The sequence below is a fragment of the Heteronotia binoei genome, chromosome 18 (genome assembly GCF_032191835.1).
Source record: "Heteronotia binoei isolate CCM8104 ecotype False Entrance Well chromosome 18, APGP_CSIRO_Hbin_v1, whole genome shotgun sequence".
In the NCBI taxonomy this organism is placed as follows: domain Eukaryota; kingdom Metazoa; phylum Chordata; class Lepidosauria; order Squamata; family Gekkonidae; genus Heteronotia; species Heteronotia binoei.
The window spans coordinates 24,504,257-24,576,146 of NC_083240.1; the positions used below are offsets into that span (position 1 = coordinate 24,504,257).

Sequence of the window (71,890 nt, forward strand, 5' to 3'; positions counted from 1 at the left end):
AACCATCTGGAGAGCTACGGTTGGCCACCCCTGCATTATTTAGTGTAGTGTGAATGCACCTGATTCCTACATTGGTTTCAAAGGGAGAGAAAAGATAATGGGTCTGTATGGGTGGGAGTTTGCCTGACCTCACCCATATGCTTGGCAGTATATCTCCATCTTACAGGCCCTGCGGAATTGTACCAAACACCACAGGCCTGAATCTCAGCTGGAAGCATGTTCCACCAAATGGGCCAATGCTGAAAAGTCTCTGTCTCTGGTTGAGGCCAGGCGAATGCTTTTTGCTCCCAGGATCATCCGTTGTTATTAGAAGAGTATAGTGCTTTGGAGGGGGGGACACCAGAAGAGGTGGTCTTGCAAATACATTTAAATTTATTTTATTTGATTCATTGGTACCATGCCTTGCTCTCCAGTGGGGCCCCAATGTGGCTTACAACATCCTTCTCACCTCCATTTTATCCTCACAACCAGCTTGTGAGGTAGGTTAGGCTGAGAGAGTGTGACTGGCCCAAGGTCACCCAACAAGCTTCCATGACTTGAATGCGGATTCAGACCCAGGCCTCCCAGATACCACAGAATCATAGAATTGGAAGATACTTCTAGGGTCATCTAGTACAACCCCTTGCACAGTGCAGCAAATTCACAAATACCTCCCCCCACATACACACACATCTCCAGTGACCCCTGCTCCATGCCCAGAAGATGGCAAAAAACCTCCGGGATTCCTGGCCAAACTGGCGTGGAGAAATACTGCTTCCTGACCCCAAAGTGGTGATCAGCATTTCACTGGGCATGTAAGAAGGGCCCACAAGAACGAAGCACTGATGCCTCCCTTTCTGCCCTCCCCCTAATGAGCTGCCTAAGTTCACAGAACCAGCATTGCTGTCAGGTGGCCATCTAGCCTCTGTTTAAAAACCTCCAAGGAAGGAGAGCCCACCAGCTCCTCAGGAAGTTCTTCTTAGTGTTTAGCTGAAAACTCTTTTGATTTAATTTCAACCTGTTGGTTCTGGGGTTGACCAGTCCAGCACTCTTAACCATGACACTACGCTGGCTCTTCTGCCAGCCAGAAGAGAGCCTCATCGTTTCCACAAGTCACAAGGAGGAGGAGGGCAGTGTGGGAACAGCTGCCATTTACCTGGTTTGGGTGGTTTCACTCCTCCGCCAAAGCCTAGAGAAGAAACAACAGAGGCCCAATGAGACAACAATGGCATGCCCAGAGGAAACCTTCTCTTCCCTCCACCCCACCAGCCTGCAACTCATTTCAAAAAGTGTTTTTGCCCCTTTGTACAATACTGCTTTCCCAGGAAATTATGCACCTGAAGAATTTTGAAGGAAAGGTTTCAAAACAAAACTTGCAAATGGGCTAAAATGCAACAAGAAGCCACCACAATAAAGAACACTGTGTTGTAAAAATTAGCAACCAAATACTTCCAGAAGTCAAAGGCCCAAAGGGGTCCAGGCTCTCTGGAATGGTCCCCAAAGGCCTCGTGGTGGAAAGGCAAACAGTTCCATAAGCCACCAAAAGACATGCCAGGCAATGTTCCCTCTAAGCTGCAGAGTCTTGTGAGCAAAAAATCTACTTTGTGAGCTACTGGCATTAAAGTTGTGAGCTACTGCATAAATTAGTGTACTCTGGGGTCATCCTTCCTGAGCTAAGACAAAAAAGGGTGAGCTGGAGGCTAAAAATCTGTGAGCTAGCTCACCCAAACTCAGAGGGAACACTGATGCCAGGTGATCTGTCTTCCACTCTGGCACCCAAATCAATTGCCAAGTCTTACTCTCCCAGCTAATCTTACATCTAGTATGGAAACTCATCTCAGAAGGAAAGAACGTTTGGGGAGGGAAGCTACAAGCAAGGAACATTTTGCCACCCCCTGTCCACACACCACTTTGGTTGATAAAACAGAATCCACATATGACATTCAGGCAAATACATGGTTAAATGCATGGATCTACTGTCAGCCACATTCAGGCTGTTCCCAAGGCACACTTGTACAGTCTTAAAGTCGGAGACCCTCGCCCTTCATGCTCATGTGTGAAACTTCTTTTTAAAGTATATCAATTTGACCCATCTTCAGAACAGCCAGCCCCCTGTGTTTCTGGTAAGTTGCTGATCTGAAGGTGCCCATTCTATTGACAGAAGCAAGCCCAGGACAATGACCCACACAGAATTTCAGCAGGCAGCTTTCTCTGAAGACACTTTTTTGCTGTGTCTGGGCCTTAGAAGGGATGGGATGACCCATCCACAGCAGACTGAACTGAGACACAATTGTCTGCCCCGAGCAGATGCTGATTAGTGAGAGCAACGCCACAGCATCATGCAGTGGACATCCTCCTGGTGGGCAGGTACTTTGGGCTTAGGGAAGCCTCTGCTGCTTATATTTCTGACTTCATTTTTACATCTCCTTTTCCCCCAGTGGGTCACCCATGCGGCTGACAACATTGTCCCTTCCTCCATTTTATCCCCACAACAACTTTGTGAGGTAGATTAAGCTGAGAGTGTGTAACCGGCCCAAGGTCACCCAGCAAGCTTCCATGGCAGAGGAGGGATTTGAACCTGGGCCTCCCAGATGCTCAGCCAACATTTATACCCACTCCAGCACACAATGTCAACTGCTTTGTGGTGTGCTGCTTATACCTATCCCGGCGCTGGCTCTTTGGAATCAGCTCTCCAGGGACTCAGGTTAAGAAATTTCTTTCCTCTCAACTCCTGCCTGAAAATCCTTACACAAAGACGCTGGAGAATGAATCAGGGGCTTTCTACAGATAAAGAAGGTACTCTTTGGTTGTAAATTCCTTCTAAATAAAAGAGGGAGGTCTGTTGCCCAGAAAGGTTTTTGCCTGCCTTCCACCAGCTTTGCCTTGCAGAAAGGAACAGTTCTAGCAGGGACTCACCTGCTCCTCCAACGCCAGTCCCAAGGCCACCTACTCCCAGGCCTCCAACACCAGCTCCTACAAAGGGCAGAGACAAAAAAATTCAGTTTGCATCTCCCCCCCCAGGACAGGACTTTCTTAAGGACATACAATTCCAGATAACCAAACTGTTACAGACTCGGAGGCATTAGCCAGGGCTTTTGTTGTTGTTGTTGTAGAAATAGTCCAGCAGGAACTTATTTACACATTAGGCCACACCCTCTGACATCACCACTGTTTCATACAGGGCTTTTTTTGTAGAAACAGCCCAGCAGGAACTCATTTGAATATTAGGCCACACGCCCTACACCAAGCCAGTTGGAACTGCATTCTTGTGTGTTCCTGCTAAAAAAAAGCCCTGCCATTAGCCATTCAATGAAACACAGACCCAGTGTACTGTAGTGGTTAATATATGACTAGGGTTTGGGAGATCTGGGTTCAGATCCCTGCGCTACCATGAAGATAGCTAGAGGACCATGCGCCAGTCATGGTCTCTCAACTTAAGCTAACTCACAGAGTTGTTTTGTGAGGATAAAAATGGCGGAAGGAAAATGTGAAACTCCTTAAGAAGATAAGAAAAGCCCTGGTGGTTCAGATCAGTGGCCCATCTAGTCCAGCATCTTGTCCCACACAATGATCAACCAATTCTTCCGGAAGGCCAATAACAGGGCATAGAAGCTGAGACCTTCTACTGATGTTACCTCCCAGCTCTGGGATTCAGAGTCTTAATGCCTCTGAATGTGGAGGTTCCCCTCAGTCACCATGGCTAGACTTATCCTCCATGAATCTATCTAATCCCCTTTTCAAGCTGTTTATTCCTGTGGCCGTCACTATATCCTCTGGCACCGAATTCCACGTTTGAATCACTCTCTGTGTAAAGTAGTATTTCCTTTTGTCTGTCCTGAACATACTGCCCATCAGCTTCATTGGATGGATGCCCTCGAGTTCTAGTCTTCTGGGAGAGGGAGAAACCTGGAGTCTTCCAGAACCTTGCTTGAGAAAAGCAACTTCACTGTCACAGGTGATGGCGGCAGCTGCAAGCAAAGGCAGCTTCAAGAGGGGATTGGATAAACATATGGAGCAGAGGTCCATCAGTGGCAATTAGCCACAGTGTATTGTTGGAACTCTGTCTGGGGCAGTGATGCTCTGCATTCTTGGTGCTTGCAGGGGCAACAGTAGGAGGACTTCTAGTGTCCTGGACCCACTGATGGACCTCCTGATGGCACCTGCTTTTTTTGGCCATTGTGCGACACAGAGTGTTGGACTGGATGGGCCATTGGCCTGATCCAACATGGCTTCTCTTATGTTCTTATCTTTTCTCAACCTAGTCAGACACTCTAACCACTATGCCACACTGGCTCAAAGCATGGGCTGGTACTTAATAAAGTTCAAAAGTGATTGGAGGAAATTCGTATTTGTTTAAGGAAAGTGTTTTGGATCATAAAAAACTGTTCAATGGTGCTAGATGCGACATGGGCACATAAGCTCAGTTACCAGATTACAGGAGTCTCTGTTTGTTGCAAAGAAACCCTGAGTTCCAATTTTTCTTGAAAAACATGACAAAGGCCAGCAACATATAAGGTCCACATATCACTGTGGATGGGCCATCTGCTCCCCAACTGGACTACACCAATTTGGTATAGAGGTTAAGTGTGCAGACTCTTTTCTGGGAGAACCGGGTTCGATTCCCCACTCCTCTACTTACAGGAGTTCCTGATGCAAAAAAAGCCCAGCATCCATGCCATTATATCTGAAACATCTGCTGATGGTTAAATTGACACTTACCTGGGTAATATCCCCTTCCTGGAATTCCCACTCCAGCACCAGGGACCCCTGCAAAGGAAACAAGAATCAGAAGGGTTCTTTGTGTGCAGATTCATCCTCTTCCTCTTCACAAAATGGCAAATGGTCTGGAAGAATTTTGATCCCTCTGAATCTCTTTCCCCCTCTGGTCTCCAACTTGCCTGCTGCTCTCCCACTGCCAGAGAACAGCTCCTCTGCTTAATCGACCCATTCAATCCCATACATTGTGGCACCATGGGGGAGAACAGAACTTCCTAGGGTTTCCAGCGCCAAGTAGAGAAATCCCTGGATATTTGGAGGTAGAGCCTGGAAAGGACAGAGTCTGGGGAAGAGAGGTACCAGAGCAACCTATAATGCTATAGAGCCCACCCTCCCCCTCCAGGAGAACTGATCTCTGTAGTTTAGAGATAAGTTTTAATTTCAAGAGATCTCCAGGCCTACCTGGAGCTGTAGGTTCAGTAGAAGAGCATCTGCTTGGCATGCAGAAAGTTCCAGGTTCAATCCCCTGCATCTCCAGTTCAAAGGACCAGATGGTAGGTGATGTGAAAGACCTCTGGGAGGGACAGTGGCTCAGTGGTAGAGCATCTGCTTGGTAAGCAGAAGGTCCCGGGTTCAATCCCTGGCATCTCCAAAAAAGGGTCCAGGCAAATAGGTGTGAAAAACCTCAGCTTGAGACCCTGGAGAGCCGCTGCCAGTCTGAGTAGACAATACTGACTTTGATGGACTGAGGGTCTGATTCAGTATAAGGCAGCTTCATATGTTCATATATGTTCTGCCTGAGACTCTTTTGAGAGCTCCTGCCAGTCTGATTAGACAATACTGGCTTTGATGGACCAAGAGTCTGACTCAGTAGAAGGCAGCTTCATGTGTTCACGTTACCTAGAGACTGGCAACTCTTCCTAATGTGGCAAGTCAAGCCCTTGATGAGGGCCACAATGTGGAGAGGCTGCCATGTGCTCAGATTAAGCATGATGTTTAGGATTTCTACAAGGCCTGAGAACATGAGCCCTGGTCTGGCACCCTGCTTCCAAGAGGGGCCAGTCAGATGCTCACTGGAAGGAGAATATGAATGCCTCAGTGCTGGAAAAGGTCAAAAATCCATCTCATTCAGAATCCTGTTTCCCATGGAAGACAGCCAGACTTTTATATCTTCAAAGCTCTGCATGTGTGTTATCTCTGCGACCCCTAAATCAACTGCGGGAGGAAAGTTAATATAATTCTCTCCCTATTTGGTCATGGGGGGGCATTCTAAGTGGTGTGGGCCATTTAAGAGAGCTCACTGCCAAAGCCAAGATTAGAAACAGGGGCTTTCTAGGCCCTGGCCCATTCTCTAAGCCACTAGGTTATACGAGCAATGAAAAATACAGCAGACACAGAACGGTCATTGGAACACACAAAGGACGTGTCAGCAACTTGCTTGCACATCAGTGCTGCTGACAGGCCATTGGCTGTCTCTGATGGGATTCTGGCCTACAATTAGGCAACATATAGCTAGTCCTTTTTCACGTTTCTCTCCCTCCTGCACTTTATTTTGCCTCTTCCCTTCGAAGTAAACACTTTTGTTTAAGTGTAATGTATTTTGCTTAGGGAATTTGAACAGTATTGGCCTCTCTCTCAACTGAGAGGCTGACTTGCCTGTTTGGTTTTCATGCTCCAGATGGAGCCTGGATGTCCAAACTGTGTGGGGAAGGGAGGCTAGAGAGTTCTTGGCTGGGAGGAAACCCCTATGAAAGTATGGCTGATCTGAGCCCCAGCCCTGATCTCACCTTCTAAAGAAAGCTTAATATGAATTAAGATTACCAGTTCACAAACCCCAGAGTCAGTTCTAGTGCTAGGCTCAGCTTTGCGATGTGTGGAGTGATGACTACGAAGAGAGGACCATGGAGTATACACAGAGTGTTTTGTCTCATCGCAGCCTAATCACAACTAACCCCTCTCCATCTGCCATTAGGATAGACATCCTCCAGGTTACAAGATGAGACTCTCAGAGATGTAGCTAAGTCAGGAAATGAAATATTATTTCTGGAGTTGCCATGGTGCAAAGGAAGGGCTTGCCATCACCAGCAGACTCCTCCTGAGCCCAAATCTCAAATGCCCAAATCTCCCCCTGAGCCCAAATCTCAAATCACATATCACAGGGTATGTAGGCTGGGTTTGGGGTTCCCACCAGGTGAGTCAGAGGTGAGCTGCAGGTTCTCTTCTATCCCCATGTGTGTGGTGTTCTGCTATGGATCAGGAGGAGGGAACCCGCCTGTACCCTGAGAACATGTGGGTCTCCCCAACAGGGGAGGTAAGAACATAAGAGAAGCCATGTTGGATTAAGTCAATGGCCCATCCAGTTCAACACTCTGTGTCACACAGTGGCCAATCAGGAGGTCCATCCGTAGGGCCAGGACACTAGAAGCCCTCACACTGTTGCCCTCCCAAGCACCAAGAATGCAGAGCATCCCTGCCCCAGACAGAATGTTTCATCTATACCTTGTGGTTAATAGCCACTGGGGGACCTCTGCTCCAAATATTTATCCACTCCCCTCTTGAAGCGATCCGTGCTTGTAGCTGCCACCTGTGGCAGTGAATGCCACGTGTCAGTTACTCTTTGGTTGAAGAAGTGGCAGTGGGCTGCATTAGAAGCCCTGGGACCCGACAGCTGCCCCACCTTATGGAATGTTGACACTGGTCCTGTCACAGCAGCTGACCAATAGCTGGGAGAAGGACCTTGCAAGCCAACGGCAGGCAGGCAATAGCCTGTTTTCAGCCCCTCGCTATGGATATGAGCAGGGGTCATTTCACAGCAAAAGGGGTGCTGGAGCCCATTAGCACAACTCATTTGTGTAACTCATTTGCATATGCCACACACCCCTGACATCACCGGAAGGTGTACTAAATTATATCAGCTCAGTATCTACCTTAAAACGTTTCTTGAATTATAATTGTCATACTAAAACCTTACTCCCATCACACCTTATAAATGACTTTCTCCTGTGCGGTCACAGTGGCATGATGAAGATTTCCATCTGTCTGCTTGTATGTTTTGGTTATTTCTCCATTTTTTGTGAGGGGAAAATATTAGAAAGTTTGTCAAATCTTAGAGTTCAGCAAAATTCTCACAGGGGGTTTGAACAATGGAGCCCAGAAGCAAGGATTTGGGGGAAGAGGATTTAAGAAAGAAAGAGCACAATAAAATTCAGAGGTTCCGGAGCTCCACTCCTGTGAGCTCCTGCCCAAAATGAGGCCTGGATTCCAGCAGGAAAATGCCCACTGCATGCACCAGACAGCAGCAACAGTGACCAGTGCCTCCCAATTGTTCCTCTCCCCCCCTAAATCTCACTAAGCACAATGTGCAGATTAAGTGTTACCACCTGAAATTTTTTTCGGTTTATGGCCAAATAGTAGAGAATGCTGCAAGAAACAGCTGGAAAAGAAGAGGAACAAGCAGCCAATCCACACAATGGTGAAGCTGGCCAGTTGGTATTTTCTTAAACCAGCTTTCCCCTTGCCTTGGGAGGGACTAGAACTCTTCTAAACCCTGCTTAATGGCTGGGTGGATGGCAGCCAAAGTTAAATCAACAAAAGCCAGAGAGTCCCATGTGCGCCAAGCTGGATTGAGAAACCAATCCGATGCTCGGTCGAGGGAAGCGGATTGAGAAAAACAATGAAAAGTCTGAAGAAACACACGTGTGACAGAACTGCCGGGGAGTGGGGAAGAATCAGACTCACAGGCTGGAGGTAACCAGGAGGTCATCCAATCTGACCCCCACCCTCCAGCCTGCACAGTTCAAAGCAAAGTGGGCCACAGTTGAAAGGAAAGAGCTGAAAGCTCATTGAGCCAAAATGTTGGTCAGTCGGCTTTTTTTTGTAGCAGGAACTCCTTTGCATATTGGGCCACATACCCCTGATGTAGCCAATCCTCCAAGAGCTTACAGGGCTCTTCGTACAGGGCCTACTGTGAGCTCCAGGGGGATTGGTTAGATCAGGGGTATGTGGCCTAATATGTAAAGGAGTTCCTGCTACAAAAAAAAGCCCTGAGTAGCAGAATGAATTAGAGCAGGGGTGGCCAACGGTAGCGCTCCAGATTTTTTTTTGCCTACAACTCCCATCAGCCTCAGCCACTGGGCATGTTGGCTGGGGCTGATGGGAGTTGTAGGCAAAAAACATCTGGAGAGTTACCGTTGGCCATCTCTGAATTAGAGGCTTCTGGCAACTGCTTGGCCATTTGCACAATGGGGCTTGATAAGAGATGACTATACAGACATCCTAGTGAATAATAAGTCATCTTTACCCAGTGCTTCCCCCCACAAACAACAAAAAAACTGATTTTGGTCTTCAAGGTCAATAGGGGCACAATAGTTTCTGATGGCATTTCCTTTGCATGGCTTGCAGATGGACTCCCCACTCCATAAAGAAGATTAATTTGAAAACTTTTCCTAATCACCCTTAGTGCAGAAAGTGCCTTTTCACCATTGCTGCACTGTGAATTGATTTTTGCATGGAGACCTCCATCATACCTCCAAGATCTCTTTCTTGGGCAGCCACTATCAGGTCAGACCCCATCAATATCAGGGTAAGTGTAATTAGGACACCCCCCATCCACACACAAACAGCAACACAAACCATGTTATAGCACACTCACCCAATCTGTGGAGGTCTTCTTGGAGCTCTTTGGAACTCACATTGATTTCCACCTATCCTAAATCATTTAGTGTCACTTGCTAACTTGACCTGTTCACTGCTCACTCTTATATTTCAGATTATTACTGAACACATGTAATAGCACTGCTTCTGATCCCTAAAGAACATCACTTGCTTGTACCCTTCTGTTATAGGAACTACCCATTTAATATTAGAAAAAGTTGTGCTGCTGTATTGGTCCATGCAAATTCCAAAATAAGAATGAAATCTGTGTAATACTTTTTATTAGGTACCTAAGTGCCATCAAGTTATAACTGACCTATGGTGACCCCAGCAAGGTGAATGAGCAGCAGAGGTGGTTGGCCATTGCCTTCCTCAGTGGTCTCCCATCCAAGCACCAGCCTTGCTTAGCCTCCACAATCTGAGAAGGTGAGGTATACCATGGTGTCTTCCCACTCTTAGTATCTTTTATGAGGGCTGCCCAAGTTGACACAAAACATTCTGCAAGCTTTCAAGCTCACCAGAGCTCTTCATCAGGCTGGATGGCACAAAAATTTAATTTTTCATTCTTGTTTTTGCATTTAACCCACTCTTTGCAGAAGCTGGGTTCAGGTTGACTCAGCTTTCCATCCTTCCGAGGTTGGTAAAATGAATACCAGCTTACTGGAAGTAAAGTGTAGATGACTGGGGAAGGCAATGGCAACCCACCCCATAACAAGAAAGTCTATCAAGAAAACATTACTGGGTCAGTAATGATGCACCTGCTCACTTAGCCAGTCACGACTCCATAAAAGAACTCATTTTCTTACCCCAGGAGTGCTAGCTTTACTTGAGAGCCTTTGATTCCCCTAATAGGGGGTTTTGCCTCAATGGCAAAAAACTGGCTTAGCACACACTCTATGGCATCTCCTATTAAATGGTTCTCAGGGGTTGGGACAGATCTGTCTTTGCCTAAGACCTTGGAGAGCCATCACCACTGAGCTGGATGGACCCATTGTCTAATGTAGTGAAAGGCACCTTCATTTGTCTATACTGTACCCCTCTTAGGTGGAGGCTGGATTAAAGGAAGCTTGGCCTGAACAGTGACTCATGCAGTAACACAATGGGCAGCCTCATCTGTGAGTACTGGGCCAGGGTTACCAACCCGCCAGAAAGTAACATACGTATCCTGTATCAAAGGGCAAAGGAGCTAAGCACATGTAAAGCTGGGCGAGCCCTTCTGACAAGTGATGTGACTTTCTCTGCCTTTTGGGCTCGAGGAATTTCCCAGCATTCCCATCCAGCAGCCCTTTCTTATCCAGCAGCCCCGCTGCAAGACTGCAGGTCCCGCCAGCTACCGTCTCCTCCCATCCGGCTTTCAGCCGCTCAGGAAACCAGCGATTAGGTGTGCCACCGCATCCAGTTTGCCCAGCAGATGGTGCTGAGGCTTCAAGTTGGCTGAGCAAGGCTGGAACAGCCAATGATTAGCTGGAACTTTATTTGCAATTTTGGGGGGTGCTTTGTAAAAATAATAAAAAAAAAATCTTTGTTTTCTTCCCAAAGGCAGCTCCCCCACCCCTACCTCCAGTCAGCCATTGCTTTGGATCAGACTTCTTGTCTTGGTTTTCTCCTCCACCGCAGAGGAGGCAAACGTGCGTGGGTGAAAGAGAGAAGGGGTGAGTAGGATCAAACACGGCCCCAGGGTTTTGCTTGGTCCAAGTCTGCTCTGGAGCTGGCTTCTAATGCCAAGGCTCAAGACTAAACCACATGGATAAACAGGGAAGCAGGAGTGACCTTGAGCACACGCAGAGCGCACAGCTTCTCTAAGGCTTACTTAGAATGTTGGAGTGCCAGAATCCAGCCAAGAGAGCATTTGTGTGCACACAGAGAGAGTATCTGCATCACCGATGAGCATTTCAGCCCCCTCCTCCAAGTTCTGAGATGCGGAGGGAAGGGCTTCTGGCTCCCAGGGAGGCTGGATTCCTGGCCACTGTCGTTTCCAGCAATTATCCAAAGCACAGCAATTTATTTATTTCCGTCATTTACACTCTGGCTTTCTCCCCAAAACAGTTTACATTGTTTCCTTTCCTTCATTTTATACTCACAACTGCCCTGTAAAGTAGGTTAGGCTGAGAGTGTATGCCCAAGGTCATACAGAGGGCTGCCAGGTCCCCTCTTCGTCATGGCGGGGGAATTGGGGGGCACTCCAGGGGCGGGTGGCCCGAGATGACGACATCATGTCAGTGATGTCAGAGACGACACTTCGGTTTTGGGGCAACACTCCATGGGGGTTTTTTGTCTTCAAAGCCATAGAGATTGCCCCAAAACCAGAGTGTCGACACCAGTGTTCCCTCTAAGCTGAGTTACTGTGAACTAGCTCACAGTTTTATAGCCTCCAACGCACACATTTTTGTCTTAGCTCAGAAAAAATGGCCCCAGAGTAAACTAATTTATGCAGTAGTTCACAGCTTTAATGCAAAAAAGGTAAAGGTAGTCCCCTGTGCAAGCACCAGTTGTTTCTGACTCTGGGTTGACGTCGCATCACGATGTTTTCATGGCTGATTTTTTTACTAGGTGGTTTGCCATTGCCTTCCCCAGTCATCTACACTTTCCCCCCGGCAAGCTGGGTACTCATTTTACCGACCTTGGAAGAATGGAAGGCTGAGTCAACCTTGAGCTGGCTACCTGAACCCAGCTTCTGCCGAGATCGAACTCAGGTCGTGAGCAGAGCTTCAACTGCAGTACTGCAGCTTTACCACTGTGCGCCACGGGGCTCTTCACTTTAATGCTAGTAGCTCACAAAGTAGAATTTTTGCTCACAAGACTTCGCAGTTTAGATGGAATATTGGTTGCCACACCACATACCCAGTGCAATGACATCACCAGGAAGTGACATTATCACATCGGGGAAGTCACATGATCACATCGCTGTTTGAGGGGGTGGGGTTTCTTACACTGGTCAGCTGGCTGCTAGCAGGCCAAAGCCCCCCAAAGCAGAGGAACCCCCACCAGGATCTGGGGGCTGGAGACTCTAGTCCTCCAGCAAGCTTCCATGGTAGAGTGGGGATTCAAACCTGGAGTCTCCCAGTTCCTCGTCCAACATTCTAACCTCTACTTTACACTGGCAACATTCTGTAATGTTCTTCTCCATACCTTCCCCAAAAGACCTACACATTGGACTGGAGAGCAGCCCCACAGTCTGTGACCAAACCCACATGCTCTTGTGAATGTTCCATGCTCATTCACACAACCAGCCTCAACAAGTGGCAAAGCTGAGCTTTGTCTGTAAGAACTTATTTTAGAAACGGTATTACTGGCAGTCAAAGAGATGAGATCTCCAGGAGCTGATCCTAATAAAGCCAAGCTCTTTGCCAGGCCGTACAGGTTCTTCTGCCAAACAAAGTACCAGTGAGCCTTGCTGCACCCGAGCTGCGAGTTCAATCAAATGCTCCTTGCAAGTCCTCAGCAACTTTGTGAGAACAAGCAAAAGGACACGTTGCCAAATTAGAGCTTGTAGATAAGCTACAAGTCATATGCTCATGAAAATAACACCCCCCCCCCGGAGATTCAGTTCTTCTGCTAGGTTGCCAGTTTCCAGGCAATGGCTGGAGATCTCCTCGGATTACTACTGATCTCCAGGCAGCAGAGAGCAGTTCACCTGGAGAAAATGGCTGCACTGGAAGATGGAATCTATAGCATTACCCTATTGAGGTCCCTCCGCTCCCCATACCCCAACTTCCTAAGCTTCAACTCACAAATCTCCAGGATTTCCAAAATTGGAGCTGGCAGCCCTACCTGCTGCCCAACATGGTGGTATGATGATTCTTGAGGGTGTTCTTCTAGCAAAGGTGTAGAAGACAATATTAAAGTTTTGATTGTGAGTTAAGACATGAGCTTGACTTTGGTGGGCAAAAGAGGGTGGGGACTTCAAGATAAGGGGGAGGAGCTCAAATGTTCCAGTTCAGGTTTAGGGTGGCACTTCCGAATGAATGAACCTTCTGCCTATTCTACCCAGGGGATGTCGCAGATCTGCAAGGGAAGTAGGCCTCGGATTTAGCAGGAGCTCACAGGAGCACAGCTCCCGAACCTTCCTGAGCATTCCACCTTCTCCTTTCCACCTTGTTCATTGAATAGTAGGTGCAGCTGCATAACAATCCCTGGATGAGCTCCACCACCTATTTTTCTACAAATCGACCCCTGAAGGGAAGTAAAATTTCCAACCATCTTGCTGACCTCTTCCCTTTGGGACTAACATTCCCTGGGCCTGACCCTCGCAAACATGGATTGGAAGGCAGCCAAACAATCCCCCTCCCCCAGCCTTCTCTAGTTTGGCTACTAGAAATGTGTTTAAACCCAAAGTGGAAATTTGAAAACTTAGTGCACTGGGATTAAGGGGTTGCAGCTAGACATATTAAACATGGTAAAGATTGCTCGTTGCAGAGCCATGTTCTCAAAGAATGCAGAAAACACAAGAGCCATATTCTCAAACAGAGCCATATTCTCAAAGAATGCAGAAAACACAAACATTCAATTTTTCGAAGTCTAAGTGCACAAAAAGAGCTCAGCAGTATCTGCTTGAAGGCCCACCCAGTCCAGCATCCTCTCCCTAGAAGGCTGATCCTGGGAAGGTAAAACAGGGCAGGAAGGCAACAGTTTTGTCTTGTTGTTTGTGCTCTGGGGTAGCCTGCTTCTGAACACGGAGGATCCATTTAGCTGTCATGGTAAACAGCTATCATATACAAATAATGAGTTTGTCTGATCCTGTTTCTAAAAGCCCTCAAAGGCCTAGTCTATATATGCAGTGGGTTGGACTGGTAAAGTGGGATGTACCAGTGGAAAAGAGTCATAAAACTACTCTAAAATAAGTAATTGTAAGGAACAGGACTGGATCTACATGTTTTTTGAGGGGGGGGGGGACAAAATCAAAAAATGGAGCCCCCTTATGGGCCATTCTATCTTATGGTCCCACAGAATACAATGGACTCCATACCCAATTTGGTGTCCCCCCCTCCATCGGCGCCTGGGGCAAGCACCCCCCTCTGCCCCCCCCCCCCTACATCGAGCCCTGGTAAGGAGTGCCAGATCAGGATCCAGGAGAGTCAGAGTTGAATTCCTGTTCAACTATAGAAGCTCATTTACAGGGCAATCCTACAGCAGCGGACTGCAATGTGGAGAGCCAAATTTGATTTCCCCATTTCTCCTCTACATGAAGCCTGCTGGGCAACCTTGGGCCAGTCACAGTTCCAGCCCCACCTACCTCACAGGGTGTCTGTTGTGGGGAGAGGAGGAGATGGTCACTTATGGTAAACTCCTTACGGTAAAGAAAAGCAGGGTATAAAAATCTACTTCTGTTGAAGGCTTGAATAGGCCCAATTTTTCCTCCTTCCCCCAAATACTTTCGATCTTTAACTGATAGTCTACTGCCCTCAACATTCCCATGGCAATGAGCATACTCAATCCTCATCAGGCCTTTTCTGTAACTTATTTTTGTTTGCACACAGGGTGTTCCTTTTCTGTGGGTGCCCTCCTCCCATTTCACCGCCCTCCTGATCCTCAACACTTGTCTATTTATTTATTTTATTATTTTATTTTGGTACATTTATATTCCACCCTTTCCCAAGCAGGCTCAGGGCGGATTACAGCCAAATAAAACCAGTCCAATACAATAAAACCAATTAAATGCAATTGAAAACAAAACAACACAGCACAATACTATAAAACAAAGACAGGCGGGCTCACAGTACAGGCTGGAGTATAATCAATGGCCCAGATATAATAATTCAGATGATGGATCACTGTGGGGGAGGATAGCCGATGGGATAGGTAATGAGAAGGATGCCTGTTTGCCTCAACCAAACGCCTGCCAGAACTGTTCTGTCTTAAAGGCCCGACGGAAAGGTAACAAATCCAGTAGGGCCTGCATATCCACAGGGAGCTGATTCCACCAGGTTGGGGCCAGGGCCGAAAAGGTGTGCTATAATGATGGAGTTTTGCTTCTCCATTAAAGCTCTCTGGTATGGAATAAATACATTCTCTAAGAGCTGGTGTAGTATGGTGTTTAGAGCAGCAAACTCTAATCTGGAAGGCCAGGTTTGATTCCCAACTACTCCTCCACAGGAAGTTTGCTGGGTGATCTTGGGTTAGTCACAAGTTCTCTCAGGAGCAGTTCTCAGTCAGAGCTCTCTCAGCCCCACCTACCTCACAGGGTGTCTGCTGTGGGGAGAAGAAGGGAATGTAAGCTACTCTGAGACTCCCTAGGATAGAGAAAAGCAGACTATAAAATCTTCATCTTCTTCCTCTCCCAAAGCACTCTCCTTAGAGTAAGCCACATTGAATAGGATTCTGTGTAGACTTGTTCAATGGGTGACTTTGGGCCAGCCACACTCTCTCAGTCTAACCTGCCTCAGGAGTGCTGTGAGAATAAAATGGAGGAGGGAGAATAATGTTGTAACCTGCTTTGAGGCATCATTGGGGAGAAAAGCAGAGTATAAATATCTAAATAAATATACAATGCAAAAGAAAAATTAGCCTATCGCTTAACATCCTGCACTAGGTTTCTAATTACAAGGAATTATAAACCATACATGAACTCTGAAAAATGTAAGTCCTTACCCTGAGTCTGAAGTGGTACATAGGAACATAAGAAAAGCCTGCTGGATCAGCCCAGTGGTCCATCTAGACTAGTATCCTGTTTCACACAGTGGCCAACCAGTTGCCCTGGAGGGTCAAACACATGGGGTATAGGGGCCAAAGACTTTTCCTGCTGCTGCCTCCCAGCACTGGTATTTAGGTTTGCTGCTACCTATAGACAGAGCAAGATTTGAGACCAGTGGAATCTTAGACCAACAAGACTTCCACGTATGGTTGCCAGTCCCTATAGGTCCAAGCAGGGGATCATCCAATTTCAGGGGCTTCTCCCCACTGCAGACCAGCTGGCTAAAAGGTAACCCTGCCCCTAAATAGGGATGCCACCACATAACATCCTCGGCATGATGACACCACCCAGAAGTGACACCATCATAGCAGGGATGTTGCACAGGGATACTCTGGTTTGGAGGCAAAACTTCATTGTTTGAGGGCCAATTTATCATAGAGTTTGGTGTAGTAGTTAAGTGTGCAAAGAACTGGGTTTGATTCCCCACTCCTCCACTTGCACCTGCTGGAATGGCCTTGGGTCAGCCATAGCTATCGCAGGAGTTGTCCTTGAAAGGGCAGCTGCTGTAAGAGCTCTCTCAGCCCCACCCACCTCACAGGGTGTCTGTTGTGGGGAGAGAAGATATAGGAGATTGTAAGCCGCTCTGAGTCTCTGATTCAGAAAGAAGGGCAGGGTATAAATCTGCAGTCTTCTTCTTCACCCAGAAATTAGAATATCACCCCTGCCATCACATCACCTCTAGGTGATGTCAGCATGTTAAACTCTTGGAACGCCCCCCCCCAAGTCCCCCCCCCCGCTGGATCGACAAGAGGACCTGGTAACCCTAGTTCCAGGATATAAGCTTTAAAGAGTCAACGCTCCCTTCATCAGGTGCTACCGGACTCAAATCTCGCTCTTCTAGCAACACAGCAACTCACCTGAAACCTTCTATGGAAACTTCTTCAGTCCCCAAGGGCTAGTAGCCATTGACGGACCTCTCCCCTTCATGAATTTGTCTAACCTCCTTCGTAAGCTACCTATGCTCTTAGAACAGCCAACTGGGATGTGAGACATTTCTTCCAGGAAATGCAAACAAAGGATTTCAGAGAGACCATTAGGAAGGATTGCTGCCGACTAAAGGGGGTATGTTTAACTCAGCCACAGTGTATATATTGAATGAAGTGCCTGTGCTGTTTGTGACTGTTTCTTCATGCAATAATGTGTTCTTGGTTGATTCAGAGCTGGCTGAACTCACTTTATTTCAATCACAACCTCTCCTAGCAGTGAATTCCACAGCCTAATTAGTCACTGAGTAAAGAAATATTTCCTTTTCTTCTCCTGAACCTAGTCGCTAACAATTTCACAGGGTGCCCTCGAATTCTAATATTGTGAGAGAGGGAGAGAAAGCTCCCAATCTACACTACCGTTCTACCTCCTCAGAATTCTGATACCTCATAACCACCTCATTATGCTGTTACGTGTAGGCCAGGTTTTTGTTAATGGCTATCACCACATCCTATAATGAGGTGTGATGTGAAAAAGGCAGTATAGCGGTTAGAGTTCTACAATTATAACTGAGTGTGGGTGTGTGAGAGAGAGGGGGAGGAAACTCTCCTCATCCACACCCTTCATGCCGTTCATAATTTTATAAACCGCTATCATGTCTTCGGCTTTCTGCTCTAAACCAAAAAGCTTTAGCCTTTCCTTATGGGTTTGATTCTTTCACTTCCCTGCATGTTTTAAACTAGCAAAACTCTAGCTGGACGCTTGCTTTGCAGCTGCAAACCATGAGATTGGCTCCTCACAGAGGCTGGATTCTCCTCTGTCCCCGAGAAAAAAAACATGAACATATTTTATATTTTATGTAAACTGGGAGTTCACCTGACAGCAATGAACAATCCACGCAAAAGCTACTTAGATGGAAGGCCGCAGCGGGAAGGAGAGAGGGGGCAGTGGGGGAAGATATACACAGACAAGGAATTTCCCAGTGTGAGCTTTTCCTTACAACCTAGAAAGCACGTTCTGAGTGTGAGATGCCAAAACTTCATTGTGTTTTATTGCCCCAGACTAGTGCTCAGAACTTCGGATTTCATGGCATGCTTGCAACACTGAGATCCAGTTCTCAAGGCTAGAGAGAAAGCAGCCAGTAGACGAATGGACACAGAACAGATAGACCACCCACTGTGCCTCCTAAGGGGGACAGGTCCAAATCCTCATTCATCAAAGTCCTACCTACATGTTACCCAGTCTTTCTATCCTCTGTGTGTCCGTCCTAGTACCGTCCATCAGATAGGCTCTGGAACCGCCTTGCTCGAAACTTAATTCCCGTGTCCACATGGGCCTTGGATCAGGACTGGAGCACATGAGGGAGAATCAGGACTGAGGCACACTGGGGGAAAGCCTCCCCGCCCCCGTGCCAATATTCCAATCTGAAATGGCCCCTTACATGGTTATGGTGATTAAATTAAGGAGCAAAGAATCCTGTTCTGTAGTGGATGGGACTGTCATAAACAGCCGGTTGGAATCAAGCAAAAATTATAACAATTACTACTAACAGCAAGCAAACGCTTCACATACATAATTTGTGATCCTTTCAATAAACTACTGTTAGGTCACTAGTATCAATAGTATTCAGGGATTTTTATGCAGAAAAAGCCCAGCAAGAACTCATTTGCATATTAGGCCACACCCCTGACACCAAGCCAGCCGGAACTGTGCTCCTGTGCGTTCCTGCTAAAAAAAAGCCCTGGATAGTATCATCATTGCTAAATTACAGGTTGGGTGATCAAGGTGGATGTGTATTGAGTCTACACAGCACAAATGAGATTTCAGCCAAGCAGGGAGTGGCCGTGACTCAATGGCAGAGCATCCGTGTGGCATCAAAAGGTCCAAGGTTCAACCCCCCGCATCTCCAGTTAAAAGGTCCAGGTAGTAAGTGATAGGAAAGACCTCAGTCAGAGACCTTGGAGAGCTGCTGCCAGTGGATAGACAATAGTGATGCTATGGACCTATGGTCTGATTCAATATGTCATGTGTTCATGTGTTCATGAATGCAGAGACAGAATAGATAGCCTTTTCCAAAAGCACTTATTCCTCCATCCAGAGTAACTCAGTGATCCACCCAGTACAAAAGCATGGCAGGATCACCTACTCCCAGTCAAAGATCACTTGAGGAAAGGAAAAGCCAGAGCAGTGACTCATACAGGGAAACAGCGAAGAACCTCCTTGAGGGGCACTACAGGCTGATGTACCAGCACATGAATTGCAATTATTGCCTTAAGCTGTCTGATAAGTGCTGCACACTTTGATTCCTTTTACTGGAAACCTCCCCTCATTCAACCTACACTTGCTAACTGCATAAGTGTTCTTCAGGAAGAGCTGTAAGTATCAGCAACAGGCTTAAATCATTCCATACGTGGCTGTGGGAAGCAACAAATAAGCTGAATCCTGAGCAGGTGCATGTGAATGAGGTCATTTCCAAAAACAGACACGTACCCGGTCCTTCTAGATTGTGAAGATGCATCCATCCTGGGCAAAAGGAATGCATGATTCCAGGAACTGGCCAGACAGAATCGGGGGCCTCCTACGCCGGCTCGGAGATTTATATTTATTTACCGTGAGAGTCGTAGCTTGCCTCTTGGACTAAACACAGGCCTGCTCAACAGCTTGTCCTGCAGAAATCTGGAGCCCAGTTTTTAAAGAGAGTAAGAACAGGGGCAGATGTGAGAACTGCCAGCAAGTCAGTCCCAAGGCTCTGTCAGCACATCGGTGGCTGGGACCCATCAGCAGCTATTGATTTGGGCTAGTTGGAGGGCACAGGTGCATTATGGGAACATCTCAAAAATAAACTGGTAGAATAGAAAGGGAGGATCTGGGAAGGCTCCTGTAGCTTTAATGGCTGTGAGGGGAGAAGGGGAGATTTTGAAAGCTGCAGCTTTTCATGCAGAGGTGGGCAAAACCTCACATGCCCAAATCCTACATGTTTTGTAACAAAATGATTGAAGGCAACAGGTCCCACCCACCCCCGCACAAAACTATTTTTCAAACAACACATACTTATGGAACTCGCTGCCAGAGGATATCTAGAAGACTAGATGTATTCACGGGCCACTAGACCAATTTCCCACTCACCTTACGCCGCTCTCACGTTGCTCTTCTCAGCGGGGCTTCCCTCCAATTTCACACTATCTGCCCCGGGGCTGGAGCTAGCTTTGGCTTTTTCACGTGTCAAACAGAAACTGGCCTTTAGAGGTTTCTGTATGATGTGCAAAAAAGCCAACGCCAGCTGCAGCCCAGGCAGATAGTGTGAAATCAGAGGGAAGCCCCGCTGAGAAGAGGAACGTGACAGCAGCGTAAGGTAAGTGGAAAATCAGTCTTAGAGGTTTATCAGCAGTCACAAATAGAATGGCTATTAGCCAGGATTGTTAAATGGGACCCCCATGTTCAGAAGCAGTGTACCAACGAATGCCAATTGTTTGGAGAAAACAAGACAGACAGGCTTTGCCCTCATGTCTTCTTTCTTCTGGGAGAATATGGTTGGTTTCTGTAGGAAAGAAGATAATGGAGTAACGGGAGCACCTAGGTTTGATCCAGCAAGGATGCTCCCAAGTTTCAAGAGCCAGTTTGGTGTAGTGGTTAAGAGCGGTGGGTTCTAATCTAGGGGAACTGGGTTTGATTCCCCGCTCCTCCACGTGCACCTGCTGAGTGCCCTTGGGTCAGCCACAGTTCTCTCACAGCTGTTCTCTCGAGAGCAGTTCTCAAGAGAGCTCTCTCAGCCCCACCCAACTCACAGGGTGTCTGTTGTGGGGAGAGAAAAGGAAGGAGATTGTAAGCCGCTCTGAGACTCTGAGTGAAGGGCGGGGTATAAATCCAATCTGCTCCTCCTCCTCCTCACCACCCTGTTTTAGTAACTGCAGCAGGGTATTCTTCTGTGCTCAAATGGAAGGGAGGGGGGTTTAATGTAATTCATAAACTCCATCCCTTAAACTCTCCTGCATGACTTTAGAAAAACGAAGGTGAGGGGGCCACTGCAAAAGTGCAGGAAGCTGGGCAGAAAGGATGCTCAGAGACACTCTTGAAAAAACCGGGGGGGGGGGGGGAGCATCAAAGCAAGGACCCAAAACTGCCATCAACCGAACAGCTAATAAAAGGAAGCCATCCCCACCCCCAGGTAACAAGGATGGAGGAGAGTAGAGGCCAGCTTGCATGCATCAGTGATGCAATGCCCAGAAAATGAATCAACTTTTTGGAAAATGCTTCTCTGTTTCTCCGCCCTCAACCCCCCCTCCCTTCCCACCCCGAGTTTTTCCACGGCTGGGTGAAGAAAACAAACAGATGATGTGGGAATCATGGCAAAGAAATGTTTTGCTACAGACATCAGAGTTTGGGGAAACAAGGACTGAGCAAGTTTCTTTTTTTCTTTTCTTTTCACCAGACTTCATTTCACCCCACAAGATAATAACACAGCTGGGGAGGAATAGCAAAGTAAACAATGCTACGAAATGTTAGTCCTCATCATTAACATTGCTTGTTGAGGGGGGGGGGGTCTATGCCAAAAACTAGCAAGTAAGAGTCAGTTGGGGGTTGCTTACCTGAGTGAAGGGGAAGCACTCTGCACATGCTCAGAGTAAATCTTGCTTTGATTATTCTGTTAATTATCCAGCAGTAGGACTGAGCTTTGAGGGAAAAGCGAGAATGCGCAAGTGCTGTCCACATGCTCCAGTCTTAGACTGCTACTGCACCTACTTTACTGTCATGTCTTGTTTTATTCAGGGCTTTTTTTTGTAGCAGGAACTCCTTTGCATACTAGGCCACACACCCCAGATGCAGCCAATCCTCCAAGAGCTTACAGGGCCAGTTTGGTGTAGTGGTTAAGTGTGCAGACTCTTATCTGGGAGAATTGGGTTTGATTCCCCACTCCTCCACTTGCAGCTGCTGGAATGGCCTTGGGTTAGCCAGAGCTCTCACAGGAGTTGTCCTTGAAAGGGCAACTGCTGTGAGAGCCCTCTCAGCCCCACCCACCTCACAGGGTGTCTGTTGTGGGGGGAGAAGATATAGGAGACTGTAAGCCACTCTGTGTCTCTGATTCATACAGAAGGGTGGGGTATAAATCTGCAGTCGTCGTCTTCTTTTTAGTGCAGGGCCTACTGTAAGCTCCAGGAGGATAGGCTACATCAGAGGTGTGTGGCTTCATACGCAAAGGAGTTCCTGCTACAAAACAAGCCCTGGTTTTATTCATTCATATCCCACTTTTCTCCTCACTGGAGACCCAAAGCAGCTTAAATCATTCTCCTCTCCTTTGTTTTATCCAGTGAGGCAGGCTAGACAACCAGTTTGGCATAGTGGTTAAGTGCGAGGGCTCTAATCTGGGAGAACCGGGTTTGATTCCCCACTCTTCCGCATACAGCTGCTGGTGTGACCTTGGGTTAGCCATAGTTCTCTCAAAGCTGTTCTCTCAAGAGCCATTCTCGAAAGAGCTCTCTTAGCCCCACCTACCTCACAGGGTGTCTGTTGTGGGGAGGGAAAGAGAGCTTGTAAACCACCCTGAGACTCCGAGTGAAGGGCACAGTATAAATCCAAGCCCTTCCTCCTCCTCCATCTGAGAAGTGGGTGATTGACCCAAGGCCATGCAGCAAGCTTCCATGGAAGGACAAGAATTTGAACCCTCTCCTCCAAAACAAGAACAAGCTTTGGGAAGCATGCTTTTGGTCAAGGAGGGCAACATGAGCCCTGGGCACCTCCTCTGACAGAACTGCAGCTCAGGAAGGGAAACAAGCACCAGCCCTGGCATCTCCAGATCAAGATTATCTGATGTTAGGAAACACCCCTCTCTGCTAGAGACCCTGGAGAACTGCTGCCAGGGATCTGACTCGGAATAAGGCAACAATTAGAGAGCCACTGCCACATAGGGGCATTGCAACCCTTGATGGTCCAGGGATCTGAGTATCAGGGCAGGGCCGCTTGTGCAATTAAACCTAGTGAAGCCACTCTGCCTGTTGCACGGAAGCTATACTTCTGTGCCCCCCACCCCCCCAATTCTTTACCCACCCTCCCTGCTGTCCTCAGACTGACACTTCCCTCGGCTCCTGCCGCTTGAGGCTTTAGAACGGGTCAAGGAGGGGGGCAGACCATTTGGCAAGACTCTGGCCTTGCGGGCTGCCTTTTCCAGCCTCCCAGGAGCTCCTTGGGGAGCCAGAGGCGCCTGCTGCTCGTGAGAGCGGTTGGCCGGGGCAGACAGACTCGCAAGGGGGGCACTTCCACCCCCTCGGGCGGAGCTGAGACCCAGCCTCGGTGCCAAGTGAGCTACACTTGGCCTCCCCTGACCAAGACAGAGGGAGGGCTATCTCGACGGCCCAACGAGCAGGATTGAGCGGAATGCCTGGACTCTCCGATTGGGAAGATGTAATAAGCTTTACCAAGCATGGCAGCAGAACTCCCCCCCCACTTCCACTGTCGAATCACAGCCGACGTATGGCAACCCTGGGAGGTTTTCAAGGCAAGAGAGAGAGGTAGTTTGTGATTGCCTGCTTCACTGACCTTGGGCTTTCTTGGTAGTCTTTCATCCAAGCTCAAACCAGGGCTGACCCTGCTTAGCTTCTGAGATCTGATGAGATCAGGCCCACTCGGGCCATCCAAGTCAGTGTTAGCAGGACTCTAGGTATTGGGAACACCTGAAAATATCACTTGGGTTCAAGGCTGGCCCTGCCACCAGGCAAACTAGGCGATGGCCTAGGGTGCCAGCCTTCTGGGAGCACCAAATTGCGTGTCCCCCATGTGACTCAGTGATGTTATTAGTGTGTGTGTGGGGCAAACGTCAGCCTTGCCCAGGGTGCCAGACAGTCTAGGGCTGGCCCTGCTTGGGTTGTTGCTCGCTTTTGCAAAAAATGGAAAGCGATGCTGTGGATTCTTGCCAAGCCACAGAACTGGTAGGCAGAGGAGATCCAACCAGCCCTGCTGTGGCCAGCATGTGGGCATATGGGGCCACATCAAACGGCATTCAGAATCCCCTGGGTAACAGAACGTGTGTGTAAAGTATCATCAGGTTGCAGACAACTTATGGTTAGCCCCAGGGCTTTTTTTTTGAGCAGGAACGCAGTTCCGACTGGCTTGGTGTCAGGGGAGTGGCCTAATATGCAAATGAGTTCCTGCTAGGCTTTTTCTACCAAAAAATCTGGCTAGCCCATAAGGTTTTTCCAGGCAAGTGATTAAGCTGAGGTGTTAAGAGAAACGGTTTCTCGTTCAAGTACCAACTGTTCTTAACTTCCAGTCTCTGATGAGATCAGGTTATTACCATTCCACATGTGATGGAACTTACCCATCAAAAATACATCATCACTGAATTGTCCTTAGTAAGCCACTTTCTAGGGCACACATCGTCAGTGTAACATCCTATATTCACACTGGTGTGAGATCATATGCTCAGTTCTTAGTTGTTTAATATTTGTCTTTTTCTAAGTAGGACAGCTTGTTTATACATCAAGATTGATGTTTAGTTGTTTGAAGTGGTTTAGTGACAACATATTTGCTGTGTATTTCCTTTCTCCCACATCCCTATTTATTAAACTGTCGTTATTAGCATTATGAATATTAATAACTAGTTTGTGTAACAATGAGTTGAGTTATAACTAATTTACTGAAGATTGTTTTTTCTCTTACATAACCAATGCAATTTCAGTATGTTAATCTGTGGATAAATTTCACATTAACACTAGATCAACATTGCATTAATTTTTATTGTAAATGTTGCATGCCTCAAATTTTCACACTCAATATCCTATTAATATTAATTGCAGCCTCTTTTTTCTTCAGCAATTAAAAAACTAAAGATCTTCTAAGCCTGTGGCCTTCAGCCTTTCCAGATCTGGCACCCGGCTTTAACACACAGGTGGATAACTGAGCAGCAAGTGTGTAACAAAAATTATGGACCATCAAAGTTACAAAACAGGAAGAGGAGGAGCCAAAGCTGTGACATCACTGTTGGGGAGGAGGGCATGCACAGAGTGTTGGAGGGCTGACAGGAAGCAGCAGCTCAAGCTAAGGGAAGAGACAGACAGTACGAGAGAGCTTTTGAGTGGGACAAGTGTCCCTGAACTTGCTTCTGCTGCAAAGAATCTCTTCCACCACTGCATGACCCTGCCATTCACTGGTCCTCTCCATGTATGTGTGAAGTGTTGCAAGAGGCAAGATGTCCTAGCTCTCTATGCACCAGCAGCAGGCCCTTCTAGAAAGCAGTCCCCCCTCAAGGCAGCTCTACAGGAGCTCGCAACCCAGCAGAAGGGATTCCATGACCCGCTTGAAGGTCCCAAGCCATAGGGTTATCTTATTCTTCATTTACTTTCTAGTAACATTGGATTATAGTGTTAGAAAACAATGCAAACAGAACAGCATGAGATATGAAATGGAAAAACTGGATTGATTACAGAAATCAGGAAGCAATGCAGCAGAAATGAGAACTGCAAACAATAAACAATGCAGCAAAAACAAGAACTGCAAACATAACTTGCAGTGCCTTTGTCCCTTTGCAAAAACTGCTGCCCTGATCCAATACAAATCAGTCCCTGCCTCAACTCCTGAGCAATGATTTATGGGGTTGCCAGCTCCAGATTAGGAAATAGCTGGAAATTTGGGGGGGGGGGGAGAGAGTGGACCCTATGGAGGGTAGGGTTTGGGAAGCGGAAGAACCTCAAGGTGATATAATGCCATAGAGTCTATCCTTCAAAGCAGCCATTTTCTCCAGGGGAGAGCAGTCATAGCAGCAGGATATCTCCAGATCCCACCGGGAGGATGGCAACCTTAACAATGAAAATAATTCATTGCATACATGCACATGTCCAGTTTGGATGCTACTGTAGCATGTGCAACGATGGCCGGTGCCCCACTAATGTGGGGTAGCCAAACCACTGCCTTGCAAGAGTGCCCCTTCCCCTCCACCTGTGCTCTGATGCTGTGTAAAATAAACCAAACACGAGACACACCAGAAGTCTTATGAGTGCCTGCATCCAAAGGAAACCAAAACCTAGCAGGGAGGCCCATGAAATGTCTCATGGCTCAGGGAAATGGGAGCATGTGATGGTTTTTGATGGCTGGCATGCAAAATGGTATTTGGAGTCTGACCTTGTTTGCCTCTGGGACTCCATTACTAGATGTCTGCCAGAACCACTGAGAAATGGCAACAGCCTAAAGTAGGAGCATTCCAAGATGACAGACCAGTCCCTCTTCTAACCTTCAGCAGGGAAACTCAGCAAATTTCAAATGCATGGAAATGTCAGTTCCATTCACAGCGGCAACAGCTTTTCTAGTCTTTGCCTCCTCCCCGGTCAGGCAACTTCTGGAAAGAATTTGTCTACATGCTGCAATTATTAGCGGATGAGTATGATTGGCTTTTGACTTCAAAAGTTAAAAAAAGAGAGGGTGGAAGGGGAGGGGATACTGGAAGTTGCCAACCAGGCCCACAGGAGTTGCTCCTTTCCCAAAAAAACATTTCTGAGAAGGGAGAATAACAGTCAGAGAAGATGCTGCAGAGTCTTGTTAAATATACACAGAACAAGCTTTCCCCACTACATCTGCTGATTGAGGAAAGGGTGGGTAAAAGTGAGAGAGGTGGTAGAAGCTCCCAGGAATTTGCCACTCTGGAGATCAGGATCCAGTACCACTCTGCAGGCTGTATTCAAGGAACAACCAAAAATGGGATTGCCCAAATGAATACTGTACAAAGACTTGCAATCTACAGAAGCAATCTGCTGAGAGCTTTCTGGGTGCCCAAAGCACTTCATGTGCCATGCTAGGGTGAGTTCTGATGCTCCAGGATGCTGAAGCTAGGTAGCACTGCGGTTAGTCAGTAGTTAGATAAGAGGAATACCACCTGGGAATTTTTGACAGACGCATCTTGAGTTTGAAGGAAGAAGGCCAGGATACGGATCTTGCAGTAAGAATTAGATTGCGGTTACCTTTGCTGCAATCCCATAAACTAGGTCAGGAATGTATTGTTTTATGGATACTGCGGGCAGCCAAAAAGACAAACAAGTGGATTCTAGATCAGCTCAAGCCTGAACTCTCCCTAGAAGCCAATATGACTCAATTGAGGCTACTGTATGAACATATATGAACATATGAAGCTGCCTTATACTGAATCAGACCCTTGGTCCATCAAAGTCAGTATTGTCTTCTCAGACTGGCAGCGGCTCTCCAGGGTCTCAAGCTGAGGTTTTTCTGTACTTTGCTCACATGATGAAACGAACACCAGAGCCTCTGGAAAAGACAGTAATGCTAGGAAAAGTTGAAGGCAGCAGGAAAAGAGGAGGACCCAACAGGAGACAGATTGACTCTATAAAGCCATGGCCCTCAGCTTGCAAGACCCAAGAAAGACTGTCAAAGGCAGGATATTTTGGAGGCCATTCATTAATCATCATATGGCATTGTGTGTAGAATAGCCAGGAGAGCCAAAAATTGTCAGGCAGCCACAAGTTCTAACTCTTAGAATTATGCTAGTGGCGAGAGCGAGGCTTGTCTTTTTAAGAGGCTGAGAGGGCTCTGAAAGAACTGTGAATGGCCCAAGGTCACCCAAGCTAGCATCAAATGGAAGACTGGGGAATCGAACTTGATTCTCCAGATGAGAATCCGCCGCTCTTAACCATTACATCAAACTGGCTCTTGGAAGTATCCTGATGGCACTTTTAAAAAATTATAATGTATTGTTAGCCCCACACAACAGCTTAGGTGGTGTGTGCTGAGGAGTAGGCATGATGTGATAGAAAACTGTTCCATCGTGAACACACCTGGGGAATCCTTGGGCTTGTGTGTGATGACATAATTAAACATTACCAGTTCCGCAGCATACAACTGCTTGTCACACACTACATGCACCACACACTCCGGCTTCTGCTGTTCCTATACAATTAAGATTCCACACTCTGGTTTATAGGGATGAGGAATGGCATCATGCAGTATAGCTCGATCTTGTCAGATCTTCCAAGATAAGCTGGAACAATACTTGGATGGGAGACCACCCAGGAACACTTTGCGGAGGAAAACAACAGCAAACCACTTCTGTTTAATCATTTGCCTTGAAAGCCCTATGGGGTTGCCATAAGTTGACTATGACTTGATGACACATCACACACACACACACACATACACAAACACTCTGGTTTATAATGAAAAAGGCAAACCAGAGTTTATGGCTCAATGCAATGATAAACACTGGCCTGCCGCAAAAGCAAATGCCCCAGAATTATCCACATATGAGAGGCATGCGGGGAAAGAAGAGCATGAGTCTAACAATGCCCCATGCTGAGTCATAAGGCCATTTCATGCCTTGGAGACTGCAGCTTGCCTCTTACATTTGTGGTCAAGAAGACTGCCAAAAGACATTTCTGGCCCCAAAGTAACAATTCCCTCGGGACCTGTCTCACCATACCCAGACCTATAGGCACCGTGTCTATAGCGCATGGCAAGTTTACATTCCAGATTTACAATGTGTGCCACTCATCATCGCCAGCATCACTTAATAATTATGCCAAATAAATAATAACAATAGCAGCTGCTGAGAACAGGGCTGGCTTTAGCCAGCAGGCAGGTCAAGCGGAGAGTGATGGGTTACTCAAGTCAAATTGGAAACTGACAAACATGTGTTAATGCCAACATTTCTATTTCTGTGCTTGTGTCCACATTCTGCATCTAAATCCTGCCCCTAACCTCAAGCTGCCTTTTACTGATGCCTCCCGGGTGCAGGAAACACTAGCACCTCTTCCTAAGGAAGTACAAATCCCATGCATGTCCCCTCCACAGCCAATATGTAGCAGAAAGTTTTCTGGGGCACAGTCCCACTTAAGGAAATCACCGGAGGCCCTGTCCAGGAAGATCTGCCAACCCCCTGGGGGCACTTGGAGATCGCCTGTTATTGATCTGCAGACAACCAAGATCAGTTCCGATCAGGGACTTGCAACGTGGCTCTCTCATAGGTTCCAACAGGCTCTGGACAACATCTAGCTTTGGAGGCCTCCTAGCCACAATAAAAGTTTAAAATTGGCACCGGTGAAACAGGTGAAAACAAAGTAAGGCACCATCACCTCCTGGACCTGACACTCTAAATAACACACTGGCTATCTATCTGGCCCTCACACTGAAAACCTGGGTGATGGCACACTTCCAGCTTGTGCCCTTGGTGTAAGTGTTTGGGAGAGGGACTGAGCTACTTTGCTCACTGCTTTCTCTTTAGCAGGGCCAATAGCCACAGTCGAAGGACAAGGAAATGGTATTTAGGAAATATCACAACTGAAAGGGTTAAAGAATTGCAGCTCTATACTAATCCTGCAACTCTGATCAAAATTGGAGTCAGAACGTCAAGACGCACAATCACCTACCAGGGCTGGTAACTTATTTGCATTGCTTCTGATTCTGTAACCCTGCTCCAGTAAAAGAACTAGAGCTCTTGCAACTTGTCGAGTTAAGCCGTAAATTTTCACTTGTTCAACAACAAAGAGGGTGGAGTAAAGCCTTGTGCAGAGACTGTTGTGGGAAAGGATATCAGGTATGCCTCATGTGAACAGTCATTGTCAGGTAGTGGTAGTGCAGCATGCATGTGTTGTCATGGAGTGTGCATACATTCATGCTAACCTGCTGTGGCATGTAAATTAGGCTGCACATGAGATCACCTGCTTTAAGACCCTTAGTCTGTAGCTGTGCCAACAAAGAAGAACAGAACAGCTTGTATTAATACCTTTATACCCGAGGTGGCCAAACTTGCTTAATGTTAAGAGCTACATCAGATGTTTGAGAGTCGCAAGGCAGGAAGGAAAGCAAATAGACAGAGGAAGGGAGAGGTGGAAAGAAAGCAACTTTAACTTTAATTGCATTCTCCAAGCCTCTGGAGTTTCATGAGCCACACAATATGTGTGAAAGAGCCACATGTGGCTCCCGAGCCGCAGTTTGGCCACCCCTGCTTTATTCAGTTCTAAATGACGCTGCAATGTTAACATCACAAAATTACCCAGCTTCTGAAAAATCTATACCATTTGTTTCAGCCATAAACCCAAACAAATTCTCATCTCGCCCCAATGACAACCCTGACTGGTAGAAGCTCTCTGGGACCTCAAGCAGCAAATGATCGTTCCCAACTAGCTCCTATTTGGCATCCTTTATGTGGAGATGCCAAAGGCTGAACCCAGAATGGGCAAAACGCATGCTCTGCCACTTTAGGACTGGTTGCCCCGGCCATCTTTTGGAGAAAGGGAGGGCAAACCACACAGCCTTGAACTGGGTTAAAGGTCACTCCCTCTCCCGGAAATTGTAGGAATTCAGAAGTGGCTTCTAGAAATTATTTTAATGAAATTTCCAGTTAAAAAAAAATTGTTAATTAAAACCTGTAACAGACCACAAGAGGAAAACAAACAGCAATAGAAATTTAAAGCAGCTTGAAATAATCCCCATGATTAAAAATACACCAAATGTGACATTTATTAGATGTTACTGCAGAATATGAGCTCACGGGAATGTATGTGATTCTCCCCTTCAGCATTTTCCGCTCACAACAATCTTGCGAGGTGGGCTGGGGTGAAACATAGCAATTGACCCAGGGTCACAGAGTGAGATTCATGGCTGAGTGAGTATTTGAATCCAGGTCTCCACTTGTACCACTATACCACACTGGCAATCCTCACTCTGTTTTCCACATTCTGGTATTCAGTGCTGTAAACTTCTGTTTTGCAACCAGAAATTCAAGGCAGGACTATCTTGGGTCTCTCTAATCATTTTTATCCCACCCTTCCTTGAAGACGTTGAGAGCCACATTCCCCCCAGCCCACTTTATCCCCACAACAACCCAGTGAGGTAGGTCAGACTGGCCCAAGAGCACTCAGTGAACTGCTTGGCAGATCAGGGATTTGAACCCAAGTCACTCAGATCCCAGTCCAACATTCTGCACCCTAGTCCAACCACTGTAGCTCACTGGCTCACAGCTCATCCGGGTGGAAAATGTCTGCAATACCCAGAACACATGAAATGGCCTTACACTAAAATCACACCCTTGGTCCATCAGGGTCAGTACTGTATACTCAGGCAGTGACTCTCCAGTATTTCAAGTGGAAGTCTTTCACATCACCTATACCTGATCCTTTTTTAGCTGGAGATTCCAGGGATTGAACCTTGGACCTTCAGCATGCAGGTGCTTATCATGGGGCAGCAGCTCCTCCCATTGGAAATATTTGAGGAAAGTTTCACAAGCCAAACATAGTTTACTCGCAGGGGTGTCAAACATGCAGCCCAGGGGCCGAATCAGGCCCCCAGAGGGCCCCTATCAGGCCCTCGAGCAACTGGCTGTCATCTGCTTCCTTCTCCCTCTCTCTTGCTTCCTTCTGCATAACAGCTTGCTTTGCAAGGCTTGCTCAATCGCACAGCAGAGCTATTGAGCCTAGTCTCTCTTCCTTCTATTGGCTGAGGCTCCTCCTCTTCCTGGGGAAGAAAGGAAAGACCCAGAGCTTCCTTTGCCCAGTTCCCTTGATCCCATGGGAGAAATACAAGACCAATAAATGCTAATGTTTTAAGCACGTTTTTTTTTAAAAATGTGTTTTTGTGTGTCCTTTATAAAGTTTATATCTCTGCTCCCTAATCTTAATTAGGTATACACATGGCCTGGCTTGACATGGCCTGGACCAACAAGGCCTCATTTATATTGGATCCGGCCCTCATAACAAATGAGGTTGACCCCCCTAGCTTACTGGTTTAGATCCTGAAAGCACTCCTGTGCCTTTAAAAGGTGAGCCTAGAAGGGAAAAGCTACAGAATCTCTCCTTAAAGGCAAAGAAGCCCTTGTGTTGTCTAGGGCAGGCGTAAAGACCCAGTGATGCTAACAAGATGAAAAATCACAAGGCGAGATGGTGAGGAACACAACATTTCTTCATTTAATGCATACTGGTATTTTGATTTACAAGCTGTAAATGGCAGTGCTGGATCCTTGAAAAACAATCCTGGGTTATGATGAACTCAAATGCCAAATATTTTGGCTCCAGAAAAGTTGTTTGGGACAAACATTTTTAGGACTTCGGTGCCAGTATCGGGGCCAACAAAATGTCATTTGCCTTTTTTCTGGCATGAATGCAATTGCAGCTTCCAAGGACCTCCTCACAGACTGGTGATTATGGGATGGAGGAGAAGTCTCAAGCCCCTGGGCCACTTCAGCTATCTCTCACGCACGCACATATGCACACCCCCAACAGTGTCTGGAGTTTCCTCACATTAGCAAACCTGCTTCCCCAAAGTTCACAGGAACAAACCTAGACTTCTGTTTTGCTTATTGGTCTACTTTACAGGGCTGCTGTACAGATGACAAAATAAGGATATGTGGTAAATATGATGAATCCTCAAAAGTGTTATGTACACACTATTATTATTTTCAAAGAGCAGCTGTGTTAAGTACAGTAGCAACTTAGAGACCAACTAGCTATTTTTATTGTTTTGGTGTGCACATCAAGGGCTTTTTTTGTAGAAAAAACCTAGTGGGCACTCATTTGCATATTAGGCCACACACCCCTGACATCACAGTTGTTTCACACAGGGCTTTTTTGTAGAAAAATCCCATCAGGCACTCATTTGCATATTAGGCAATACGCAATTGTCTCTGACACCAATTCAGCCAGAACTGTGTTCCTGTGAGTTCCTGCTCAAAAAAAGTCCTGTGCATACCCCCAACAACTGATCCAGACAGGCTGCCATCAGTGTTCCCTCTAAGCTGAGTTAGTGTGAGCTAGCTCATAGATTTTTAGCCTCCAGCCCATACATTTTTGTCTTAGCTCAGAAGAAAAGGCCCCAGAGCACAATAATTTATGCGGTAGCTCTCAACTTTAATGCCAATAGCTCTCAACTTTAATGCCAGTAGTTCACAACTTTAATAGCAGTAGCTCACAAAGTAGAATTTTTGCTCACAAGACTCTGCAGCTTAGAGGGAACACTGGCTGCCATCTTTTTTCCATTGGCTACGCTCCTGCACTTAACAGAACATGGCATCTATAAAATTAGCCAGTGAAACATTTCCAACATCAGCAGCATGAGAACCTTTGGCTCTTTGATTCCCACACGCCAGGCTGCTCTGAGAGGCACAGAAGCCTACAAAGATGGTAACTGTAGCGACTTGCAGCAGGATATGATTGATTCTCTGATCTGCACAGAACGCTCAGACTTGGGCTTGTCTCTTATCCAGTCACGTGTATGATCATGATCAGAACAGGGTCACCTGTATAGACCAAAGATCTGCCCCAGGGTGCAAAAAGATCTGCTCTTGAACTAGGAACACAGTGTATGCTTGCTTGCCATTCCCAGGAAATTTATGGCCCACAGACAGAATAGGGCATGCAAAAACAAAGGGCTAGTTGCTGCTTTATGCTCTTCTGCTTTTCTCTCTTTCCCACCCAATTTTTTCATGTTGAAAAAAAAAGTGAAACCAAGAAAGGAAAGCTTCAGGCCCTAATCTCACACTGTATTTTAGGATTTGGTTTTTAAATGCAGGGGGCAAGGTACATAAACGCTGCCCTGCTTTCTTCCCTGGGAGGCAGATCCCCGCCGAATCCAGTGTTTTGTGAGGGGCTTCTGATGGCGCCAGATCCCAAGCCTTGCCTGAGGGAAGAGTCTCAGAGAGCGAGACCCCAGTCAGAGTTTTGCAACATCCTGATTCAAGGGATGCAGAGGGGAGTGGGGAGGGGGAGAGCTGGATTCTGGTGAATATCTACGACCTTGACAGTCCAGACTCCATGGCTGCAAAAAGCAGAGGATTTATTAATCAACTGCTCTGCAAGCTCATCCATTCTGCTTTAGAGTTGCCAAAGTATCAGTTGAGAAGCTTTGATCTCTCATAGGTGTGTGGGGGGTGAGACTGCGACATTTGCCCCCTTCTGCACCCCCCTTTCTTAGAAATCCTGCAAGTTGTTAATCTCAAGGCAGGGCCAGGCCCCAGTCCTGGATCAGCCTTTATTCAATAGTTTATGCCGCATTAATACTCCCCACAAAAGCATATCCACTGCCCTGTGGCCTTCTTTGTTCCAAGTTCTCAAGAAACCTCCCCAAGGAGGAAAGGCTGAAGCATTTGGGGCTTTTTAGCTTCCAAAAACCACCAGGGGTGGAATTCTAGCAGGAGCTCCTTTGCATACTAGGCCACATCCCCCTGATGTAGCCAATCCTCCAAGAGCTTACAAGGCTCTTTTTTGTAAGCTCTTAGAGGACTGGCTACATCGGTGTGTGTGGCCTAATATGCAAAGGAGCTCCTGCTAGAATTCCACCCCTGATGACCATAGAGGGAAGGCATGACGGAAGTTGCATGTTTTGGGAGGCACTCATGCTCTCCTTCTCTCCCACCTACCAGCATAACTCCCACCTGCTTGCATGTCTGTCCCTTCTCTGTGAGCCCTTCCACTGCCCGTGGCCACAGCCACCTGTAGCCCTTTCCCCAGTGGCACCAGGCAGTACAGGTGGCAAAGAGCACAGATGGCGCAGTACTAGCAAGTGAGTGGGTGCCAGCAGGAGCAGGCCCTGCCAGAAACCCTGGGCCCAGCATCTGCCCCACCTGGTGGTATGCTGATGCTGGAGTGGAGATGGGGGGATGTCTCTCCCTCTCTGACAGTACTTTAGGAGCAATGAAATTAGAAGAAGAAGATAGAAGAAGATATTGGATTTATATCCCGCCCTCCACTCCGAAGAGTCTCAGAGCGGCTCACAATCTCCTTTACCTTCCTCCCCCACAACAAACACCCTGTGAGGTGGGTGGGGCTGGAGAGGGCTCTCACAGCAGCTGCCCTTTCAAGGACAACTTCTGCCAGAGCTATGGCTGACCCAAGGCCATTCCAGCAGGTGCAAGTGGAGGAGTGGGGAATCAAACCCGGTTCTCCCAGATAAGAGTCCGCACACTTAACCACTACACCAAACTGGCTCTCTAGTGGAATTGGGTTAGGCAGAAAATAAGTTCTCCTTCATACAATTGCATCCTTGGCTTGTAGAACTCATGGCCACAAGATATAATGATGGGGGGCTCTAGCCTAGATGCCTGAAGAGGGTCCACAAAGTAATGGAGGATGGATTCATCAATGGTTGTTAAGTATGATAGCTAAATGGAACTTCAATGTCCTGAGGCTTTTTCTAGCAGTCTGAATGTCAGTTGCTAGGGGGGACTGCATCTGCATGTGTCCAACTATGGGCTAGGGAATTCCTGGACATTTTGGGGAAGAGCCAGGACACAGTGGGGTTTGAAGAGGAGTGGGATCTTGGTGGAGTATAATGCCATAGAGTCCACCCTCCAAAACAGTCATTTTTCCAGGGGAACTTATCTTGGCAGTAATTGCAATGCCAGGAGATCTCCAGGCCCCACCTGGAGATTGGTAACCTTATTTAAACCACTTTCCAGTGACATCTGGTTGGCTGCTGTGGAGAACAGGATGCTGGACTAGTTGGACTTTTGATCTGATCCTGCAGGGCTCTTTTGTCTTCTTTATTCCACTACCCCACAAGGACTCCCAGAGGCTAGAAGGCAAGAAAACCCTTCTCTTTCTGCTTTCGCTACTGGGGGGGGGGGTCATACAAGGATCTCCCTCACAATGGGGCAATAACTACTGAAAGAGTCCATCTCTTTTACAGGCAGCCTGAAGGCCCCTTTCCCATTCATGGTTCAGCAGCCAGCTGTTTTGCAGAAGGAAGAAGTCTTCATGCTGCAATGAATGTCCATGAACTCTTATACATATGCTTTCAGGAGTGCAAAAGGTCAGAGATCCTTGATCCTTATGCCAATATGAAGATCCAGGCACCACTGACCACTATGTGAGCAGACTTGTCGTTGCAAACTCCCGTATGTTCCTTCCACACCAACCCATGAGCTCAGCTCAAAAAACCCCTAGTGAGTGTTCTTCCGCTTACCTGAATGACATCTATAAGGGCCCCAGAGGTAAGGCTGCCAACAGGCCTGAAGAAAAAGGCCCTATCCTTCTAATAGAGGCTTAATGTATAGAAATGTCAAGATGGGTAGCCGTCTTAGTCTGTCTGTAGCGGCAGAAAAGAGCAAGAGTCCAGTAACACCTTAAGGACTAACAAGGTTTGTGGCAGGTGATGAACTTTTGAAAACTCATGCCCTGCCACAAACTTTGTTAGTCTTTAAGGTGCTACTGGACTTTGACTCTTTCTGCTGTACAGAAATGGGGGGATTCAAGTCCAGCAGAACTTTACAAACCAACAAGACTGAAGCGGGGGGAGTGATGAGAATTTCAGAAACTTCCTTTGTCAGATACATTATGGTCATGGGCAACTGAGCCTCATATGACATAGCGGTGATAACATCTCATAAAGCCAGTATTAAATGGACAGGATTTTTCCCCCCTGTTGGACATTTGGCAACCCTACCTTGAGCATGGCCTTCACCACAGTGGCCCCTGTGCTTTGATGTCCCTCTCCAGGGAGGTCTGCTGGCTAGCTCTCCATCAACCAGCTGTTTTGTTGAGAGGACAGGAAAGAAATCTTGCTTAAATAAATAAACTAATGTGGCAGGCCAATGTACTGAAACAGCTACACTTTGTTTATAATATCTGGAAATGTGTCCATTGCTTGCAGAAAACTACAGGACCAGGCTTGGGTACTGACTAAATTTTTTGAACTTGGGTGATCATATGGCTGGGTTAGTCTTTGTTACGGGTATTTCATTGTAGACAGTTTCCCTCCTTGTGTCTTTTCACTGATTGCACTTCAAAGCATTTTTACATTGCTGCTTTAGGTGCAGCTTTACAGAAAACCTAACTACAGGGCATTTCTATTCCATTCTTCCTCCAAGAAGCTCAGGCATATGGCGCTCTCCCCTCCTTCATTTTACCCTCACAACAACCTTGCAAGGTAGATGAGGCTAAGAGAGTGTGACTGGCCCATTCTTTCAGGGTAGAATAAAGATTTGAACCCAGCTCTCCCAGATTCTGATCCAAACTGCTACATCACATTGGTTTTCTGCAAGCAATGGACACATTTCCAGATATTATAAACAAAGTGTAGCTGTTTCAGTACATTGGCCTGCCGCATTAGTTTATTTATTTAAGCAAGATTTCTTTCCTGTCCTCTCAACAAGGGCAGCTACCAACTGCTGGGAGAAGGGTCAGTCCCAGTCAGCACAGGGTGTCAGAAATTCAAGCAGCAACCGCAGATTCTGGAAACTCTCTAGGGGGCAGCACAATCACAAAACTCGGGGGGGGGGGGAGGAACTTTTCCCAACTGTAGCCCCATCTCACCTCTGTATTAGTTTCTGGAACAGATAAAAGTAGTTGTGTTAGACCAGGGGTGGCCAAATTGTGGCATGGGAGCCACATGTGGCTCTTTCACACACATTGTGTGGCTCTCAAAGCCCCCACTACCCTGTCAGCTGGCTTGGAGAAGGTATTTGTCTCTTTAAATCACTTATCCAAGTCAAGCCAGCAAGCAGCTTGGAGAATGCATGTAAAGTTAAAGTTGCTTTCTTTCCACTTCTCTCTCCCCCCATCTATTTGCCTTCCTTTCTGTCTTGTGGCTCCTCAAACATCTGATGTTCATGTCTTGTGGCTCTCAGACATTTGATGTTTATTCTCTGCGGCTCTTACATTAAGCAAGTGTGACCACCCCTGTGTTAACACTCTGGGTTAACACTTGAATGGGAGACGACCAAGGAAGCCCTGGGTTACTACCTGAATGTCTCTTGCTTTAAAAACCCGTAAGAGGTCACTCAAGGTCCTTGTGGCTTGACATTGCTTTCCACCACCAAGAGTCATTGTATCCTAGAAAACAGAACATAGTCTCCTACACCCCTAAATGCCTGGAAGGCAGAGGATATGCAAACGTTGCACCCAGAGTAATTTCATAAGTTTAAGCCAAGCCTATGTGCAGGAAAGTGGTCAGAAGTGACCTGGACTCATTATAAGAACAGAAGAGAAGCCATGTTGGATCAGGCCTATGGCCCATCCAGTCCAACACTCTGTGTCACACAGTGGCCAAAAAAACCCCAAGTGCCATCAGGAGGTCCACCAGTGGGGCCAGGACACTAGAAGCCCTCCCACTGTAGCCCCCAAGCACCAAGAGTACAGAGCATCGCTGCCCCAGACAGAGAGTTCCAACAATACACTGTGGCTAATAGCCACTGATGGACCTCTGCTCCATATGTGTATCCAATCCCCTCTTGAAGCTGTCTATGCTTGTATACCAGTGATCTGCATTGTAAGATTATTTCTCAAGATTACAAAAACTAATGAAGACACAGATTGATTGGACTGAAGAACAAGCCAGGCATAATGCATAAAAACTAAGCAATCAAAGCCAAAGGCTGAGCGTGAAAGGAGGGTGGGTCTTGGGCAGGTAACCTACAATGCTGTTCCTTCGTTACTGCATCTCATGTTCCAGGGTTGGCCCTGAACACTGTTTGAGGGACTCTGCCTAGATTGGAATCCAGCGCAACCTTCTCCCCCACCCCCGCTTCCCCACACTAGCTTGCCAATGTTCTGCGGGGTTGACGATGGATCTCTGCTCTAATCGAGTTGGCAAATACGGCTGGAACAGAAAAAGGCATCTTTCGTGCAGCCACATTCTTGAGTACAAAGCTAAGAACAGCGGGGTCAGAAGTTGGAAGTTCCACTGAGTGTCACCTGCCTGTTTTCTTCCCATGAGAACCTCGTGCCTCCCACCTCCCCGCACACAATGGCATTTGGAACAGCTGAGCTAATCGCCTTAGAGGGTGAGACATAGCAGGCTGCCAATATTTAGTTGGCCTTAGATTGGGGAGGAGACTACCTTTTGGAAGCCAGGGGACTGCCTGTCTCCATTAGGCACAGCTAAATTCACTGACCAGGCTTGGAATAATCATGTTTAAAAGAGTGGCAGGTGGAATGACAAAGATACTGTTTCCTCTGGTGTACACACTCATTTAGTTGGTCTGGTGCCTTCTGGCACCTACTGTTCTGGGTTAAACAGGTTTGGCAGGCTTTTGATGTGCTACAAGAACCTGCCAAACCTATTTGCCAACAATGAGACAGAGTTAAAACAACAACAGTGAGCACACTCATGCTCATTTTAAAAAGATGGCTCTACAATCCCATCTTCCACATTCGTCTCCAGCCAAGGAAAGCCAAAAACAACCCTGGATCATAAATTATATTGAATGTCTTTGCATCAACTGGCTTATTATTGTGCATGATTTCTGATACCCACAAGGGAAGGGCAGCTCAGGAAAATGACTTAACGGCTTATGAGAAGGTCTGCCAAGTCCCAACAGCTTACAACAACAAACCAAGCTAATGCGCCACGAGGAATGGAACATAATATCTTTATGGAATCTGGGAGCCCAGACTCTCAGCTCCTCAAATGCAGCCCCCACCTCTAACCCTTTTCTGGTTCCAGAACAAGAGCAAACCTGTGGCAGCAGGGATTCTAATCTTATCTTGCAGGACTCTTGTTTAACAAGAGAGGTTTTTCAGGAACATGGCACAGAACACAGAGCACCCGATAACATGGAAGGTCCCATCAGTATCCTCACTGGCAGCTGTTCATGTCTTTGGGTACTAATTCCTTTAGAAGCATCTGGGTTGCAAGGAGACCAGTGAGCTCCTTGCCACTTGATTTATAAAAGCATAAACTGGAGAGAAGGAAGGACTGAGGAGAAATCTTCGGCTTCCCTTTTGCACCTCTTTGATCCGTCTGTCCATCATCCCATGCCCAAAAGCAACCAGTCAGATGCCTACAGAAAGATCACAACCAGTGTTCCTCCTAAGCTGAGTTAGTGTAAACTATCTCACAGTTTTTTAGCCTCTGGCTCACACATTTTTGTCTCAGCTCAGGGAGAAATGGCCCCAGAGCAAGCTAATTTATGCAATAGCCAAATCCCTCGCTCACAACTTCAATTCCAGTAGCTCACAAAGTAGATTTTTTGCTCACAAGACTCCACAGCTTTCACAACCAATGGTAAAGGTCCCTGTTGTCTTTCCCAGTTATCTGGCACTCTTTCCCCCCAGACATAGCTAACGTCTGCCATTGGACCAGCCCTCCATAAATTTGTGACAACAATTTAAGCCAATGGGCATCATCACATCTGGTGGCATTGAATTCCACAAGGCACTGTGGGAGAAATTACTTCTGTTCACTTTTCCTGAATCTCCTGCCCACCAGTTTCCAAGGGTGAGAAAGTTCTAGTATTAACTGACATGCAGAAAAAGTCCCCTGTATTCACCTTCTCCACACAACACATAATTTTAGCAAACCTCATTCACATCTTCCTCTTAGTCATCCTTTATCTAAACTTGAAAGTCTCAGATTCCTCAGCCTTTCCTGACAGGAAAGGAGTGCCGATGCCTTAATCATTTCATTTTTTTCTACACCTTTTCCAGCACTTACAATGTCCTCTTTTGCGTTAGGGCAGCCAGAATGGTCCACAATATTCTGAATGCAGATTTATATAAAGGCATTATGAAACCGGCTGTTCTATTCTGAACCCCTTCCCTAACAAACCCTATCGTCAATTTTTCCTTTCTTTTCAATACCTGAAAATAAAACTCTTTGGTTTTATAATAAAAACTCATGCAGTTAATACTCAGCAACCAGATTCTGGGCATTCAACAGAGATTGGAAGGCTTTAAAAATGCATTCTGGGATGCACAGAGGAACGATTTCCCCCCCAATGTAAAACTTCTTGGTGGTTTTGCTTCGGTGTGAATGCAGCCTTCCTTCGGATATTCAGCTGGGCCGATTTGCAACTCCACCTCCTCCTTCATTGAGCCACCCCATGCAGCCCCACCCCCCTCCCGAAGATAATCCCCGTTTCCTAGAAAAATAGGCCAGAGACCTTGGCAGCGGCATTCATTGCAAGACACTGTTTAAGTTAACTTTTTTGTTCCTGGACATGTAACGCCTGCCGCAGAGGATCCTCCGTCTGAGTTAGTGCTTCTTTCCTGATGGTGACTGAGATAGCCTTTCTCAGATCTTCCTAAACAGCTGTACCTTTTGTATGTCAACAGCACTGCAGTCCTTCTTCCAGACTCAGCTCTGTGAGGACGCTCAGGCAAAGCAGCCTCAAGGGACACTGTGAAGCTAGAAGGACACAGGAACCAACAACTCTCTCGTTCAGACCACCTTGGGAGAGAATGGCGGCACTATGGGGGCAGAGGCCTTTTCCCTAACCTTGTGAACACCACGCTGTAAACAGACTTTTGATTTTTCCAGCACAGACCAGACCCCCATCCCGCTTGCATTGGTGGTAGAAAGTGCCGTCAAGTCACAGGTGATTTTTGGTGATCCCATAGGGTTACAGGGCAAGAGACGGAGGTAGTTTGCCATTGTCTGATTCTGCATAGTGACCCGGGATTTCCTCGGTGGTCTCCCATCCAAGTATTAACCAGAGCTGGCTGCGCTTAGCTTCCAAGATCAGATCAGGCTAGCCTGGGCCATCCAAGTCAGAGCCCTGCCTCAATTGCTACCCTCCAGTTCTTGCTGTTCCAGTTATATAAGGTTAAAAACGACACTGGCCTGCACCCAGCCTTGCATGTATCCACCCATATTCCTCCAACAGAATGGCACTTCCATTTGCAGAAGAGGGGGTGGCAATTTCTGCCAATCCTCTTCTCGAACTGCAGGCCCCCACTACCCATGCTGTTCCTGAGAGCCTGTTGATCCCCACCCCCCAAAAAACCCAAATGAAACTGGAACACGAAAGTCCTCTTCTGCAGCATCCGTGGCTGGATATATGCCAGTAACAGCAAAGGGAAAATGGTTTACGTAGATCTGAAACTTGAGCAAAGAGTCAGATCCGAAATGTCAAGTTTCGAAATTTTCCAGCTGGGGGTCTGAAAATCCAATATGGAGGTCCAAATATCCAGCAGAGGTCTGGAGACAGTCTCTACCAAAGCTCAGAAACAGCTGTGGGGAGGGCACCGGTATGAAGAAACAGGGAGTGGACTACTTAACCCTTCCCACACCCAATACATTTCTCAAAAGTGCTTTGGAGACACCAGCTGAAGGGAAAGCAACTTGGGAACACAGGGGTCAGAAGGGGAGAGCGGTAGGTAGGAAAGGGTTAAGAGCCCTTTCAAACTGCGCCCTCCCCCTGCCGCTCTGCTGCTGTTCATTGGCTCCTAAACCTGCAGGCGGGGCTTGCCTTAATACTCTGAATTTTTGTACAACACTGTAATCTGAGATGCTTTGATAATATTAATAATGTTTGTAGTGTTAATACTAATAGGAAGACTAATAATAGGCAGAGACCTGGCTTCCCAGACCTGGCTTGCCACCAAACATCTAGTTTGGCCCTGAGGATCGGTTTAAAAAAACAAAACCTGAATCCCATGAATTGTTGACTAACTTTCAGGCAGGGAAGCCCTGCCAAGGCTAGGATTTTACATCCTGTTTTCCTAAAGCCACCAAGGCTGCAATCTTCTGCACATTTACTGAAGAGTAAGTCCAATTGAACCGAGTACATGTTACTCCAGAATAAGTATGCAGAGGATGGTACAGCAGGGGACCTCTTCTGGTAAGACCTCATGTAGTCAGCTCTGGATTCCTGCATCTTTCAAAGCTATTAGCAGCACGAATATTAAACTGCCTGCATTTCCAAACAAGCTCCTTTGAAAACACACAAGAGAAATATCCTGAGCTCGGACCCAATGGTCATTCATTGTGAATATGACTTTCAAGGCTCCCTTCACATCTTTTCTCCCTGACATGCTAGTTTTCTTCATGCAGGCAGTGCGGGTTTAGTCGGAAGTAAACAAGCAAGCCTCATCCCCAAAACACACATACAGGCAAACAGCTTGAATGTGGTCCAGTCAGAAAAAACTCTGCTACTTGATCCTGCCAATTTTACAAACAGACCCTGAGTCTTATTCAGTTTGCAACCAGAAGGGTTCCCCCCCCCCCACCAGTCATATTCGTAGTAAGCAAAAACAATTTATTAGCCTGTGTTAGTTATTTGAGGCAGGTGCTGCCTGAAAGGTGACAAAGAACCAAAGGTTTGCCCATCATAGCCCTCCGCTGTCTGATCGCCTGGAGGTGATTCTTAATTCTTTGCAGGCGACTAGAGAAAAGTTGTTCAGAAACTGGCTCTCCTTTGCTGCAACTCCCTCCCTCAGATTTTTTGTTTTTAAAAAGCTAGGATTCCCACCTTGTGTCCCACTTTCTGCAGAGCTGCCTGATAAATACATTTTATATATTTTCTAAAAATCATGCAAGTTCTTTGTTTTGCTGCAACTCCTGGCAAAAGAGTGACTTCCATGAATGTCACACATTTCTCCTCTCTCCGGCATCCACAGGAAAAGACATTATGTGCACAGAGACTGATGGGAAGAACGGAACATTGCAAAGAAGGACCGGCTGCACTCTGCTACTGTGCCCCACAAGCAAGAGAAGCTTCAGTCTTGCTCGAACATCTAAAGCAGATAGTGAATCAGACCATTCGTCTGTCTAGTTTGGTACTCTCTACTTTGACTGGGGGTGGTTCTATGAAGTCTCAGGCAAGGTTTCCAGAGCCCAGTCTTTGAGAGCTTTTAATTGCTGCCTGGGATTGAACCAGCAACCTTCTGCGTGCAGGTGATAAACCGCTGAGCTGCAGCTGCTGCACTCCCCTAAACAGCTAAGTATTAACCTATGAAACATATCCAGTCAAATCCTGGATTCATCTAGTGGAGTAACATCTGCTCTGACTAGTTCTCAGGGTCTCAGGTGCAGAATGGTCTTTCCCAACACCTGAAATCTTTTGCCTGGAGGAGTCAGAGATTGTACTTCTCTCCATGCAAAGTGTATCTTTGCCACCAAAGATCTCTGGCACAAGGTGGTCCATACCAAAGTGTATCATGCAGTCCAGCAAAGAACACCACTCAAAGGGCACAACTCACTGGCGAAAGAGCCTCCATGGATACAAAGCTGAAATATCTGATGAAGGGAATTTATGCCCTGGTCTCTAAGATGTTACTGGATCAATGTTCCCTCTATTCCTCCCCTACGGAGCAGAGCACTTCACATCCTGAACAGAATATAACTGCTGCAATCTTAAAATGGGCAATGGGCAGTGCATGTCCCTGCGCGGCTCCAAATTGCTGCTGAGTGGGGCTTCCTGTGCTAATGAGCGACTGCACAGCTGAGAGAGAACCCTGTACTGGACTCGAATAAAGAGGCAGAAGAACAGCTCTCACACAGCTCCTCTAATGTCAAAGGGGCTTCCAGAATAGCAGCTGCATCTCAAAACCCTGTGTAGTGTTAACTTCTAAAATAGGACCCGGATTCCAATTCCCACTGTGCAGTGAAACTCATTGGTGCTTTCACTCATCCTAATGAATGCCACAGAGCTGTTGGGGAGAATTAAATGTAAGAAGGGAAAGCTTTTTATGCCACCTTGAGTTCCTCACAGAATGGGGAGGATTAAAACAGACACATTCTAGTCCAACATTAAGTGAAAGGCACTCCATGCATGCTCAGACGCATTCAGTCTTATCCTTGCTTTCAACTATCAGTTGTAGCATAACGGTTCACATTAAAAAGTTTTTAGGAGGGAGGAGTTATGCTTCAAATCCTAAGAGCATATAGGAGATCAGCACTCTGCATGTCCCAGCAGAGAATTCTGGATCCATTTCCAAGATCCAATGAAATCAATCAGATTTCCCTTCCTAAACGAAGTTTAAGAGAAGCATCATGCAGAAATAATAAAAAACAAGGGAACAGACCTCACTATGGTTTTGTACACCTGCAGCTGTCTTCATGCATTAGACAAAAGTATGGAGAACTAGTCTATCAGGGGCAACTAGCATCATAAGTGGAGCCTCCACGTGCTATGGCAATATACCTTTGACTAGAAGATGTTGAGGATGGACAGCAGGAATACCTGTTGCCTTCACATCCATATGCGACTTTCTAAGGGCCATTGGATTGATTTGACTTTTGACTGGGTGGACCTTTGGTCCAGTCCAGGAGAGTTTTTTCTTAACTTCATAAGGGCTTCAGTTCTGTTTGACTAGCTAGCTTACTAAAAAGGCAGTCTCTAGAAGCAAAGGACCCATCAAACGTCATGGGGGGGGGGGGGGGGGGACATCAACACAGAAAAAATGCAGAGTGTTATTTGTGAAAACGTATCCAGCACTGTCATAAACCGAGGGAAGTGCACTGTTCCAAGAACACACAAGTGGCACGCAAACACATATCCCAGGGGACTGTGATGTTTTGGAATGAGAGACAAGTGCCGAAAAAAAGCAGCAGAGTTTAAACCAAAGGATGCCAAGCAAAGCTAACTTTGCCACTTGGGACACGGCAGACCTAATCAGCAAGACCCACCTCTTAGGCACACTTTCCACATAAGATCCGGAGCTGCGCTGGTTTGCCCCACTTGGAGCCTATCCAGGCACAGTTTCCGTGGTTCCAGATGGGGAGCTATGTGCCAGCAGAACCACTGCATGCACAATATTTTTATGGTGCATCTACTCAGCAATGCCCACACTCACTTTTGACCCCTCAGCCCCCTAAAACTGGAAAAGACACCTGGGATGCAAGATAAACCCACTGGAAGTGTCATGCTTTATCGCCTGTCCTCTGCAACTAAGGAAACACACTCTGCACATGCTTGGCAGTGCCTTCCTTAGGGCTCTCACACCCACTAGGTTTTTAGAAAGTCCATTCCAGGTTCCTTGGCACCAACAGAGTTTGGTGCTTCCCGGTCGATCAGCTTGATGCGTGACATCCCTTTCCTCGTCGTCCTATATGACATCCTCTGACTTTTTCTTTTTAAGTTGGCAATGTCACACTCGCCGTTCCGGAAGCGGACAACGCAACCGGCGTGTGCTCACCTGAACCGTCCCAGAGCATCAGGTGTGAGTGCTTCTAGCACCGCTGACGTTTCCCCCCCAAAAGATCCCTCCTGTCACCGAGCTACCCCAGAGCGCTAGGGTCCCTCCCGGCTCACGCGGAGAGAAAGCAGCAGGGGGAGGTCAACCAAGGTCCCCGACAGCAAGCTCAGCCGCGCAGCCTTCGGAGGGGATCTCCCCAGCAAGCCCTCGCCGCCCCTCCCCAGCATACACTCCCCCCTCCCCGAAGCCCAGCCCGCCCAGGCTCTGCCGCTCTCCTTACCTCCTTGCCACGAAGCCGGGAGGCTGGCGAGCAGGAGGAAGGCGACTCCGCGAAGGAGGAGGAGGAGGAGGGAAGCAGAAGTCCGCAGCCTGGCCATCTCTCGCCGCAAATGCCCCCGTCCCCTGGCAGCCGGAGCGGTTTTATCCCAGCGGTTGCTCCTTAATTGTGGCTTCCAAGGATGGAAGGGGAAGGGACGGGGGCTGGAGGGAGGAGAATGGCTCAGGACACGACGTCATTGGGAAAGGGCAAAGCGCCGGGGCTGGCTTGCCGAGCCCATTCTCTCTCTCTCTCTCTCTCTCTCTCGTGCTCGCTCTCTCTTCGCAGCGCGGGCGCGCCTCTTGCCAAAAGCCCGCGCCGCTGCCAAGAGAGACCTCAGCGAGGGGAAGGCCGCCCGCCCGCCCGACACGGCTCTCCCCCCCCCCCCCCCACCGCTCCGATATGGTACCCCCGCCCCAAGGCCATGGCCCGCTTTGCGGCGGGACAGGCAGGCCGCAGGCCAGCGCATGGGCGCAGCAGGCTCCAGCAAGCAGGTGGCCCGGCCGAGGGGGCGGCGGGGCGGGGCTCCCCGAGGGGCACCGCCAGCCAGGTCGGGCGTGGAGGGAGGGGAGTCTGGGAGCAGGAGGCAGCCGGCCGGCCGGGCCTCTCCCGCCTCGAGCGAAGCAGACATGTGCGGAGGGAGCCCGGGAAAAGGGGGCGGAAATGAAACACGAAGAGTCTGGAGATAAGCTATCTCCGCGCTGCGCTCCGAAGCAGCTGAGGCCGTGGCGCAAAGCCCGCTGGGCCCACGTCGGTCCAGGCCTGGCGCGGGCCCCGGCGCTTCAGGCGGCCTACGCCTGGGCCGCCTGCCCCGAGAGGCGGAACTCGGAGCCCCTGCTGGGGGCGGCCGGGCCTCGCCGCAGCGACGGGAGAAGCCCGGGTGGCCCATCTCCGCTGCCTCAGGGCAGAAGGAGTTGCCCACAATGCATCGCGAGGTCAAGAGGTGATGATAGTGTGGCCAGCGCCCGGTTTGGAAATACCTGGAACTTGGGGGAGGTGAGGGACCTAGATAGGGTGTCAGGCTTCTTTGTCTGGGGCAATATAGTGGAATGGAGTTCTGGAATCTCCTTGTGGAAACAAAATTCTCAAAAAACGTTTTCAAGTTCATGAGGAGCACCCATGTGTTTCTTCTTCATTTCCCTCTTGAGAGTTCCGGCACCTCTTTTTCCAGAAAAAAAGCCCTGTGGGCTGTAAAGCCGTAGAGATCACCTAACAAAGTGGCCATTTTCTCTAGGTGATACAATCTTTGTCATCTGGAGATCAGTCGTCATTCCAGATCTGCAACCAACACCTGAAGGCTAGTGATCTTAGCTGAAGACCCAGCATCCACTGGAGAGGAAGCCAAGGATCTTCCAGTGACCCTGGCAGACAACAGAATATCAGAGTAGCCCTGCTGAATTGGACTGATGGTCCCTCTAGTCTCGCCATCCTGCTTCCAACAGTGGCATCATCAGCATGAGGGATAGGCTCCAAGTATGGCCAGGGCCAGAACAACTGTTTCTCTGGGAGTGAAATTTCCCTGTTAGCCAGAAGTAGAGGCAAGCCCAGCAATTTGGCTGGTGCCTAAAAAGCCATTCAGCTTAGACCCTATCAGTGGCTGTTATCCTCAAATCAACTCGCCAGTTGCCCCCTGGAGCACATTTATTGGAGGAAGCAATAGACAAGCAGCTATTGGCCCGTGTTAGTGCCACTAAGCTGAGCAGCCTCTGCAGCACTGGGGCGGCTGGACTTGAACCCCAGCGCTTTTTGAGGGGGGGGGGTAAAATTAAAAAATGGTGCCCCTTTATGTGCCATTCTATCTTATGCTCCCATAGAATACAATGGGCTCCATAACCAATTTGGCACTTCCCCTCCGTTGGTGCCTGGGGTAAGCACCCCCCTCTGTCCCCCCCTAGATCCGACCCTGCCAGCTGGCAACAGCCTTCCTCTGCTCTCTGCTCCCCAGCATCAGTTTACCTGAGGCATTTGGCCTACAAACATGAAACTAATAACCTTCAGTTCTAAATGAGCAGCCATCACTACATACTGTAGCAGTGAGTACCACAAGTTGTGCAAAGCAGTGTCTCCTTTGAGCTGGTGTGAACCTGCTGCCAATCATAGTGTGACCCCCCAAGTCCTAATAGCATCTTTCTCTCTATCCACAAGCGTCTCCAGAGGCATAAAAATACATGCAAAGGAGATGGAAAGGGGAATGTATGTAATGACTTACTGTGGTGACTGAGTACAGGAGTGCTTTTACTTTTTTGCGTATTCCAGAGCTGCGTCCTAGCAATCTCACACAGTGCAGTTTAGAGAACTAATTGCCACAGGATGTAGTGATGGCCACAGATGGCTTTAAAAGGAGACAAGACTTATCAAGAGATATTGTCAGGGCTTTTTTTGAGCAGGAATGGCTTGGCATCAGAGGGTATGGCTGCTGGGCTTTTTCTACAAAAAAGCCCTGTGCAAAACAATGGTGATGTCAGGGTGTGCTACCTAATATGCAAACGAGTTCCTGCTGGGCTTTATCTACAAAAAAAGCCCTGGCTATTGTAATAGTGAAAATGAAGCCTCCATGTCCAGAAGCATGTCTCTGAATATGAGAGGGCGAGCGCCATCTTGCCCTGCTTGGGTGTTTCTTCAAGGTATCCGGCTGACTTCTGAAGGGAACTGGATACAGGGCAAGATAGGATGTTTATTCGTATCCTAGTGTCAGCTTTAAAACAAAATCAAAAGATAGAAATGTTATTCAAATGCTAAACAGGTCATAATCTTCCTGACAGTCATAAACAATTATAGTAAACCAGCAGCTGCCACCAGGGCCAGAAATTCTCCACATAAATCCCCAAAGTTAGAAATTTTAGTGGGCCACCTAAAAAAGTCTTAATTGAGATAGCTAGATAAAGTTTCTTATTCAGAGGGTTACATAAATGGGACCCCCCCCCCCCAAAAAAAAAATCCTTATTTTTTTCCTTGCATATTGTCTTGGATGGCACTGGGGTAGGATCTTGACACATGGGAAACACAAATTGGGAAGAGAACTAGCCGCAAGCACACATGGGGAAGAGCATGCCCTCTCTCCTAAAGGAACATCTCAAGACGTGCTCTCACTACCTAGAACTCCAGGTCTGCCTGTTCTATGCTAAAATTCTGCCTTTTTCTGCACCGATTGCCTACAAATCACACACACACTTCCCCCTGCATTTGGAATACATTAGTGATTTTGTTTGATCAGTCCAGGGAGTATTTGATCCAGTGCCCTCAACAAAGAAAGCTGGAATCATGGTAGCCAACAAATGCATTTAAAACAGAGTCTCCCAAACAAGTATCTTTGCCAGTACTTGGGACCACAGATGTAAAGAACTTTTATGGGAACATGATTGACATTTGAGCTTGCCATGTTCATTTACCAGTAAGTCAGTGCCTCTCACTGAATTGGCTCAAAGGTTTTGTTCAGGGCTTGAAGTGAATGCCTTGTTAAGGGGCTGGGCAACTCTAAAGGAGCCATTTCTGTAGAATTTCCTGCATGTAGGGCCTATTCGCACATTACAAAGTCCATATGTCTTCCATGTTGGTTTTTGATAGATGTGTTCTGGGAGTTCCCCATTAGGAATTCAATGGGGCCCTATTTGGATCAAGACCAAAGCATACAAGGCAAAGGGGCTTAACTTCCTCCCTGCACCTGCAGTTTCCCTCCTGAAAAACCCTGCGGCTACACCAAGCAACATGTGAGCAAACAAAAAAAGGGGAAAAGATGCTAGGTGAGGCAGCTTTACTATTATACAAAACTCATATGTATTTTGTTGTTCCCCATTAGGGTTGCTTTTTATCTGTTGGGGAAACATAACATATGCTGATATCTAGATGTACGTTTTCTCAGAGGGGAAATTCCCCTGAGGTTGCTTTTTATCTGTTGGGGAAACATAATACGCTGATATCTACATGTACTTTTTCTCAGAGGGGAAATCAATGATTCCCCAGGGCCATTTCAGGAGCAGAAAATGGCACTGGGGAGGGATGCTTAAGCCCCTTCTGTCTGCAAACCACAGTCCCAATCCCTGCTGGGCAGTCCCATTTCCCAAGCACCTGGGAATTCCCAGCCTGGAACTTGTCTGATCCATAGTCCTTGTGACAGCTACATGTCCTCTATTCAGATGTTATCGGTTGTTTCTTATGTTACAGGGTTATAGGCATGTAAAAACAGCCAATCAGAGCAGTTCTTTGTCACAAGATGGGATGAGAGCCATGCAGTTGCTTAGGTAGGGAGTAATAGATTCTCCCTCAAAAAATAGCTCCTATGTGCTAGCTGAAGAATGCAGACGTACAATATATTCCTGACCTGAACAGTTTACTTTTCCTGTAAAAAGCCCCCCCCAAAACATGAGAGCATGATGGGTCAAGAACCTAAGTATTGCAGCCATGAGTCACTTCGTGTTAGTGGAATTGATTTTTCACAAGAAGAACTGGGTGGATATGGGTGGGAGGGGAAGACTACGATTCCCATGAGGCAGTGTGAGAATGTACATATGTGAATTTATACACATCCAGACAGGTCACCTCCCTTTGGTTCACTGAGTAAGGCAGCTGTTAAGAGGCACAGAGATGTCTCACATCTGTCAATCCCAGTGGAAATTTTTAAAAATGTACAGAATGTGGCAAACTGCAGGCAGGGAGTCAGCAGTGGAGACAGACCTACAGGAGAGCCCTATGAGACTGCATCCACAGTCAGTTTTATTAGCCCAAATGGACATGTTTGACCTATTCAGACACTGGTAAGCGATTTGTCATGCATTAGACTGTGCTGACATCAACTGGTGAGCAGACAGTGAGCTGAACTGGTAGGTGACAGAGCATCCTTGCCTTTGGACTTGCCAGGGATTTAACCTGCAGCCTTTTGGCATGCAAGGCACAAGACCTGCCATGAAGCCATAGCTTCCCTCCTCTGTAAAGGATGTACTTATCTGTTTGGTATATATATTATCCCACAGTCACTGCATTATTTTCTACCAGTGTGAAGTGACAGCTTTATTATACAAAGCTCCTACACGTTTTGCCGTAAAAGCTTTGTCAGTGGAATCAGAGAGTTCGTTTTGTACTGAACCTTAATTGCTATAGAAAGGTTCAGTACAAAGTGGACTCTCTGTTCCTCCTGAAGCTTATACAACAAAATGCATGAGTTTTGTATAATAGTAAAGCTGCCTCACCTAGTATCTTTTCCCCTTTTTTTGGTTTGCTAGCATGTTGCTTGGTGTAGCCCCATTCCACCAATGTGATGCCATTTTTTTCTGCACTGCATCTGCATTCTGTATCATGGCTAATATTCTATACTTGCTTGGATTTCTGGAATCCTAGTCCTACTACATTGCTTAGCAGATGTCGGATCATATTTGACTGTGTCTGTTTAATCCACTTTGACTGTGCCTGCATAATCCACTTTGAGTTTCAGTGAGGAAGGCAGAGGTTTGAATGGCAGGCTTCTTTTAAGGTGAAGAGTGGGGAGAGATTTGGGGGTTTGCTATTTTAGTTTTAACTGAATATCCTTTTATTGTTGTAAGCCTCCTTGAATCACGAGGAAAAGCAGGATATAAATGCTTAAATAAGTAAATATGTTTAATATAGTTAGTTAAAGTCAGAAACACCCTTCTGTATTAGGATCCTACATTTTAAGTGTCTGCAGTTTTAAGATGTTCTGTTTTAACTTGCGTCTTGATATAACTCTTATACTGAACATATTAAGACAATTGTTTATCCTAATACTTATTATAGCATAGATTTTATCTTCTGTGTTGAAGCTTTTCAATTCTTATTTTTTTTACTTGGTCTGTGACCATAAATAAATTGACTGACTGAGTGTCTGCATGTGTTACAGTTCTGGGCATGTGAAGAATGCAATAGACAAAAGTGAAGTTATTCCTAAATTACATGGAAAGGAAAAAGGAAAGGTGCAAGCATCAGTCGTTTCTGACTCTGGGGTGACGTCGCTTTCACAACATTTTCACAGCAGACTTTTTACGGGGTGGTTTGCCATTGCCTTCCCCAGTCATCTACACTTTCCCCACAGCAAGCTGGGTACTCATTTTACCGACCTCAGAAGGATGGAAGGCTGAGTCAACTTCGAGCCAGCTACCTGAAAACCCAGCTTCTGCCGGGGATCGAACTCAGGTCATGAGCAGAATTTAGGACTACAGTACTGCAGCTTTAACACTGCACCACAGGGCTCTTCAAATTACATGAGGGATGTTTTAAAAGGGGGGCCTTTGGCATGATGTGAATGGGCTTACTTGCTGAGTTCATTTGGACAGAGGACTCTGAAGTGTTCTGTTTGTGCTGCCCACTGAGATGTCCCCCCCACCCCCCAAATAGTGAAGCTCTTCTGGAACCCTGCTAATCTAGTCCGTCCCCATGAACAGAAAACCTGTGTGCACGTACCAGTTCCTGGTTTAGCTGGTTTCCTTCCCACTGTTTATTGTTTTTGGCACAAGGCAAACCCATTGGGGTAGGTGGGTCTTGCAGCAGTTTTGCCAGCATCACACAAACTTTGAAATGGGTTTAACTGCTTGGAAAGAAGAGGTTGCAAGAAGCTGTGAAGCCACAAGTCAAAGGTTTTTGGCATTTTGGGGGGAAATTGGATGCTTGCTGGGTCACAAGAAAATGTACATTTTGAGAAAGGGTGTTTTTGTTGATGTACACAAGTAGAACACTGAAACTTTGCAGAGGGTAGCCACCCAAGTTTGATTTTGAGACTCAGTTCTGCCCTGGAAATTGATTTCCATGACAGAGCTTGTAACTTCCTGTTTATGCCTCAGGGGGACATTCTGTGACACCTGGAAGATTAATAACCCATTGAATGTTTTAGTGGGCTCATGCCGCAACAAATTTGCTGGTCTTCAAGGTGCCGCAGGATTTTTCTGTTTTTGGAGCAACAAATACAGATTTCCCAACATGCCTTGCAGGCACAGGAGACAAGTGCTTGAGTAGATGCAGAGTTTTTGTTAACCACAGCCTGTCTCAACAGACTAAGACAGCAAGACTTGTTGGTATGATATTTCCTGGTATGTTCCACCTTCATCACTTGATAAAGAGAATGATTTCTCACCCCTATTCTTTCTGCTTGAAAAACATACATTTTGCATATACGCACCATAATCATTGCAAATAAAAACTGTACAACATACATATACAGTGCAAACAAATCTACAAAGTCAACAGTTTTTTTAAAAAGTAAAGAACTGGAATCATGGCCCAAAAAAGACAATATAGAAAGAAACAACAAAACCCAAGGAATATTACTCATACCCCATTTATGAAGCACCCAGTGTAGTTTGGCAAGATAACACAGATTGACCAACCAGGACTCTGGGTACCACAAGCTAGTCCAGATACCTACCAGATATGAAGTGGTAAAATGTCATTAATTGCTCTCCCTTTTGTAAATTCACTGTTTAAAAAAATGCAATCCCAAGAAAGGCTCATGTTTATGAGCATCGGTAAATCATGCAAATTAGGCAAAGACCTTGGACACCTTAGTCATTTGTATTGATTTGCATAATGGATCCTGGTCTTCCTTGGGGAGCGGTACGAGGCTAGGGAACTAGAGCCCCAGTTTCCAGTGATGAAAATTGTCTTTGGCTGCCTGAGATATTAGAAGGCTATGTGACCACATTTCAAGGATATTCTCCCAGCCTTGAGGGCTAGAAATTGACTTTCTAAAAGAAACCAAATTGTCTCTAGAAGCAAGATTTGATTATTAATTCTACACCTTTGGAGTCTTCTGGGGTCATGTAGAACTTCAGAATACAACAAATGGCCCATTGTAGTTTCCTTGAGGGGGGTGGACTTTGAAGTAGTCAAAACAAGATAGGAGAGTCCATTAAATACTGCTTGCAACATTAAAGATGGCATTTAGCTGTGTATTTGACTGCATGATGCTGTCTCTTAGCAAGTCAGACCAGAGAGCCATCTCCTTAGATTGTCAGTAGTTCTTCAGGATCTCAAGCAAAGAAAGGTATTTCTCCAACCCCTGGCATTTGAGAGCCCTTAGTTACCTCTGTGGTGCAAAGTGGTAAAACTGCAATACTGCAGTCCTAAGTTCTGCTCACGACCTGAGTTTGATCCCGGCAGAAGCTGAGTTCAGGTAGCCGGCTCAAGATTGACTCATCCATGAGTACCCAGCTTGCTGGGGGGAAAGTGTAGATGACTGGGGAAGGCAATGGCAACACACCCCATAAAAAGTCTGCCATGAAAACGGCATGAAGCGACATCATCCTATAGTTAGAAACGACTGGTGCTTGCGCAGGGGACTACCTTTACCTTTAGTTAGTGATTGCATCAGGGATGCCTTTAGTTGGGGATTGCATACTATTATTATAACACCACCGATCTGCATAGCATTTTGCAGAGTGCACCCTGCCTCAAGGTACTTATATGCTAAAATTTAAAAATACCAAATGAAGAGTAAGTTGCCAACCTCCAGGTAGGGCCTGGAGATCTTCCACTATTACAGCTGATCAGACAGGGATCCGTTCCCCTGGAGAAAATAGCAGCTTTGGAGGGTAAACTCTATGGCATCATACCCTGCTGGGGTCCTTCTCGTCTCCAAACCCCACTCCCCCAAATCTCTAGGACTTTCCCCACCCTGAGCTGTTATCTCTAAATGTGTGAGGTGTGGATAACCAAGGTAACATAACATAAAAAGAGCCCTGCTGGATCAGACCAGTGATGTCCAGTCTAGCATCCTGTCTCACATAGTGGCCAACCAGTTTCTCTGTAGGGGTGTCAACAGAGTGTAGAGACTGAGGCCTTTCCCTGATGTTGCCTCCTGGCTGGGATTCAGAGGCTTAATGCCTCTGGATGTTCAGGTTCCCCTCAACCATCATGGCTAATAGCCATTGATAGACTATCCATGAATCTCTCTAATCCCCTTTTAAAGCTGTTTATTCCTGTGGCCATCGCTACATCCTCTGCCGGCAAATTGTATAACTTAATCACTCTCTATGTAAAGTATTTCCTTTTGTCCATCTTGAACCTACTGCCCCTCAGTTTCTTTGGATGTTCTTGAGTTCTAGTATTTTGGGACAGGCAGAAAAATTATCTTTGTCAGCTCTCTCCATACCATTCATAATTTTATAACCTCTATCACATCCCCCCCCCCCCCCACCCCAGTCATCTCTTTTCTAAACTGAAACATCTCAAACTCTTCAGCCTTTCCCCATAGGGAAGGTGTTCCAATTGCCTCATCATCTTGGTTGCCCTCTGCACTTTTCCCAGCTCTGCTATGTCCTTTATGAGATATGGTGATCAGAAGTGTCACAGTATTCCAAATGAGGCCATACCATAGATCTGCGTAGGGGCATTACAATATTGGTCGTTTTGTTCTCAATCCCTTTTCTAATAATCCCTAACATAGTGTTTGCCTTTTTCACCACTGCAGCACATTAGTTGACACTTTCATTGAGCTATCCGCTATGACCCTAAGATCATTTTGTCTCTCATTCTCAGCAAGTTCAGACCCCATTAGCCTATACTTGAAGCTGGGTTTTTTTTTTTTTGTCCCAATATGCATCGCATTACACTTACCAACACTGAACTTCATTTGCCACATTGTCACCCACTCACCCAGTTTGTGGAGGTCCTCTTGGAGCTCTTCACAGTCAATCTTGGTTTTCACTATCCTGAATAATTTGGTGCCAACTGCAAACTTGGCCGCTACACTACTCACCCCTGGTTCCAGATCACTGATGAATAAATTAAATAGCACCAGCCCCAATACCAATCCTTGTGAGACCCCACTGCTCACTTCCCTCCATTGTGAGAACTCTCCATTGAGTCCTACTCTTTGTTTCCTATCATTTAACCAGTTTTTAATCAATAGGAGAATCCATCATCTTATCCCATGACTGCTAAGTTTACTCAGGAGTCTTTGGTGAGGTATCTTGTCAAAAGCCTTTGAAAGTCCAAATGAATAGTTTCTACTGGGTCACCTTTGTCTACAAGCTTATTCAAAAAGTTGGTGAAGCACAACTTTACTTTGCAGAAGCCATGCTGATTTTCCCTCAGCAGGCTTTGTTCTTCTATATGCCAAATATTGATTACAGTTTTCCACCAATTTGCCTGAGACAGATGTTAGCTGCCTGGTCTGTAATTTCCTGGTTCGCCTTTGGATCCCTTTTTAAAAGTTGGTGTCATGTTTACTACTCTCCAATCTTTTGGTACAGATTAGTAGATCAACAATGTGTTCATCCCATGTGCTTAGGCATCGCTTCAGTGTGTGTGTGGGGGAAGTCTAAGGGATTGTGCCACAGGTTTTGTGTGGGGGGGGGAGACAAGTTTTGAGGAGGGATTTGAAGGAGGAGATTGAGCTGTGCTTGGAGGCAGTAGCTGCCCTAAGGGGCAGTCAGCCTGGCTCACCTACAGACAAAGATTCCCCAGGTATGTAGAAAAAAATATTTTATATACATTTAAAAGGATCTTCCCCCATCTCCAAAATGATCTTCTAAGGACTGTGCTTGCCCTTGGAGGCAGCAAATGCCAAAAGTGGTTAAGGATGGAGGTGGGGGAACCAAGGAGACAATGGGAAAATTGACCAGGCCAAACCCTTAACAGCTCTGAGTATTATAGAGTGGGAGATCAGGAAGAAATTTCTCAAAGATTTTTCCCTCTCCTCCTTTGTGATTCTTTACAGGCCCCCATTGTGTTTGTTTCTTTTGACAATCAAGATTTTACACTGTCCCACAACCAATAAATACTGTTGCCAGCTCTGGGTTTGAAAATTCCTGGGGGGGTGGAGCCTGAGGAGGATAGGGTTTGGGAGGGGAGACATCAGTGGGGTATAATGCCATAGAATCCACCTTCCAAAGTGGCTATTTTCTCCAGAGGAACTGATCTGTTGTCTAGAGATCAGTTGTAATTCCAGGATATCTCCACTGTCCACCTGGAGCATGGCAACCCTAAAATAAGTGTAGAGAATCTCCACATTCTGCTGTGAACATCAGACCAGGAGTCAATCCTGTTTAGTACTGTCTACTCTGACTGGCAGCAGCTCTCCAAGGTACTGGGCAGAGAAGGGTCTCTCCCAATCTCTGATTGGTGCTCCACCAATGAGCTAACTGCATCCCTGCAACCTGGAGAGGAAAAAAATTATTTTCCGGGGTATAAAACATACTTTTGCTATCTAGTGCCAGCTTTACACTGGGCAGAACAAATCTTTCCAAAGGCACTGGTTCCAATATCGAGTTTCTTCGTGCCCAGACAGCTGGTGACTTCAGTTTTCCTCTCAAACCCAATTATTTTTCTGTGCCAAAGGGCTGAAGTGGCATTGGGCCTTCTCTGCTGTCCATGAATGCTGTGGAAAGAGGGAAATATTTTTCTCTTCCCAATGCCAGAACTTGTAGTCAGTCAAAAAAATGGATTGTTACGTTTAGGACAGATTTTTTTAAAGTACTTCTTAACATGATGCATAGGTATGGAACTCTCTGCCACAAGCCACAAAGAATCATCTAGAAGAAAAGTTTTAAGATCTGCATGGAGGAGATAAGATCTATCAAAGGTTTTGAGCCATCAGCTTGAGACTGAACTAAACAGAAAGGCCTTGATCTAGATAGCCCAGGCTAGCCTGAACTTATCAGATCTTGGAATCTAAGGGTTGGCCCTGGCAGATCCAAATGAATCAATTCAACTTTTTCTGGATTGTGGAAAAGGGCTATTTGGCTGCTTTTAATGGAACTGATTTAGAGGGAAGCTCTAATTCTGTGTGTATCTCCACCCAGATCTTGAATTCAGCAGGAGCTCACAGGAGCACAGCTCCTGAACCTTTCTGATGGCCCCCCTCCTCCTCCCCACCTATCTTGTCCATAACAATCCTTGGATTAGGAGAGTGGAAGCCAGCCAGCCACAAGGAGTTTTGCCACACCCCCAACAGCCCTCATTAACCCCTGGAGAAGCCCGCTCCATCCTTTCGCCACTTCTTATGTGATTTTGGGTGGTGGGTGGCTTGCTGGCCTTTTTACTGTGGTGGGGGGTGTGTGGCCAAGAAGAGCTCCAGGAGAGGGAGGCCTGCTTGGGCTGGCTGGCTCTCTAGCCATTCTAAGCAGGCCTCATTTGCCCGGGGCTCTCCTTTCTTGTGTCGGGTTGCTTTTTGCTGTTGGGGGGCAGCATATGCTAATGAGTTATGCTAATAAGCTCCACCACCTATTTTTCTACCAAACGATCCGTTTCCACCCCAATTTAGCCTTCAGGGATATGAATTTTATTAATATTCAGAACTTTCAAGGGAGCCTGAGCACTTTCCTCACCTCTTAACTCTGTTCTCCAGGGAGACTGATCTCTGTAGCTTGGAGATCACTTGTAATTCCAGAAGATCTCCATGCCCTACCTGGAGACTGGCAAACTAAACTATAACCTTCTTGCTAAGCTGTAAAAAGTGGAGACATCTTTCCAGGATGCCATTTCAAGAGAGGCTATCAGTGGCAGTACCACATTCAGTGTTTCTGCCCATGTGCAATTACTTTGCAGCAATGTAAGAACAGCCACACTAGATCATATCAAAGGTCTGTCTCCTCTAACATCCCCTTTTCCATAGCGGTCAACTAGAATCCCTTGGAATGCTTTCAAGACAAGTCATAGGGCTTTCAAGGCAGGAGATGAACAGAGGTGGTTTGCTATTGCCTGCCTCTGCGTAGCAACCCTGGACTTCCTTGGTGGTCTCCCATCCAAGTACTAATCAGGGCTGACCTTACTTAGCTTCTGAGAGCTGATGAGATCCAGCTAGCCTGGGCTCCAGGTCTGGGTCAGCAAGAAACAGCTGCACACAGATTTGTAAAAAAGAGAGAGAGAGAGCACATTTGGATCTTCTTTGTACCTACAGGTGGCGCTAATGATACAACGCTTTCCCAAGTTGCACACCTGCTTTAAGGAAGGACATCTCAGGCCAAAATTCATAATAACTCGGCTCACAACATGAATAAATTTAGTTCAAAGCGCTCTAATGTATTAGGAACTGAGCACTGTTTCCCAAAGTGTGTGTGGTGGCCATAAAAAAGGCTTAGTCTGTGTAGGGATTGTCAGGAAAAGGTACTCAAAGCAAAATAGCTAGGATTGTATAAATCTGTGGTGTGGCCACATTTGCAATGTTGCAAACTGTTCCAATCGCTCTTATCTCAAAGAGGATGGTGTAGAGCAGAAAATGACAACCAAAATGACCCAGAGGTTGGAGGACTATAAGGCGAGGTCAGTTGTTGAAGAAAAACGTCCATAAAGCCAACTGGTTTGTTGTATGCTACAAAAATTGAGATTAGGATTGAAATCTAGAAACAATAATTTGGTATGCATGCTCAGAGCTACTGAAATGTACTTAGCAGCAGATTCTATAGCCTTTCTATTGCTACCTGAACAAATTGTTAAGATTGTATTTATTTATTTATTTATTTATTTATTTAAAACAATGCTACCTTTTGCCCGGATTTAGGTCCCCAAGGCATCTAATATGAAAACATGTTGAAAGCAGTATTTAAAAAAATAAAATAATTCAATAAAACACATAAACATACAACACCAGAACTAGGGAGAAGGTATGTAATCCATTTAAAATAACATGCAGAATGGTAAGGAAAGGCTAGAGTTTGGGGAGGGGGGGGGGGAGACAGGGGACATTGTAGAGATCTGTAAAATTGTGCCCAGTGTAATGAAAGAATTTTTCCCAACAACCCTCAAATTATCCAGTGAAAGTAATGTGTAGGTTCTCCTCCTCCTCCTCCTTCTTCTTCTTCTTCTTCATCATCATCATCATCATCATCAATTTGATTTATTAATCACCCCATCATATGAACATATGAAGCTGCCTTATACTGAATCAGACCCTCTGTCCATCAAAGTCAGTATTGTCTTCTCAGACTGGCAGCGGCTCTCCAGGGTCTCAAGCTGAGGTTTTTCACACCTATTTGCGTGGACCCTTTTTTGGTGATGCCGGGGATTGAACCTGGGACCTTCTGCTTCCCAAGCAGATGCTCTACCACTGAGCCACCGTCCCTCCCCTAACACCGGGATGTATGGGATGTACTGAGTGATTCACAGGTATATGCCATAGAAAGCAATATACAAGTTAAAAAACCAACATAACTAATTAAAACTAGATTTAAAAAAAAAAAAATTCAAAAATCCCAGCTGGTGTCTTATGAGAGTTTTGTTGTTGTTGTTCCCATTCTGGACTACCAGGGCATCATATGGGGCAGGGGGAAGGAAGGAAACTTACAAAGTGTCTGGGAGGGGAAAAGGAAGGTGCCAGCCAATGATAGCCATTGCTGCCCTCAACCCAAAGCCTGGTGGAACATCTTAGCCTTACAGACCCTGCAAAATTGCATGAGATTCCACAGGATCCTGATGTCATGACGTATAAAAATGTATGAAGCTCTTTTGCACAACATGCAGTGACTATTTTTAGCAAAGATGCCCTTAAAAGGGGATTAGAGAAAGTATTCAAAGACAAATCGATTCATGGCTATGAGCCATAATGGCTAAATGGGACCTCCATGTACCAAGGCAGTCTATCTGAATATCAGTTGCTAGCAGGCAGAACAAGGGAAAGATTTGGCCTCCGTGCCCTGTTTCTGGTGGGCCTTCCAAAGAGACACTTGTCTGGCAACTGTAAAGATAGTTGCCAACTCTGGGTGGGGAAATTCCTGCAGATTTGGAGGTGGACTCTGGAGAAGGCAGAATTTCGGGGAAGGGAGAGAATTCAGTGGGGATGCAATGCCATAGAATCCACCTTCTGAAGCTGCCATTTTCTTCAAGGTAAGTGATCTCTGTAGTCTGGAGATCAGTGGTGATTCCAGGAGACCTCCAGGCCTCACCTGGAGGCTGGAAACTCTTGGATGCTGGGCTAGATAGACTCTTGGCCGACTCCAGCGGAGCTCTTATGACAGTTCCTCTCTGACTCAATAATTCTCAGAATGTAAAACTAAAAGTAAGATATTATTTTAGCTATGCAGAAGTTCTTCAGTGCTCTTCACTCTTACTGCAAGTCTCACTAATCAACTACATAAAAAGATGAAGCTCTCAGTTCTGTAACTAGGACCAGGGCTTTCTTTGTAGAAAAAAACACAGCAGGAACTCATTTTCATATTAGGCCACACCTTCTTGATATCACTATTGTTTCACACAGGGGCTTTTTATAGAAAAGGCCCAGCATGAAATAATTTGCATATTAAGTCACACCGCCTGACAGCAAGACAGCTGGAACTGCGTTCCTGTGCGTTCGTGCTCAAAAAAAGGCCTGACTAAGACACGTTCTATGACCAGTAAATTCTTAGGCCTGGAATCCACATGGAACAGAATGAGAGGCAACAGAACAGATTCACACTGTCGGGGAGAAGATCGGGTCACATTCTTAACATTCCCCCATGTAGAAACTAGGGGCAAATAAAGCATGTAGGGAGAAAGGTTCTATCCTAACCCTTCACAAGTTGTGTGTTAGTATCTCAAAGAACTCTCAGTGCAGAGAGTGACAGTCTTTTCTACCACTTCAACAGACAATCATTTCTGTTTATATAGACAGGGTTGCCAGGTCTGGGTTGGGGGGTGGAGACTGAGATGGGTATGATTTGGAGAAGGAAGGGACCTCAGCAGAATACAATGCCATAAAGCCCACCTTCAAAAACAGTTGCTTCCTCTAGGGGAACTGACCTCTGCTGTCTAGAGATCAATTGTAAAAGCAGGAGATCTCAAGATCCCACCTGGAGGCTGGCAACCCTATAACCAGACCTCATCTCTCTCTCTCTCTCTCCCCCTCCCCACCCCCAATCCGAAACCCTCTTCTGTTCCCTGATGGACTATTTTAACACAATAGAGTGGGGTGCTAGTAGAGTTGCCAGTTCCAAATGGGAAATAGCTGGAGATTTTTTGTGGAGGAGGGGGAGCCTAAGAAGGGCAGAATTTGGGAAGGGACAGGACTTCAATGGGGTCTAATGCCATAGAGTCCACCTTCCAAAGCAGCCATCTTCTCCAGGTGAACAGATCTCTGTCCCCTGAAGATAGTGGGAGATCTCTAGCCACCACCTGCTACACAGGAGAGCAGATGACTATTACAGTTCCTAAATTTAGATCCAGGAACAGACAGGTTGTAGCTATAAAGAAATCATACATTTCACCATTCAGTGGGAGGGGGGGAAAGGACTGGCTTCAGGCTATGTATTTCTCAATAGTTAAAATCATAAAACAGAACCCCCCTTTTCCTAGGACACATCAATAATCATGCAGCCTATCCCACACAATACAAAAGCCAAGGAACATTATAAAGTGGTTAAGCTCCTCCCCCTCTATGATGTCACTTCCTTGGAGGAAGCCTACACAAACCTCCAACACTGTGCTATAAAACAGAGCCTCAGCAGCCTGTCATTGCCTTTAATAAACTTTTCACTTTTAGTAGCCAACAGGGGAGGGGATGCTGGTAATTCGTTTTTCTACAGAAAAAAAAAACTGGCAAGAATTGTGCCCATTGTGTGTTTAATTTGCTACATCTTTATTTCATTTTTTTAAAAATTCCTTTGGCAACCGAGTGTTGTTGTTTTGCAAAGCCTCATCAAGGGAAGATTGGGGGGGGGGGGAGGAGAGAGGGGTGGATTTTCCATGGCTGTTGAACCCTGGGTAACAGGACAGGATCTCAGAATGGATTGGAGGGGAACGCATTCCTGTGGCACAACCAAAACAAGTCATTTCCTCCTGCCACACACACGCAAGCACTTTGCAGCACATCGTTTGAAGATCAGCAAGGATGCGTGACTGGGTGCTTGTATAACCTTCCCCTGATCTCTCCCCTGAAGGGACAACTCCCACTTAGGAAATACCTGGAGATTTAGGGGTGAAGCTTAAGGAGGGTGGGGCTTGGAGAAGGGGGAGGGACCTCAGTTCCGGTTGCCAAGTCCCCCGTGGCCACCGGCAAGGGATGGGGGTAGGACTGCCGGATTCAGGCTGGGAAACTCCTGGAGATTTGGGGAAGGAGCCTGGGGAGGAGAGGGACCTCAGTGGGGTACAATACCATAGAGTCTACTCTCCAAAGTTGCCATTTTCTCCACAGGAAATAATCTCTGTAGTCTAGATGAGCTGTAATTCAGGGGGATCCCCAGGTCCCACCTGGAGGTTTGGCATCCCTAGCAAAGTATAGTGCCATAGAGTCCAGCTTTCAAAGTAGCCATTTTCTGCAGGGGAACTGATTTCTGTCATCTGGAGCGCTGATGTAATCCTGGAAGATTGCCAGCCCCCACATGGAGGCTGGCCATCCTATCATCCCCCACATTTAACATTAGTTAGTAGGATTTCACAGCCACCTTCAGACTTATAGGGGCCACCTCCACACTCAGATGTGGATTGTAATCTTTATTTTGCAGCACTTATAGTGCCTCTGGGCATATGCAGAGTTTCTCTGATTTTAAGTCCAACATTCATAGGGTTTTTTATTTGTTTTGGCACACCATTGTCCTCCAGGCTTAAGAATACCTGTTATTAGTACAAATTCCCCTTGCAGTAAAATCACTGGGCTAGGTTTTATGTATACAAAACTGCAAACAAATTCTAAATGGACTGGCAAGAGTCTAGAGTTGCAAGATCTGGGTTGGGAAATACCTGGTGATTTTGGGAGTGGAGCCTGAAAAGGGCAGGGTCTGGGAAGGAGAGGAATGTCAATGGGGTATCATGCCATAGAGTCCACTTTCCAAAGCAGCCATTTTCTCCAGGTGAACTGATCTCTGTAGTCTGGAGATGAATTGTAATTTGGGGAGATCTCCGAACACTACCCGAGGGGGAGGTTCACAGGAGAGACAGCAACACTACAAAAACACTGTGAACAATTAACAAATACACTGTAATCAATATTCCATCTACATGTCTTTCCAATAATTCATCTAAATATACAAAGTATTACACAAGATCTACAACAATGAATTTTACATGAAAGTTAGTGAGCGTGATACACTGTTATTTAATCCAATCCAATCATTCATAGAACTCGCTCACAGCAATCCCAGTATGACTACTTCATAAGCATCATTTCATACAGTCCTAATAGTTTCTTCATGTGTCCAATCAAAGTGCTTCATAACAGCAGCAACAAGGAATAAAGTGTTTGTAAAGGAAAAATGCTTTTGCCAACCACTCTTCATTTAGTATTTTTCAAAGACTTCTTAAAGCAACTTCTGACAGAGCCTGTAGCCTGTGTTTTTTGACATACCATTTCTGACACTTTTTCAAAGAGTGGTTCCGGAAGTCTACCACATCTTTAGCTGATAAATTGTCGCTTTAGACAAGCACACATCTCAAAGTATATCATTACCATAGGAAATGCATATGTATGTGTACATGAGAGAGAGAGAGAGAGAGAGAGAGAGAGGCATTTTGAAATTGTGAGGGAGCTTTCCCTCCAAATACACTTTGGAGTCGCTCACTATAGACCTAGGAGGGCCAGCTGTCTTGGAATGGGCCAAAATGAGGTTACTCCTCAGTTGAGGAATCATCCACTTTTGATTTTTAAAACATGCCTTCTTTCTCCCAAAACTTCTCTACATTGAGGCAGAATTCCCTCGCTCTTCAAGTGCTGTCTGAAAGGCAAAACAGCTTACAAGCATCGGTGGAGTTCCTTTTCTTCCTGTCCTTCAGTCTATGTAGAACTGGAATTACCCCCAAGTTACACCATACAGTCCCAGCTGATGAGGGGCCTCTAAGTACAAAGCCAATTGACCACCTGCCAAATTTTACACATTGTTTGTGGCAATGCTATGGGAATCTGTTAAAAATGGCAGAGTTTAGACCAGAGGTGGGGAACCTCCGTCCCAAGGGCCGTATGCGGCCCACGAGGTCACTTGGTGTGGCCCTCAGGGATTGCTGGGCTGAACCGAGCCATGTGGCAGCCTCCTTGGAGCCTGGCTGGCCGGTGAGGATTGTGGGGCCCAGACATGCTGTGCAGCTGCCTCCCCAGGGCCAGGCAGGGATCGCAGGGCCCAGATGTACTGTGCGGCAGCCTCCCTGGGGCCTGGCTGGCCGGCCAGAATTGCTTCAGGGCCTGGAAGTTACTGTCACAGTTCAGTTTGCGCTTGATTATCCCAGATGGTGTGGCCTAATATGCTAATATTAGGGGATGTGGTCTAATATGCTACTAAGTTCCTGCTGGGCTTTTTCTACAAAAAAGCCCTGGACCTATGCATTTGCCTAGGGTGGCGGATCGGGTGTGCGTGTGTGCGTGCGTGTGCCAGATTAGGTTCTCCCACATGATTTCAAATAGAAAAACAATTATTTGCAGTAATTTTGCTGGCCTGAATCATTCTCCCTCAGCAGAGTACTGTTTTTTAAGTTGATAATTTTTCATGGCCCGCGAATGATGTTATAAATATCCATATGGCCCTTGGCAGAAAAAAAGATTCCCCATCCCTGGTTTAGACCCTCGACAAGTCTTAATCTGCCCCAGAGTGAACTTTATTAGAGCAGCAGAGAAGATGGCTGAGGGAGAGATCAGATAGCTGCAGTCGCAACTGAAGAGAAACTCGAGGGAATCAGTCTGGATTGGCTCTTTCATCTGATCTGGAAACTGCTGGGAAACCCCAGCATTAATGTGTTAAGATTCTCCAAATGTTCCTGCTCAAAAATCACTAATTTGTTCCACCATGTGGCAACAGCACTTGTCTGTACTCTGTCATAGAAGACGGCCATCATCTCCGCTTCAGTGCTTTAGCGCACAGGTGCATGCTGTGCTGATACATGCATGTTGCACTAACAGCAAGATTTATTTGGCTGGATATGTTTCTTTCTGGCAATGCAGCCTCCAGCTCTGGCAACTGACCCAGAGGCTAGACAGGCTGGCTGGCCTTATCTCAAAGTAGCATGCCTCTCTTTCTCAATAGGAATTGAACACTGCCTAATGAAACATATATGCAGGCCTGTAATAAAGCATGCAAAGACACACCACTGCAAGGCCTGAAAGGGAGAGACCAGAAAGCACAAGAATCATTGCAAAGGAAACACTACGCCTGTCAGCTCACTTCAACGATAAAGTGCCTTTTTAAAAAACTGATGCAACTGTCTCTTCGGGGGCCAGCCTGCAGGGGCTTCTGGCCAGATGTTTGCATATCCAGCTGTTGAATGCCTGGCGGTATTCCTCAGCTCACTGGCCGCGAAGCAATTGAGGTGCCCTCCATTAGAGACAGCCTCGGCCTTTCTCTTGCTCCAAGGGCCCCGAGTGTCGCTTTGTTTGTCTCTCAAGTGAATTTCTATCTTTCTCTCTTGGCTCCAGATGGCCTGTCTGAGCGGTTATGCAGATCCTGCTTCTGGATGAACGCAGGCAGGAGGTTCTTCTCCCCACCCCCTCCTTCTTACGCAGCTGTGGTACAGTGTTACAAAATGCCGCCCCAAACAAGCTACAGTGAGAGACTTGAGGCAGGTTGATGGTGACGTGCTAGGGGGGGCTGTGCAGAGGAACACCCAAGTTGTGCGGGCCCTCCTTGCTGGAGAGAAAGAGAAAGGGATGGCGGGGGAGGAATTGGCACAGGGGAGTCATGGGGTTGGGTTCAGGGCGTGTCAGGTAGCAGGAGGCTGTCCCCCGAAGGAGCCGTGAGGAGGAAGGAAAAGAGACAGGGCGGGACGCAGGAGTCAAAGGTGGTCGGTTGAGCTCAAAGGGGACGAAAACAAGGGATGTAAAGACTGCTGCAGCTTCACCGTGTTCCAAATCCTAACACCCCGCAGCTTCTGAAAATGTTGACTCCCCTCCTTGGGGACTCAGAATCTCCAGAGCTCCCCTCCTGAATCCCACCCCTTCATTGACTCCTACATGGGAGTCTGATGCCTTCTGACATTTGGTGGAAGAAAACAAATACCCCATGTGTTTTACACTGTGCTAGTCACACACGTGTTCATGGGGTATTTGTTTTCTTCCATCAAATGTCAGAAGGCATCAAGAGCCCCCTGGCGCAGAGTGGTAAGCTGCAGCACTGCAGTCCAAGCTCTGCTTGCGACTTGAGTTCGATCCCAGAGGAAGCTGGGTTCAAGTAGCCAGCTCAAGGTTGACTCAGCCTTCCATCCTTCTGAGGTTGGTAAAATGAGCACCCAGCTTGCTGGGGGGAGGGAAGTAGATGACTGGGGAAGGAAATGGCAAACAACCCCATAAAAAGTCTGCCAAGAAAACATCATGATGTAACACCACCCCATTGGTCAGTAATGACTTGGTGCTTGCACAGGGGACTACCAGGGGTCGTTTTGTAGGGAAAAAGGTGCAGGAGCTCAGTAGCATATCTCATTTGCATATGCCCAGGTTCTGTGCGCAGGAGAGAGAGAACTCCCCACTGCACGCAACCCTAAACCCGGCCGGGGCTTCCTTCCCATCAGCCTCATCTCCCAGATTGCTAGGCTCCAAAATGGCGACGAGGCAGGAGCTCCTGTGCTAGGGCTCCTGTAAACGAAAACTGCCTACGTCTAGCACACCCTGCGTTTGCAATTTTTAAAAGGTGGACTGGATAATACGCTGATAGGGGAAGGTGCGGTGCGAAATTTAAGAACTCGGTGGGCTTCCAACTCCCCAAAGAGACAAAAGAAGCACTGCTTACCATCCCGGCGACCTGGGCCTGGCGCCGATGCAAAAGGCTGCTGCGACCGCGGTCTGGAGTATAGGCAGGAGAGGGTTGGGGAGTTAATTAACCACAGGGTGTGAGTTGTGCTCTTCTACATTTGGTCTGAGGCTGAAGCGGAGACCAGTGGGAGATGACCGGCCAGGGGATTCCAGTACTCCTGGGGAGGGGAAGGTATGACAGTGGGAACAGACATTGATATAACGGAAGGAGGCTGAGACAAGGTGGGGCTCGGCTACCTTCCAGTCTGTGTCCCATCCCAATGGTGACAGGTAGTGAGGTCAGGCTGAATTACTCACCGCTGTTATTGGTGTTATGCAACGCCAGGTCCATAAATAATAAGACCTCAGTCCTCTGAGAGTTTCTGCTCGGGCAGGACATGGACCTGGCTTGCGTGACTGAGACCTGGGTGCGAGAGGGAGAGACTGTAGCCCTCTCCCAAACGGCTCCCCCGGTATACTCAGTCTTTCAGCAATCACGGACTAGTGGGCGGAGGGGAGGGGTGGCTCTATTCATACGAGAGGCTTACTCCTTTCGGGCTCTCCCGGCCCAAGAGATCAATGTTATTGAATGTGCCAGTCTGGCGTGGGACGTTGGGGAGGGGTTGGCGATATGGCTGGTGTACCGTCCACCCAATGCACCAGTCAGCACCTTACCATCCCTGATGGAGGCCGTAGCAGACTGGGCATTGGAGTACCCAAGGCTTGTGACCCTGGGTGACTTCAATGTCCATTCTGATGACGCAGCCTCCAGCCAGGCGATGAACCTAGTGTCATCCATGGTGACACTGGGGCTCTCCCAATTTGTTACATCGCCCACTCATCAGGTAGGGCACATGTTAGATTTTATCTTTGTGGCTGGCGTTTTGGTGGATGATATTACTGCTGAGGCGGTGCCATGGTCAAACCACTTTGCCCTTAAGGCTCGTGTGGATGTCCCACCCCCAAGCCCGTTTTGGGTGGCGAGCCAAAATAGGAGTCTGATGGATCCTGAGCAGTTCCAAATGGCTCTACGGGATCCCTGCCCCCCTGGCGATTCTCTTGATGACCTGGTTGAGTCTTGGCAGGGCTGGCTCTCCAGAGCCATTGATGAGATTGCACCTCGGTGCCCTTTATGCCCTCGTGTTAAGCTGGCTCCGTGGTACACCCAGGAGCTGCAGCAGCTGAAACGAGTGCTCAGTTGGTTAGAGAGGCAATGGCAGTGTACTCAAGACGAAGTGACTAGAACATCTTATAGAGAGTTTATGAGGTCCTATGAGATGGCAAAGCCACAAAGAAGATTTACTTTGCGGCCAAGATTGCATCTGCAAACTCGTGCCCGGCACAATTGTTTAGGATAATTCAGAATCTTATAACGCAAGGCAGGCCAAATGCTAGGGAATTGGAGATAGGCTGTGAGGCTTTTGTGAAATTTTTTGCAGATAAGATCTCGTCGGTCTGCCACGACCTTCCCATCACGTTGGATACAGTATGGAACTCGAGGCCCCGTGCCTGTCTTCTGGATTAACCCTGGATCGCTTCGACATGCTCAGCTTGGAGGAAGTTGACAGAATCCTCTCCACTGTACGCCCAACAACTTGTATATCTGGACCGGTGCCCCTCCTGGCTAATTAAAGCTTGCCAGAGGGAACTTAGATGTCCTATACGGGACATCATAAATCAATCCCTTTTGGAAGGGCTTTTTCCAACGCCTCTTAAAGAGGCTGTGGTCTGCCCTCCTGAAAAAAGCTACATCAGATCCAGCCGAATTGGCACATTACCGGCCAGTCTCAAATTTACCCTTTTTGGGTAAAATTATTGAGAGGGCAGTAGCGTTACAGTTACAGAGTTTTCTGGATGAAGCTTCCATCTTAGATCCCCACCAATCCGGCTTTCGTCCAGGTCATGGGATGAAGACAGTGCTAGTCGCTCTGGTGAATGACCTCCAGCGGCATCTGGATTGAGGCGGCTCGGAGGTGCTGATGCTGTTAGACCTATCGGCTTCATTCAATACGGTCGACCATCAGCTACTGACCTGCCGCCTCACCGATGCGGGGATTCAGGGGTTGGCCTTGCAATAGCTTTCCTCTTTCCTTGATGGTCGGGGACAAAGGGTGGCGATTGGGGGTGAACTGTCCCAGAGGCACCCACTTAATTGTGGGGTGCCACAGGGGGCGGTGCTCTCCCCAATGTTATTCAACATCTACATGTGCCCCCTTGCCCAGAGGTATGGGTTGGGTTGTCACCAGTATGCTGATGACACCCAACTCTATCTACTGATGGATGGCCGGCCTGACTACGTCCCAGAAAATTTGGACCTGGCATTGCAAGCTGTGGCAGGATGGCTCAGGCTGTGTAGGTTGAAGTTGAATCCAGGGAAGATAGACGTTCTTTGCCTGAGCTGTGGGGGTCTGGGAAGGGAAATCCCCCTACCACCTTTTGACGGTACGCCATTGAAAATGGCATGCAAGGTAAAGAGCTTGGAGGTGCTGCTGGAGCCTGCCTTGTCAATGGAGGCCCAGATAGCAGCCATTGTTAAATCCGCCTTTTTTCATCTTAGGCAGGCGAGGCAGTTGGCCCAGTTCTTGGAGTGCGATGACCTGGCAACAGTGATTCATGCGAAGGTCACCTCGAGGTTGGACTACTGTAATGCCCTCTACATGGGGCTGCCCATGTGCCTGTTAGGGTTTAGATATACTATTAGCAGAGTAACGTGGAGAGAACCACAAAATAATAGCCAGGCACACGGTTTAGCTTAAGAATAAAAGTAGTTTACTTTACTAATAAGGAAAGGGGTGACTGGGATTTTTAGAAAACAAAGAAAGGATTCAATATCCTATCTAGCTTCTAACCTACATCTTGACTCTCTCGAGTCTTAACTTCAACTGCATGGAGATCTGTTTGGAACAAAGGGCAATAAAGTTTAACCATATGCTCTCCCCTAGACCACCACCCCAATATATGGATTAGTCAATTAGGGCTCTCCCTTAATGGTCACTATGCATATTTACACCTAGCCTTGGTGGGAAATACATGCAAACATTCTCATTGGTCTCTACCAACTTACTGGTTAAACATCAGCATGCATATACAAACACTTAATTAACTCATGACAACAGGAAGTGAAATTGCATCAAAAACCCAACAGTGCCGAACCCGGAAAATGCAGCTAGTGCAGAACGTGGGAGCCAGGCTGCTGTTGGGGCTCCCTAGGTGGGAACACATACAGCTGGGGCTGCGGGAACTGCACTGGCTCCCAATAGTGTACCGGGTTTGTTACAAGTTGCTGGTTATCACCTTTAAAGCCCTATATGGCCAAAGACCTGCCTACCTTAGGGACCGTCTCTCCCCATATGTTCCCCAGAGGATACTGCGATCTGGTTCTCAAAATCTTTTGGTAGTCCCCAGGCCGAGGGAGGCCAAACTGAAAGTCACCAGGGAAAGGGCCTTCTCGATTATAGCTCCCCACTGGTGGAACCAACTACCCAAGGAGGTGCGAGGCTTGTGGAGCCTTACTCAGTTCCGCAGAGCCTGCAAGACTACCCTCTTCCAGCTGGCTTTTGCCTGATACGGAATTCAATGTAGAAGAAATACCGTCACCACGGAAAGACTGTAAGATGGATAACACTGAGATTTTAGCACCAAATTAACTGATGGTTTTAATTAGACGGTTTTAATGTAGGATAATAATATGTATATAGGCTCTGTAATATGTTTTTGTAAACACCTTATTTTAACAGTTGAAATGTAGCATACTATGTTATGCCATGTGAGCCGCCCTGAGCCTGCTTTGGCGGGAAGGGCGGGATACAGATTAAAGATTGTTATTATATTATTGTTATTAGTGTGGGATCCAGACAGTTTCACTGGTGAAAAGGGAAGAAACTATACTGGGAAAGATGAGACTTGCATAGCCAAAACCCATGTAGAACAGGGGCTGTTATATGGAGAAGAATTGGGTGAGATCGAATGACTGAAAAGGCTGATGGGACCCAACTCCTAGTTGACCCAGCCCCTCTTGTAGCATTCATTTTCTTCCTGTTCCTTCCCCCCCCCTGCTGTCAAGGCAACCCTGTAAGGTTTTCAAGGCAAGAGACATTCAGAGGTGGTTTGCCATTGCCTGCTTCTGTATCACAACCCTGGTGTTCCTTGTTGGTCTCCCTTCCAAATACTAAGCAGGGCCGACCCTGCTTAGCTTCCAAAATCAGACTAGCTGGTCTATCCTTGTCTAAGTCTTGTTCCATAGATCCCCTTAATGCCATTTCCCTCTGCCCCAAGCTTTC

General features: G+C 46.9%; 1 protein-coding gene across 1 annotated transcript; it reads right to left on the minus strand.

Annotated features, from left to right (window-relative positions):
- Positions 1–1,076: 1,076 nt before the first annotated feature.
- Positions 1,077–46,317, minus strand: LOC132587356 (elastin-like). Its single transcript, XM_060259633.1, has 4 exons — positions 46,022–46,317; positions 4,699–4,746; positions 2,896–2,952; positions 1,077–1,168 (listed from the first exon to the last, which is right to left on the minus strand). The coding sequence occupies exons 1-4, from the start codon at positions 46,116–46,118 to the stop codon at positions 1,077–1,079; spliced, it is 294 nt and encodes a 97-aa protein (XP_060115616.1). The 5' UTR covers positions 46,119–46,317.
- Between the last annotated feature and the right edge of the window lie 25,573 nt (positions 46,318–71,890).

What these genes read in the sequence shown, in the direction of transcription:
- LOC132587356 (XM_060259633.1), bottom strand. Translation starts at nt 46,118, where the DNA reads ATGGCCAGGCTGCGGACTTCTGCTTCCCTCCTCCTCCTCCTCCTTCGC. An exon ending in AGGAAGGGGATATTACCCAG is followed by an intron (nt 2,953 to 4,698) that starts GTAAGTGTCAAT and finishes TGCCCTTTGTAG; the next exon opens with GAGCTGGTGTTGGAGGCCTG. An exon ending in GACTGGCGTTGGAGGAGCAG is followed by an intron (nt 1,169 to 2,895) that starts GTGAGTCCCTGC and finishes TTTCTTCTCTAG; the next exon opens with GCTTTGGCGGAGGAGTGAAA.